General features: G+C 45.3%; 2 protein-coding genes across 6 annotated transcripts in view; one reads left to right on the top strand and one right to left on the bottom strand.

Moving 5' to 3' along the window:
* Positions 1-23033: 23033 nt before the first annotated feature.
* Positions 23034-53019, bottom strand: LOC147905018 (uncharacterized). Of its 4 annotated transcripts, none has more exons than XM_087397248.1 (6): positions 52984-53019; positions 52546-52866; positions 51986-52165; positions 35125-35200; positions 23942-24080; positions 23034-23822 (listed from the first exon to the last, which is right to left on the bottom strand). In XM_087397248.1, exons 2-6 carry the CDS (start codon positions 52591-52593, stop codon positions 23636-23638), a joined length of 630 nt encoding a protein of 209 aa, XP_087253374.1. In that variant the 5' UTR covers positions 52594-52866; positions 52984-53019; the 3' UTR covers positions 23034-23635. The 4 variants fall into 4 exon arrangements, with proteins under 4 accessions (XP_087253374.1, XP_087253379.1, XP_087253375.1 ...); XM_087397253.1 differs by having other exon boundaries at positions 23034-23535; positions 23711-23822; positions 52546-53012; XM_087397249.1 differs by having other exon boundaries at positions 52546-52616; positions 52692-53012.
* A 15158-nt stretch (positions 53020-68177) lies between these two features.
* EMB2735 (embryo defective 2735) overlaps positions 68178-72089 on the top strand; it is a 12268-nt gene continuing 8356 nt past the window's right edge. Inside the window, exons 1-3 of one of the 2 annotated variants that reach the window (XM_087396476.1) lie at positions 68178-68281; positions 68397-68563; positions 68701-68833. In XM_087396476.1, the coding sequence (XP_087252602.1) occupies positions 68405-68563; positions 68701-68833 (292 nt within the window). In that variant the 5' untranslated portion in view covers positions 68178-68281; positions 68397-68404. Of the gene's footprint in view, positions 68305-68396; positions 68564-68700; positions 68834-72089 lie in introns of both variants that reach the window. The other variant, XM_087396467.1, reaches the window with a different exon arrangement.

Below are 72089 nucleotides of genomic sequence, written 5' to 3'. Positions count from 1 at the left end.
TCAGCCAGCCATCGATTTATCCCATACCCCTAGGCCAGCTTCATCTAGTCTCTTCACACAAGAGAGTGTCCGTGCAGCAGTCCACCGATTGAAGAACGGGAGAGCTAAGGATCATGATGGATTGCAAGCGGAGTATGTAATCCATGGGATTGATGCCTTAGATTTTGTTCTTTCCCGTCTCTTCAATGAGTCTGTTTGTACAGGCCTACCACAGTCCTAGTTAGGCAATACCATAGTACCTATCCACAAGTCGGGGGACCCTATGGAGCTGTCGAATTACAGGACCATCATGATTGGCCACGTTATGGCCAAGATCTATGCATCAGTTTTGGAAAGCCGTATAAATTACCATGCCGAGACGACCGGACTCAGAGCCAGAGGGCAGGCTGGATTTCGCAGGGATCATTCGACACTTGACCACATCCTCACACTCAAGGCACTGATAGAGGAGGCGAAGTCACGAAGGCAACGGCTTTATTGTTGTTCGTGGACTTCAGGAAGGCATTTGACACAGTTCCGTGATTCACATTGTTTCAGAGGATTCGTCAGATGGGCTTCAGTGGAGAGATACAGTGGGCTATCATGGCTTTGTATGAGAGGGTCACTGGTCGGGTTCGGACACGTGAGGGGCTCTCAGAGGAGGTATGCAGCACGTTTGGGGTGAAGCAGGGTTGCCCGCTCTCTCCTACTCTCTTTGGATTATATATTGATGAGCTAGAGATGTTTGTACAGATGACAGGCGGTGTGGGCTCTACTCTCTCAGGATCCTCCATTCCTATCCTCCTGTATGCAGACGATGTGGTTCTCATTTCCTCTATTGCTCAGGGCCTCCAGGCACATATTGAGGCACTCCACAGGTTTTGCCAAGACAGGGGGTTGACCGTAAACCTTGGCAAGACCAAGGTTATGGTTTTCAACACCTCTGATCGTATTTACAGCACAGATGAGTTTTGCTTCACTTATGACGGACAGCCCATTGAGCTTGTTAGAGAGTACACTTATTTGGGGGCAGTTTTCAGGGGACCGATCTTCACCATGACATATGCAGCACGAGATAGGATTAGTAAAGGGTATGCTTCGTTGGCTCATCTTCAGCGTCAGTGTTTTCAGTCCCACTTTCAGCATCCCGATACGAAATCCTTGCTTTTTGATACATTGGTGAGACCAGTTGCGATGTATGCAGCTCCTTTCTGGGCAGGAGACCTCGGCGCTGCAGATTGGAGACGAGTAGAGAGGTTACAGATCATCATGTTCTCTCGGCTCATTAGGGCCAAGGCTACAGTTCCGCACGAGATCATGCTAGCAGAGTTTGGAGCTACTCCCCTTGCATTGGATGCAACGTTTCAGTCGGTCATGTATTTGCACAGGGTTAGGGAGTTTGGAGACTCAGCAGCAGGCAGAGCTCGGTTGCCATGGTTAGCACTTGCATCTTCTATGAAGTTGGCACGATCTGGGGCCCGATATTGCTGGTACTTCAGACTCACTAGGTGGCTCACATCTCTTGGACTAGACATGGATAGACTGCCTCCCTTCCGATACAGCATGGATGCCCCTCATCTCGAGTTGACTCGCCACGAGCTTAGCCAGGTCACGAGAGCAGACTTGCTACAGCTTCATACATATCGCACTTGGATTTATCCCACGCAGCTTCCGACGAAGATGGCCACATATCGTGACCACTTTCTTCGGATCTCAGAGGATGGGTTTGTCATTCCACCAGGCTATACAGGTATCCACATGTCCCACTCACTGAGGATTGCCCTTGGCCAGCTTAGAGTCTCTTCGCATCAGCTCGAGATAGAGGCTGGTAGGATGCGACGCATGGAGGATGGACGGCGACCAGGCCGAGAGACCAGGATCTGCCCTTGTTGCACCATGGGAGAGGTGGAGTCAGAGGAGCACTTCATTTGCAGATGCACGCTATATTATGAGCTCAGAGGTAGATTCCACTGTCTCTTCACGGATGGCTTTGGACCTCTCTCACGAGTGATGGACTACGAGGATCAGCATTGCCTAGCTCTTTATGTCAGGGAGGCCACTATGCTTCGACGAGACTACCTCAGAGACCATCAGCACAGATCGGAGCGTGATAGAGCCCAGCATGATAGAGCTCAGGCACACGCTATACCAAAGGACAGAGACCAGGAGGAGCATGAGGAGGTCAGAGCTCACACAAGACACATGCCTCCACCCTGTGGATGTACATATGAGATGGTTTGTAGACGCCGCAGGATCTTGTTACATAGGGGACGTACTTGCCGCTTCATCTCCAGACGATTCCAGGATGATGGCAGCTTTTCGGAGGAGACTTACTCATGGAGATCTCGCCCCACCAGCCGCTCACCTCACCTTTGCTCAGATTTGTACTCTCATAGCAGGAGGCAGAGTCGATGGACAGGATTTCCAGTATTATTTTGGTTCTCAGACTCCGTGACACCTGGACTTGTATCTTTGCATTGGCATATTGTACTCATCCCACCATTTTGCACCCAGGGGCGGTTTTCTTGCATCTAGTTTACTTTGTATTTAGGCTCAGATTTGACATTATGTACTTTCACTTGCATTGTATTGCGTAGCACTTAGATGATATTCGACGATGCCTCTTCTTTGTGGCACGTTGATTTTGTGCTATCTTGTATGCAGAGTTCTTGATGTCCCATGGGCCCATTTTGGCCTTTAGTGGACAATAATACACTTTCTTTCTTTCTCTCTCTCTCTCTCTCTCTCTCTCTCTCTCTCTCTCTCTCTCTACTTGCGAGACATCTTACGAGACTAGCCATCGATATCCATGGATGAGGATCTCACCCCTTCGCAGGTTGAGGAGAGGTGCAATCTGATAAAGCAGCAAGATCAGGCCTGCAAAAATGGAAAGTGGATAGTAGTTCGAGATGGACGACTCCTTACTGGCCCCCGTCGGGCATTTGCTCCTCCTCCCACATAGGGAGGCAGGGTTTATGAGACTCAGCATACCGAGACCCTGTCCTATACCATTTTTTGAACTGTAATGGAAACTTATGGTGAGAACCAGGGAGCTTCTCAAAATCTTATGCAAGTTGTGACATAGTCTTTTATACAAAGACACATCAAAGTCCAAAGCGCCCACTACCAATAGTTAGCAAGTATACATGGGAGTCTGCATACACAGATGAGACAAGGGACATAGGGGGAGTACGAGGATCGAGAGTAGCAGCAGTTCTTTACAAGTCTACTCTTTTGGGGACTCTCTCTGTAGAGCGGAGAGATACACTCTCCAGATTTCTCTGGATCCGGATCCGACACTTAGATTGCCGAGATTTGTTCGTTGCAGTATGCTATTTCCCTCCCGAGACCTCACACTTGCTCGAGATGTCCGAGAGGAGATGGAAACATCACCATACGCAGCTCTATACCAGGACATTGTCAGCCTCTCGAGCCGTAGGGAAGTCCTGCTGGTTGGGGACTTCAACGCGAGGACAAGGGCTTGTCAGGTACCACTTCTCGACTTCAAAGACGATTCCATTTTACTGCCAGACATTGATCTTGAGGATGCAGGTATGATGCGAGTTTCAGCTAGTAGACGAGCTCCGGTCACATCTTACGAGCAGGCCCTGTTAGATCTAGGCAGGATGCATGATCATATTAGTTATAATGGTCTTGATAGATGACCCTCCTCAGATGGTTTTACCTACTTCCCACATGGAGGGGGTTCTAGCGTTGTTGACTACATCATGGGATCCCCTGCCTTCACCTCTCTTATCACTGATTTTACCGTCGCACCCTGTCCTCCCGGGGATGATCACACATACCTCTTCTTTAGTATCTCTACACTCTATCTCACAGTACCTCTCACACCACAGATTACTCACACCACTTATCATGACATACATTTCGACCATAACCTCTCGCCTATATATTCAGCTTGCCTTTACATACTTCTTACATATATTGATTTTATACCCTTACTAGAGGACCGTGCTGCTCTGGTCACCTCACTCCATGAGACTGCCCTTCATGCTTTCCCCCACACTACTCGCGCCACTCGTCCACCAACACCTAGGACCGTCCCTTGTAATAGCTGGTACGATGATGAGTGCAAGGCTTACGCCGTCAACTTAAATTTGAAACCAAAAACTACCTCCCGAACGAGCTAGAGATGCTACGTGAGTATCGTCGATTGGTACGTAGGAAGAAGCTGGATTTCGTCTGCCAAAATGAGGAAGAACTACTGAATATTCTGTTGAGTAACAACTCTAAGGACTTTTGGTGGAGATTTCTAGAGGGCCGGTCCCCTTCACCACTCACTGACACTCTAGTCTGGCATAATTATGCACACACACTCTATGATATCCCAAATCAGCCAGCTCCTGATCTCTCACATACCTCGCCTCACATCCTGCACACTTTTCACTAGGGCCTAATGTACTAAATTCATTACATATGAGATTAATCTCCTAGCCCCGATCTTAGCAAAGCTCTTTAATGAAGCTGTTTGTTTGGGACTTCTACGCACCTGGACTATCAACACTATCTCACCCATCCACAAGGCAGGGGATCCCATGAGCCCGGAGAACTACAAGACCATTATGATCGGACATGTCATGTCCAAGATTTATGCATCAGTACTTGATTCTGAGATCAGTCAGACTTAGAGCAGTCGGAAAGGCTGGATTCCGACGCGATCATGGAACCATGGATCACATTCTCACACTCAGGTGTATCATCGAGGAGGCGAGGGCACGGAAGCAGAGGGTATATTGTTGCTTTGTGGATTTCCGCAAAGCCTTTGATATGGTTCGAAGTGTAGGCCATCTCCTGGTGGTTCTAGTGATGCCCTATAGGCCATGGTATGTGCCTTGTAGGCATAAATATAGGCACTTGTAGTGTTAGTGCCTTTTAGGCCACATAGGACACTTAGTCCTATGTGACACCTAGGATACTTAGTCCTAGGTCTAGGTACAAGTACCTTGTACTCCTTTTTTTCACTATCCTAGTTTTGATGTGACGCAGACTCTATCGACTCTTTGTACCTTGCTCTCTCTCTCTCTTTCTATTCATCGATCCTACAGTGGTATCAGAGCCCGGATCTGCTTCCTGTCCCCGCACAGTCCGTAAAACTACCTGTACATTTCCGTACCAGCTGCCCCGTACATCTGTCGTACTTGCTCAACGTCATACCTGCGATCCGTACACTCGCCATACATTGTTGTACATGCGCTGGCGTACAACGTACATGCGTCGTGCGTTCGTACCTGCATACAGTACTGCGCCGTACTGTGCTCCATTGCACTGCACTTTTCGTACAGACGTACGCTGTGTTCCGTACATGTCCCGTACCTGTATCCGTACAATAGTACTACGCCATATAATTTTCGTACAGCGTACCAGCACTGTACTTGTTCAGTACACCGTACTTACCTCATAACTACATCCGTACATCCGTATGTTGGATTCAGTTATCTACTTCATACTGCATTCAGTACATCGTACTTGTCCGGTACATGCTTCCATACAGGCATCGTACAGCCTCCGTACAAGCATCGTACATGTTTCCGTACTGGCATCTATACAGTTGTATTTGCTCCAGGATTTCGTACAGCAGTTGGCACGTGTGAAATTTCTTGCAGTCTTCTACTGTTTTTTTTGACAGTTTTTACTGTCAAACCCTAATTTCCAACAGAAAAATTTAGGGCTTTTGACATCTGGACCTTCACCTGTCAATACAATACTTTGGACAAGGTTGACAACTGAAATCCTTCCAAAAATTGAAGTTTTCAGTTAATTTCAGGTTCAGGACTGTCACATTGTGCCATGTCATCACTTAGGTCAACAAAATTTGGAGCTTTTGTGTTGGAAGCTCAATTTCAACGGGTGTTTGGGACAGTAACTCCTACTTTTGCAGTTTCAAGCCTTGAGGCTATACATTGGGTCAGATTATCATACATTGGGTCACATTTGCAAAAAATTCAGCAAAATTTGGGGCTTTTCTGCATTTGGCCTATTTGCCCTCATTAAATTTGGGGCTTTTGCCAGAGTGATGACAATGCCATAGTTCTCACTGGCACTTTGCAAAAGGGGCTTTATCACCTTGATCATCATTCAGCTGCACTTTCTATTGAAGCATTTGCTATTTCAGATTCACAGCTTGCTGAAACTCATCTTTGGCATGAGAGAATGGGCCATCTCAATTATAGATCTCTTGCAAAGCTACATTCACAGCAGATGGCAAATGATGTACCTCAAACTCACACAGTTTCCAAACATGTGTGTGAGGGTTGTCTTTTGGGTAAGATGCATCGGTTTTCTTTTCAAAAGAATTGTCCAAAACTCTCACAAAGAAAATTACAGCTAGTGCACAGTGATGTCAGTGGCCCAATGAGGACAAATGCCATTGGAGGGTAAAAATATTTTATGACTCTCATTGATGATTTCACAAGATATCGCTGGGTATATCCTTTAAAAGCCAAAGCTAAAGTTTTCTCATCCTTTCAGAGGTGGCTGAATATGGTTGAGAATGAATCAAGATGCAAGCTTGTCACCCTCAACACAGATAGGGGGGGAGAGTATATGTAAAAGGAGTTTGATGCATTTCTGTCTTCACGAGGCATTGGTCACTCATGCACTACTCCTTACACTCCTCAGCAGAATCCTGTTTCTGAAAGGAAAAACAAGTCCACAATGGAGATGGCCAGATGCATGCTTAAGGCCAAGTCTTTGCCCAATAAATTTTGGCTTGATGCAGTGATGTGTGCCAACTATGTGCTGAATAGATCACCTACACGGGCATTGCAGACTGTTACACCTTATGAAGCATGGAAAGGCAGGAAGCCTTCACTTTCACACATGAGAGTTTTTGGGTCTCTTGCATATGTTCATGTACCATCTCAGCTGAGACATAAGCTTGATGACAAGGAAATCAAATGCATATTTTATTGGTTACAGCCAGGAGAGCAGAGGGTATCGGTTATACCAACCAAATACTGGGAAGATTATTGTCAGTAGAGATGTAATCTTTGCTGAACATTCAGCTTCTCCTCTTGTGGACTGCAAAGCTAAGCCAGATGTTGACATGTTTGATGCCTTTGAATCTTGGTTACCTCTGCCATCCTCAGAAGAGGACTTTGACCAGCAACATGAGCCTCCTGCAGGCCCTCCACCAAGCAATAATCAGCCACTACCCCATGCTGATTTGCAGGTTTCTCTTCCAGCACAAAATGATCCCACTATTCATGATGCAGTCATTGAAGAAAGAGTTGTCAATAGACAGCAAAGGCAAGTTCCTAGATGGCTTCTTGATACATTGAGGGACAGCAAACAAGATCAGCCTTTTGCTGCCCGGACAAGATCAAGGAATAGACAGATGCATGGTCACTTTCTTGAATTTGCACTCCTTGCTAGAGCTTGCAATGAAGAGCCCTTGTGCCATAAAGATGCTTTTGACAGCAAAGAGTGGATGGATGCAATGAGAGCTGAGTTACAATCCATTGCCAAAAATGACACATGGGAATTAGTAGATCTCCCTCCCGGCAAGCATGCCATTGCTACCCGATGGGTCTACAAATTAAAAAGGAAATTTGATGGCAGCATAGATCGATACAAAGCCCGTCTTGTTGCAAAAGGGTATGCTCAACAACAAGGCATTGACTTTGAGGAGACATTTGCTCCCACATCCAGGATTACTACCATTAGATGTGTCATTGCCATCGTAGCCCATCATCATTGGCAAGTGTACCAACTTGACATCAAGACTGCTTTTCTTCATGGGGATCTGCGGGAAGAAGTATATGTCACACAACCTCCTGGTTTTGAGGTTGTTAATTCTGAAAATAAGGTATGCCGGCTTAGAAAAGCTCTTTATGGTTTGAAGCAGGCACCCAGGGCATGGTATGCTAAAATTCATGCACACTTACTATCCCTTGGTTTTCATAATAGTCCCACAGAACCCACTCTTTATGTCCGTGGGAGTGGATCTGATTTTTTAGTGCTGATTTTATATGTGGATGATATGCTCATCACGGGCCCAGATACTCAGCAAATTGCAGCTTTCAAGGCTGATTTGCAGCAGATTTTTGACACGTCAAACATGGGACAGCTCCATTATTATTTGGGCATTCAGCTTGCTCATGTTGAGGGGAGTATCATGATGTCTCAGTCCAAGTATATTGGACAGCTCCTTGATCGTTTTCAGTTTGAGGATTGCAAGCCAATCTCCACTCTAGTGGACCCTGGCTTCAAATTCTCAGCTCATGATGGGAACCCACCATGTGATATCACTCTTTATCAGCAGGCTGTTGGATGCCTTATTTATTTATGTCACACCAGACCTGACTTACAGTATGCAATATCTCAGCTCAGCAGATTCATGCACATGCCTAGTTCACAGCATTGGCAGGCAGTGAAGAGAGTCTTTAGATATCTCAGAGGCACTCAGGATTTAGCCCTCTTCTATGGTGATAAGGGTTCAGTTACCATGCATGCTTACATGAATAGTGACTGGGCAGGATGTTCCGATACTAGAGTGTCACATATTGGCAATTGTTTTTGGCTTGGCAATTCATGTATCTCTTGGCTCAGCAAGAAGCAACCAACAGTTGCCACATCTAATTGTGAGGCTGAGTACAAGGCAGCTTTCACCGCTACAGTAGAGTGTGTTTGGCGCACAATCTCTAAAACCATACCCACCAGGAACCAAGATATCTTACTGTCTGTCCCCACGGGATCTAGGGAAAGCCAAAGTCAGCCCCCCGTCTCGGATCTCATGGGCCTTCTTTGTCGCTGTAAGCCGATGGATTTGGTCCAATTGATCCTAGCCCCAAGAGGCCTCGCAATATACATTCAAGGCACCCCTGACCGCCTGAGGGCTCGCTGTTAAACCCTCCACCTTAAGAACTGTGTCATCTGCAAACTCCAAGTTCAATAGCTCCTGTTGTCAAATTAGGAGCCTCATCTTAATGAGGCCCGCAGTCTGGGAGCACAAAAAACAACCCAACACCTTAGCTACTACGAAAAATTCCTGCACCAATAAATAATTTCTTTAAACCTAACCTGATCCCTGGATGCAAATAGGGAATGTAAGAAAGTCAGGCTTTGACTTCCACTCATCCAGAACCACCAACCTGACCATGCTGGAGGCAACACAAAATTGGATGAGCTACTGATTAAACCAGGTTATAGCCATGTGGAAGTTGTGAACTGAGCCATATGTATGTCTGCCTGCATCTTTCAGACACCATCCCTGTTTTCAATAAACATTGGCCATGTTCTCCAGGAAACTTTGTCTTCATCAAGATGATGTCAAGCTCAGGTGGTGTCTTCAGCCACATAAAAATCAATTATATAAACTGGAAGGAGCTCTGTGAATCCAGTAGGTCTGAAGTTTACACGATTTATTACAAAACTTGCCCCTGTCAATATTAAGCCAGAAACTAGTCAGTATTTAGCCAAAGAAGTCAATTTATGAATCCAGCAAAGCGTGACATAACATAGATTTGTTCAAATGTTCATATAAAGTTGTACAATACATATGCAAGCATGCCTATGTAAAATGGAGACATAAGTGAGTATTTTGGATGGGTGATAAATTATATTGTGCAGGTAATATATTGCCCCATGATTGATAGAGATGCCTCTCTAGAACCTGTTCCAAAGAAACCCGGCTCACTACCAAGGGAATCTCTGGTACAAGGGCTAACAGCCAGGCGGGGGGACTATACAGCCAGCGAATCCCTTGCAGAAACGTGCATGCCTCGCGACAGTCGCCCTAGATCCTGGGGTCCCACGCTCCCAGGTGGAGTGCAGGGTGTAGATGATATGCTGCCAAATGGCGACCAAGGTAGCCAAGGGTGGAACCGGATGCTCGCCCACCACCAAACTACAGCGAGCAACCTAGATGTTCCATGCCGTGATACTGGCTACTACCTCCCACACGCTATCCTCCGAAAGGGGGATGAAGATCCGGGCTATCAGGACGGACCGCCTCATGGAGCTCTATCCTCTAAATGCTATGACCCTGTATCCGGTAAGCTGGAGAGACCTCATCAATCTGGAATGTGTGACCTCCCTCGGTCAACCAAGCCACCATCCCCCAGGTGTAGTCCCTCTGAAGGCTCTGCATGCGGGTCATAATCCTGAGGGCTCCCATCCAAATCCTCGCTGCGCTACAACACCTAGAAGAGGCAGTGAGGGATTGTCTCCAGAAATTCAGCAGAGCAATAGTGACATTGCCCCTCCACCTGCATCTACTCCAACCACGGGCCAATGGGCAAGCCTCCGTGGTTGGCCATCCAAAAGAAGTAGGAGATCTTCCTCGGCCGCAAATTGGAACATAAACGGGTCCAAAACCTAGAGTGGGTCTCCTGGGGCACTCTCTGGGCCACCCAATGCCTCTCCCTCGAAGGGGTCCAAATCGAAGAGTCCATCTAAAGCCTCCTGCCCATCCGTGTGGTGTAGGAAAAGGAGAACACCTCGTCCACCTACTCGACGAGGCCATCCTGAAGAGCCAAAACCACTCTCCCGGATCCCACTGGACCTCTCTCAAGGACCTACCCTCCCAAAGCCAGAGGCGTCATCTAGGGCATCTGTTACGCTCTAGCCGAGGTAGCATGACCTCGGAAGAATCAGTCGACATTTCCCTTAAAGGATCTATCTTTGTAATATATTTGTTTGCGCTTCATGTATATGATCGGGAGGGATTTAATGTCAAGGTCCTAGGTGAGGGCTGATAGCACCAGACTAGGTAGATCTAAGGCCAAGGGCCTAATGCAAAGGTTGTGCCTAGGGGCAAAGAATTTAATGCATCCCAAGAGAGGGGTGAAATATTGCATTAGGAAGGCCCTATATGGATGACATGTGGCATCTAGATCTATCTAGGGAATTGGGGCTTGCTGAGGCTAGAGAGAGAAGAGAAGGAAATTATTCACGTTGATTTTTGGAATGAAGATCTCTGTCTGCTTGTCAGCCTCAGTGAGATATGGCTGGGAGGTGATTCATGGTGCTGCTCCCGTGATCTGCAGTAGAATCTAGAACAGGAGAGCTTTACAAGTTGGTATCAGAGCTCAAGATTACGATTAGGATGGGATTGATGAACAGTGCGGTGATCCTCTGGCGCCGGCTTACGGACTAGCTGAAGCATCGATCGACGCTAGCCTACGAATGGGCCTACGAAAACTAGTATAGGGAGATAAGAAGGCCTTCGACGTAGAGAGTGGAGCGACGGATAGTGTTGATGCTGCGTGGTGACGGACAGACTGTGACGAAGTCTGACGATGCCCGTGATCTGTGACGACGGAAGGTTTGTCGACAACCTTCCCGCTGTGAATCGCTGCTGGAGCTTGGGGGTCCCGTAAGGTAGGGAATTCGATCATTCACGTGATCGATAACAAGCCTGGAGCGTAGCTGGAAGAATAGAGCGACGTGACAACGGATAACTGGCTTACGTACCGATTGGCGCTAGCCTACGCAAGTTGGTCGTAGAACGTAGGAGCGGGACGTGTAGGCGTTGAAGCTGTTGTTGGAGCGGAAGGTCATGTAAGGCCCTTCGACATTGGTACTTTGTGGCTGACGCAGATCAATAGAAAGCCCAAGGGAAGGTGCTGGAACGGACAGCAGCAACTCGTGAGCGGGGAGATCATGTGGCACGATTAGCCTGACAGACAAAGGATGAGGCCTTCAATAATTCGGCGAAGCTGACACAGAATAGCAGAGGTCTAGTCGGGATTGATGCACGTAAGCGGTGACCTGGGGCGCAGAGGCAACGCTGATAGCGTGGAGCGCTAGTCAACGGACAACTGTCCCACATAGTCCGAAATTGGCCAGCAAGTGTGGGAACTGTGACTGCAGACTGTTGGTGGAATCTGCATGGAATTAGAAAGACTGTGACGAAACCGTTCTTGACCAGGGAGCTTTCTTTGATCTCCATTAGTTTTGTGTTGTTTTTTTTTTCTTCTTCTCGATTTAGTAGGGTGATGCGCTACTCTCATAGACAGGATAACGTGAATGATCAGCATGCATGAGGCTTCAATGTTGTGGCAGGGACAGATTATGCCTGTGCATATGCCTATGTGCTTCGGTCAGAGTCAGTTTGCAAGAATTTCCCTAGTATAGGGAAAAGCGCCATCTGAGATATATGCCTGTATTAAATGCCTGATCAGTGTGAATGTGGGATTGCAGAAATTCCCTAGTATAGGGAATTGTGCCAGACTGTTAGTACATTGAATTGTGTCAGCTTGTAAATACAGTTTTCTAGTGGTGTTTTTTTTTTTTTTTTTTAATCAAAACAAAACGAAACACCCATTGAACGGAATGGAAGCAGAAGAAGGGCCTTTCAGGAGGGACCCTGGTGAATCAGGAGTCCGGCCGACCCAGCAGGGGTCGCGCCCAGTAGCTCATACTTTATCTGGCAGGATTGCATTGCTGGAGGATGCCTTGCAACAGTTGTTAGCGCAGCAATTACAGGCCAATGCACGGCAGTCCGAACTAGGAGAGCGATACATAGTATGTCTGCCAGACCTTCTCGAGAGGAGAAGGGAAAGGCTCCAATGGAACCGGAGTCTAGTGTCCATACGGTCGAGCCTAGGAAGGCTAAAGTGCCAAATATTACCAATTACAGACCGGAAAAGTATTCTGGTCGGATGAACGACCGTAGCTCCGATGTCATTGAGACCTGGTTACACAAATGGGACGAGGCGTTCGCCATTTGTGAAATCAGAAGAAGATCCACGAGGCCACCCACATGTTTAGTGAGGCAGCGGATCGGTGGTGGATTAAACAACAAAAAGATGGGATAGCATCCACTACCTAGGAGGGGTTTAAAAGAGAGTTCAGGAAACACTTCTTACCTCCTGACGAAGCATCCCGAGCTTGGGATCAATATAGGAACCTTCGTCAGAGAAATTTATCAGTGGCAGAATACACTGATAAGTTTCGAGAGAGTGTAATGAAGGTTGACGAACCCCTGCCTCAATCAATCCAAGTGAAAGATTTCATATTTGGATTGAATGATTGAATAAAAATGGAAGTTCGGGCTAAGTACGCGAACACGTTAGATGATGCAATAGCTATAGCCCTGAACTATGAGGATGCCAAGGGCAGCAAGCCAAGTGGATTTAAGAAGAAGTGGGCTAGTAGAGGGAGTGGTCTGCAGCCAAGTGGTCAAGCCAAGCAGGGGAGACCGGCTGAAACTCCTAAACCAAGTACCACCATTGGAGTGAAGAGGAAAGTAACCCCAATGGCAGCCCGGGCTTGGTCTAAGTCTCCCTTGAACCCAGAACAAAGGGAAAAAGCGAGGAGAGAAGGCTTATGTTTTGGTTACCTTCAGCCTCATCAGTGGAAGGATTGTCCACGTAACAAAGATCGTCGGATGGCTGAGATCGTGATCTCAGAGTGCGACGTGGAGATGCAGGGAAGTCCCAGAGCGGAAGAGATGCAGATTCAGCTAGCGGGATCTTCTCAGAGGTTAGTACCTTGTTTGTTATGTGTGTTTGTTGCTAAGCTAGTGACAAGTGCACCTGATAACATCCTATCTAAGCCCGCAGCAACGGGATATACAGCCTTTAATGATACGGAGTTAATTAAAATGAAAGGGCAAGTGGCCAATCATGATGTCATTGTGTTGTTTGACTCGGCGTCAACTCACAATGTGATTAACTCCAAGCTCGTGAAGAGGCTGAAATTAAAGACAAGTCCATCTGACTATGCGTATACAGTCAGGATGGCAGATGGAAGTTCAACTGAAGTATGGGACCAAAGGGTTACCCAGTTGGAGCTTCGGATTCAGGACTATGCTGAGAAGCTTGATTTTGAAATGACCAAGCTTGCTCATGCAGATATAGCCCTGGGTATGGCGTGGCATTCTAGGAAGAATCCAGCCATTGATTGGAAAAAGCATGTATATCAATTCAAGATAAATGATGTGCTTTATGTCATGCGAGGTGAAAAAGATATCCCTCAGGGACCGTTGGTTTCCATGATGGAAATCCGAAAAGCTCAAGTAGAGTTTTTATTCCTTTGCACAGCATCGGTAGAGCCGGTTGATGATTCTTCGGCTAGCACTAATGTTACGCAAAGTGGTGAGATGGTCAAGCTAGCTAATCTTATAACAGAGGAGTTCTCTGAATGTTTTAGGGATGAACTACCTTATGGGTTACCTCCAAAGCGGAAAGTTCAGCATAAGATAGAACTGATCCCGGGGGCAGAACCTGTAAATAGACCTCCCTATAGAATGAGCTTTACTGAAGAGGCGGAGGTGCGTAGACAACTCGAAGAATACCTCAAGTTGGGGCAGATTCAACCAAGTTTTTCACCTTTTGCTTCACCAGTGATATTAAAGAAGAAAAAGGATGATACGTTTCGCCTCTGTATAGATTACAAGGCATTGAATAATATCACTGTTAAGCACAGGTATCCGATGGCTCGGATTGATGATTTGCTAGATGCATTACATGGAGCCGTGATCTTCAACAAGATAGATCTTAAGTGTGGCTACCATCAGATCCGGATTAGAGCCGAGGATGTGCATAAAACCGCTTTCAGAAGCAGGTTTGGTCATTATGAGTTTTTGGTAATGCCCTTCGGACTTACCAATGCTCCAGCGACCTTCGTCATGCTTATGAATGATCTACTACGTCCGTATATCGGAAAGTTCGTAGTACATTTTATTGACGATATCCTCATATTCAGTAAAAGTATTACTGAGCATCGTGAACACATAAGAATAGTGTTCAGTACTTTGAGGAAAGCCAGTCTTTATGTAAATAAAAAGAAAACTATACTGTGTATGGTTAGGCTTGAATATTTAGGGTTCATAATTACTCCACAAGGGGTAGAAATGGATCCGAAGAAAGTGGCTGCGATACTAACTTGGCCAATCCCTCAGAGTCTGACCGCGTTGCGATCATTCTTGGGATTTGTCCAGTTTTATAGAAGGCATATCAAAGGATATTCCGGAATAGTATCGCCATTGATTGATCTGACCTCAGATAAAGTACCTTTTATATGGGGACATAATCAACAGGAAAGTTTCAACACCATAAAACAAGCTGTGGTCACAGGACCGGTGTTAAAAATAGTTAATCCCCAGAAACCGTTGTTCCTGGAAACCGATGCAAGTGGCATTGCGGTAGGAGCAGTTCTCCTTCAAGAGGGAAGGCCAGTAGCCTTTGAAAGCAAGAAGCTTTCTCCCTCTCAAAGGAATTGGCCAACTCATGAATTGGAGTAGTATGCTGTTATCCATGCTTTGAAAACATGGAGGCATTATTTGTATGGTTCAGAGTTTTATGTGGATGTGGATCATGATACTCTGAAACATTTTAGTAAACAGCCTCACTTGAGGGGCCGCCAAGCTAGGTGGGCAGAGCTCATGCAGGAGTTTAATCTAACGATTCGGTACCGAAGAGGAAAAGATAATAAGGTGGCTGATGCGTTGTCTCGCATTATGCACAACCTGAGTTTCACGGTATTAGAGAGTGCTCTAATGACCAAGATTAAAGAAACTCTAAAGGTGGACGAGTTTGTCCAGAGCTTATGGCCTAAGGCTCATGTGTTAAAACCCGGGGAAAATGAAAAGGATGACCTAGCATCCAGAAAAGGCCAAACTTATGCAAGATATACCATAAGGGATGGTATGCTAGTTAGAAATGGCAAGGTTGTAGTATCTAGTCAGAATGATCTCAGGCAGAGAGTCATTCGACAGTGCCATGATAGCCTGTGTGCGGGACATCCAAGAGTCGAGAAGACATATGATCTCGTGAAGCGAGATTTCTTTTGGCCAAAGATGAAAAAGCATATTCATGAATATGTGACACGGTGTTTCTCGTGTCAGGTAAGCAAGGCCGAGCGGGTGAAGCCACCCGGACTTTTACAGCCCTTGGAAATACCACTAAGTAAGTGGGAGAGCATTTCCATGGACTTTATTATAGGGCTGCCTACGACACAAGGAGGGTATGATTCTATCCTTGTGGTGGTTGATCGTCTAACCAAAATGGCTCACTTCATTCTGACTAGGGAGTCTGTTAGTGCCCCGCAAGTGACAGATTTGTTTATTAGACATATATTTCGTCTGCATGGATTGCCTAGATCCATAGTGTTAGACAGAGATGTCAGATTTACCGGTCATTTTTGGACAGCGGTATTTGAGACCCTAAGGACTGAGTTGGGAATGAGTAGTGGGGATCATCCTGAGACGGATGGTCAGACGGAGAGAGTCAACCAGACTTTAGAGGATATGCTGAGAGCATATGTGTCATTGAGGCAACATACGTGGGACAAGTGGTTGCCATTGTTGGAGTTTGCCTACAATGATAGAAAACATTCCTCTACTGGGTTCAGTCCGTTTGAGCTGAACTATGGTTATAGACCAGCAAATCCAACTATAGTTGGGGTACCTCAGAAAGTGCCTAGTGCTGCGAACTTTGTAGTTCAGATGCGGGAGATGCTAGCACTTGCGAGAGCTAATATCCGCCAGGCTATGGATAGAGCCAAGGTGTATGCGGATGAAAACCGGTCTATAAGAGTATTTAAGGAAGGAGAAAAAGTTTTTCTCGGAGTCCCTTCGCACTTGAAGTCGTTGACTTCAGGAGAGTGTGCTAAGTTATCACCTCGATACTGTGGGCCGTGGTTAATTCTAAAGAGAATAGGCAGTGTAACCTATATATTAGAATTGCCACAGGGGTGTAAGGTGCACCAGGTTTTTCATGTTTCACGCTTAAAGAAATTTTTACATACAGGTGACTCACTAATCGAAGGTGTGGTTTTGTTTCAGGAGATAGAGAATATTGCAAGGCACAAACCAACAAGAATCCTGGACCGAGGAACAATGCAAATACGAAATCGGAAGATACCCACGGTGTTGGTTGCATGGCATGGTCAGCCTCTATCCGAAGCTACCTGGGAATCCGTATATCAGTTGCGGAGAGTGTTCCCAGATTTTATCATCGAGGACGCTGATGTCTGAAGAGGAAAGGAATGCTACGCTCTAGCCGAGGTAGCATGACCTCGGAAGAATCAGTCGACATTTCCCTTAAAGGATCTATCTTTGTAATATATTTGTTTGCGCTTCATGTAAATGATCGGGAGGGATTTAATGTCAAGGTCCTAGGTGAGGGCTGATAGCACCAGACTAGGTAGATCTAAGGCCAAGGGCCTAATGCAAAGGTTGTGCCTAGGGGCAAAGAATTTAATGCATCCCAAGAGAGGGGTGAAATATTGCATTAGGAAGGCCCTATATGGATGACATGTGGCATCTAGATCTATCTAGGGAATTGGGGCTTGCTGAGGCTATAGAGAGAAGAGAAGGAAATTATTCATGTTGATTTTTGGAATGAAGATCTCTGTATGCTTGTCAGCCTCAGTGAGATATGGCTGGGAGGTGATTCATGGTGCTACTCCCGTAATCTGCAGTAGAATCTAGAACAGGAGAGCTTTACAGCATCCTGCTCTGGGATGCTGGAAGAATCAATGTGCCACTTCTTCCCTAATCGGCCCACCACTCTGATCATCTACCAATGAATCCCATCCATCTCTGGGTCTCTATTATTGAGTACCTGAAGTAGGCCTCCAGGTCCTACACGGAAAAAACTAGGCTATGTGCTGCCTCGCTGCATCATCATCCTCAAGGGGACCCCAGTCCGAGAAAACTAACCCAACCATCTATTGTCCATCCACATGCGATGTCCCTCCCACCAAGACTCAGGGATGGCAAGGTCAATCTCCCTCATTCGCTGCCCTGCCCCTCGCAAATGCGCTAAGGCTCTAATCTGCTCCATCTGCCAAAGGAGCATGCCGGACTACTATCCCACTGTGCCCAACCAATGTGAGTCCGCTACCCGAGCATACACCCATCCTGATCCCTGATCTCCGAGTGCCAAACGAGGGGCTGATGCTCAAACTCCTCTCTACAACGGGGCTGAGCACGAATGAGGCCCCCTGCTAATCTCTGCCAGACCCTTTAAAGGCTCCTCATCAAGGGGAAACCCTTCCATGTAAGGGGGGCCTCTGAGAAGATCCATCTGTGTGAATGCTGCCACTGCCCTTCAATGCGTGGGGTGTTCTTGAGAAGCCCTCACTGTAAGAGCAGCTTCCAAGGCTCTACACCCGCCGTGGTGAGGCCACACACAACCAGCTTGCCCAAGAGGGAGGCTCCCCTCTGCATCTCTAGATCAATGATACCCAAGCCTCCCAATGCCTACGGCATAATCACCGTCTACCAAGCGACCCGGACTCTAGTATTCCTCGTGCCATCCGATCCTGCCCGCTAGGGAGAGTTTGGCCGAGAGCTCCAGTAGAGAAGCTTGTGCTGAACACTCTCGAGGACCGGGGCGATCTACTGCTCTGCTGTAACACTTGGCATCGAAGGTATCTCGCTGTCTAGCCCCATGGTATCTAGCGGAAGCCAAAGTCGCTCCCCCACTCTCGAATCTCTTGTGTCTCCTCAGAGCCTGTGAAGAAACCGATGGATTTTGTCTAGTTGATCCGCGCACCCGAGGCCTCATAGTAGATAGCCAAGGCTCCCCTTACTCTCTCCAAGCTCGTTGTGGTGCCCTCTACATACAAGGCCGTGTCATCTGCAAACTCAGAGTCTAGCAGCTCCCCCTCCTGTCTAATTGGGAGCCTCAACCCTGTGAGGCCCGACACCTGCGATCTCAAGTAGTAGCCCAAAGCCTCCGCCACAAACAAGAAGAGAAAGGGAGCGAGGGGACAGCCCTGGCGGACCAAGCGAGAGAAAGGAAAGACATAGCCCATGTGTCCACCGACAAGCATCTGACTAAAGCTCCTCGCATAAAGCGCAGAAACTCCTCTAATCCATCTGTCTAAGAAACCCAACCTTTGCATAGTACCCTCTAGGAAAGACCACTCCACCATGTCGTAAGCCTTCTCAGAATCCAAGAGAAGGATGGCCAAAGGCAATGACTCCTCCCTGGCCCAATCCACTGTCTCCCAGAACTTGAAGATGTTGTCCAGGATGTTGCGCTCCTAAATAAACCCGGTCTGTGTGTCGTGGATGATGTCGGTGAGACGAGGCCGTAACCGCAAACTCAAGACCTTGGCGAGGATCTTGTATGCGGTATCAAGCAAGGTGATCGGTCTCCACTGTCGAATGTCTGACCTATCTCCCCCTTTTGAGATCAAACAAATCCACCCCCTACTCAGGGACTGAGGAAGGGAGCTCGTGTCAAAGATCTCCTTGCAGGCTAGGCTGAAAGGGGTGGAAATGATCTTCCAAAAGTTCCAGAAGAGCATCCTCACCAGGACACTTCTGGGTCAAGAGGGCCTTGAGGGATTCCCAAAGCTCCTCATCTGTGAAAGGCTCCTCTAGACTCCTGCACAACTCCCGCGAGACTACCGTCGGAACGTGGTCTTGAACTAGCTCACGGGCCACAAGGCAAGCTGGAGTCATCCTCTCCGTCAGAAAGAGATGACTGTAGAAAACCGTGGTCAGCTCTAGAATCTCCCATGGATCAGTGTTGTGCATAATGCCATGTGGATCTCGTAAACGCTACAACTGCATGCCTGCCAATCTAGGTCCAGTGGTCTGAAAGAACTGCTTCGTCATCTTGTCCCCCTGTTGTACCCACGGGGTGAGTGATAGGAGAACTCAGCCTCCATGTCCTAATGCTCAAGGCGCGCGCTCTCAAATCTGTCACTAAGCCACTGGGATCCTGGGTCCTGCTCCCTGAGCCTCTATGGAGGCAAGGTCTCTCCGCAATGCATGCTCGCGCTCCTGAAGATCCCTCCTCTGTCTAAGGGCGTGAGACTGCAACTCCTCACTGCTCCTCTAGATCGCATCAGCCACCCACGAAGCCTAGCCCTCACAAGGTGCTGACTCTGACTGTTGCCAAATCTCCACCATAATCTGATGAATCTCCTCATCCTGCAAGAGGTCCTTTGGAATGCGGACCCCCTTTTGGGAAAGACCTCGACACGGTTGCTCTAGATGGAGTACTGCTGGAGAGTAATATGACATCGTGGTGCCTGCCAGAATCCCAATAGAGCCGCCTCTGTGTAGTGCCCAATCCCCAAGGTAGAAACGGTCTAGCCTCTCAAGCAATCCATCATGTCTCCTCTAGCCAAAAAAGACGAAGGCTTCCCGGTATCTTGCTGAACTCTGGCTCTCGCCACGGGTCTCTGCCACTAATCATGAAGATGAACTGCTCCCACGTGCTCCGCTCTACTGTTGGCATCTCAGAGAATGAGGCACCTCCCTGCTTATCCTCCCCAAACTCCAAGTTGTTGAGGTCTCCTCCAACAATCCAAGAGTCAACATCTGGAAGACACTCTGTTAGCCTCCTCCAAAAGGCCGGACGGTGCTGTCTACACGCTGGGGCATACACGTTCAGGATCCCAATCCTAGACTCTCCCATCCCGACTCCCATCCAAACTGCCCGTCCTGAGCTCACCCTAATCATAGACCTCTGGGCCCACTATCTGTGAGATTGAGATGCAGACCCCTCCGCTCCGTCCTACGACAGGGGACCACACCTCCGGCCCTCTCCCCGGAAGGAGATGGTATCACCGTCTGATGTCTAATGCTGAGAACATATGCTCCTATATCAAAAGGATGTCCATTGCTCGCCCTACAAACCCCAGTACCTTGAGGACAGAGGAGTCTCCTATGCACTCAAGATTGCCATAGGACAGATGTGGGTCTCATCACACCAACTGGGGATTGAGGCAAGTACAGCTGCAGGCATACCTTTGCCACACCAAAGCCTTAAAGGGCACCAAGGCATGGATAGCACAAGATTTTACCCCTCAACAGCTTAAGATGAATGCTAATGACCTTCAAAAAGTATGGGAAGCTCCAAAGAATGGGCAAGTGCAAGTATATCGTGAAGGCATTGCTCTCATTAAAGATTTCAAATTGGCTAAGACACCAACGTAAATGTGGAGACATCAGTCTATAAAATGATGTAATAAATAGGTGATCTTAAGACACAAGGATAGAATCTCAGTTCTTAATTGGCATTCTGGTTTTGATGGACTCTTCTAATTGAAGAGGCATGAGTGAAAAAAATGAGGGATGGAGGGGGACCAGGAGGAGATGGAAACAAGAAAGCAGAGAAGGAAAGAAAGTCTAACATCCACGAGAGGCTAACACATCTATGGGACAGCAAAAAAACAGCTAGTATATTCGTTCAGGGAGGGCACAAGGCAGCCCCCAAGGAGTGCATAAAGCAAAGAAGTGAGGCAATCTGGGTTGGTGGTAAGAAGTGGCGAGGGGAGAGCACACCCAAGGCAATAGACACCAAAAGGTATTAGAGGAATAGCAAATGTATAGTTTCTTTTTTGGTGAAATCCATTTGCATTTATGAAACTGTCCCCCCAAAAAGGGGGGACAACTAGTTACAATAACAAAAGATCTCATTATAGGGGGAAAAAGCAGTATAATCTGAATCCCGTGCATGTAGCTAATCAAAGAATGAATGCCATAGAGAAGCACGGAAGAAATGATTCTTAGACAGGGTACGGTCACCAAAGCCTCTATGATTACGGTCCTTCCATAGAGTCCATAGTGCCCAAAAACGGACCCAATTTAAAGAAAACCTCAAATCCCTGCCTAACAGGATGAACACCAAAGATCCAAAATAGCTTGCCAAAATTAGCGACAAGGATAGACATCGGCAACAAACAACAGGAGCAATGTGGCAGCAGCCAATATCTGTCCAAATGCAAGAACCCCCAGGAGACTGCTCCAAAAGAAAACCTGTTAACGAAACAGAAGTTTGCAATCCCAAATTTGGCTCAACCATTTCCTTCACCATCGAGGAGAACGTGTCATAGACCAAACACGATTTGCATGGGCTGATACCCATGAAGGAGGCTGCAAAAGCGTATAAAGAGGGGAAACTGTAACATCTGCCAAAGGCAATGATCGACAAAAACACACACACAGAGGAAATTAATAGCAAAGGCAAAGGACGCAAGATACACTACATAGACCAATATACCTGCCAAGAGGGAGAGATACCATGAATTTGTAAAAGCTGCAAACCTACTATTCTTTCTCTGGGGATTGTAGAAAGTTTGCAAAGAAATAAAGGAAAATTTGAATTCAGAGAAACTGCAAACCTACTATTATAATCCATCAGAAACAACATGCATTCTCTATATCTAAACTCCCTAAAATATAACTATGCTTGCTTTACTGTGCTTTCCCATCAATGTTCTAGTCTCAATCATTCCAATTTCAAAAAGGTGCAAATGCAGCAAGGGTTCCCAATTGAAAGAAAATGACATAGCACCTTCTTTTGTTGAGCTTTAGTTGCATTGGAAGATGTTTACAAGCCTCCCCATGGATCTATAGTTAGAAATGCTGACTTCTGAGCCACCTGCCCTAAAAAGCATAGACTCAATCTTTCCACAATTACAGGCAATATGTTGCAAATAGGTTTACCTAATGAATGTACAGTAGCTGGCAGTAGAGGGCGTTTGATAAAATGATAATTTTAAGAAAGCTCTTTTGTGACTTGCATGCATCCTTCTAGTTGGTTAAAGAATTGTGTACCACATCATTAAATGACAATATTATGGTTACAACAAGCGGGCAGATCTTGAGTAAATATTCCTGCCCAGGACCCAAGAAATTAAGCCTGTTAAAGTACTTTTTTTTTCACCAAAAAATCAAAGATCTGTCCATTAAGCTTTAGCAGTGGTTAATAAAATGTAAATTTGGTTTTCCAATCACCTTCTGGTTTGGATATATCATGACAACCCATGAAAATGCATAATTAAAACAAAAAGAAAATCTAGCACCAGTTGACATAAAATTTAATGGAAGATCTAAGCATCTTTTGATTTGTATATCATCATTAAAGCCGTATTATATGTGAACTTAGAACAAACAAGCATGTTCCCAAGACTCAGGCAGCTAAGTCAGAAGTGTATCTGAATTGATAATTCATGACATTGCAACCTATCAACATTACTGAAGCACATCACCAAGCTTTATGCTATTTGCCAAGAAGGTTCAACATTAAAATTAGCTGTGAGATGCCCATTATTATGTTTACAAACTTAATGAGAAGTTAGCAAACAAAGAGTTGTATCTGTAGCACTGCAGGCTCTTGATGTGCCTTCTTTGGCCAAGAGCCATGGAATCTAGTTGAAGATACAAGAGCCCACACGATAGTTCATTTCCTCTAACAATAATCAAAAGTAAGAGTATTGATTGAAATACAAATAACGTCCTTTAAATTCAAAAACCGCTCGCCTGCAGTACCTTCACAGTACATGATATCAAATTCAAAAAACTGCACTCTCAAATTCAAGTGAAAGCTATCCATTTCAACGTTCCACGAAAGTATAAATGAACCACCAAGACAGTACGTCTTCTTGAATAGTATCCATCTTGAGTCATTGGATGAAACAGATCTACACTAAAAACTGTATAGACTGGATCATGCTGTAGTGATATGCCCTAAGATAAAGGTGGGATACCTATTCTATAGGTATTCTCATTTTCTCAAGATGATCTCCAGGCACATTAAGATAGCCCAGCTAACCAGGTAACAGTTATGTTCTTCGTAACATGGAAACAGCATGAAGTGGTAAGCTGTTTGATTGTACCTGAGAGACAATGTTTACCATATTTGAGTGGCATTAGGGCCCACATCCAATATTCTTTCCCTTTATTTTTATTATCTGTTCTGCTGTTGGCTATAACTATTTACTTTCCCCAGTAACCTCTGAGAACCAAAATACTTCTGGTTTGATTCACTGAGATAGATAAAGCATAGCTTACCTGAACATGTGCATATCCTGTAGGCGCTAGTGGTGGCACCATAGGCTGATGTTGAATTGAAGATACAGCATATCCACCATAAGGATCATATGAGGCACCTGATGATATGTAGCTGCAATGTATCCATTAAAAAAACTAAACATTCAAGTTTGCAAGGATGAATCCAACAATAAGCCCAAACTATTCATGTAAAATGAGCTGCAGAAAGCACTATGTAGATATGTTTTTCACCTCTGAGGACCCCAGGTAGTGGGAGCTGCGGCAACAAAGGTCCCAGGAGGTGCAAATGGCGAAGAAGCGTAATCCCCTACAGTGCGGAGTCTTTTAGTTTGGTCAAAAGGTGATGTTTCTGCCTCAGCGCCTGTTATACCTGTGAATAACAAGTAAAACATAGAAGTAAATTGCTGACCAAAACCATCATCATTGAATGTGTAAAAACTGTCATCAAATATGTACAATAATTTCGACTAAAATATTCTCCAAAGATTCATTTGCTCTTTAACAGGAAGAAAAGTTCAATCCTGACACAGTATCTAAACCAGCAAATGTAGTTGACAAGTTCAAACTTGAATCTCCCATATTGGCACGTCACTTAATCAAGGACCCCGAAGCTAACGAAAAGATGTGGCTTCATAAAAAATACTTTCATGTGACTATACAAATCAAGAATAGTAACCGAAATTAGGTCAACCACTAAACCTCTAGCATGGAGACTACAGGTAATGGAAAAGTGGGAGTGAGAACTGATGTGACAACCACCTACCTTACTCATGGACTTACACTACATGGAAAACGACTCATAAAGATGATCTCCTGTGTACCCATCTCCTATATCTGATAATGTGATCCGATAATGTATATGACTTTAAAGAAGTATTGTATAATCAACTTGGTATGGCACAACATGCTAGATTGAAACATCTATCTCTTCATGGTCCAAGACACCCACTGCATTTATATAATCTTTGGTCAGAACAATGCAGATAAAGAGAGGCAGATTTCTTAGAAAGATTGCTTTGCTTTTTTTAAAGGAAGGTAGACATGGTTGTCAAAGCTCTAACACAAGGATTGTGGGTTGTCAGAAACCAATCTTGGAGCACTGGTATCCAGATTTTCCCCAGCCAAATAACATCTCTAGTAGCTCCTAAGTGGGTTGAGTTACCAGCTTTACCTCTCTCTATGTGCAATTAGGCAGTCCAATTGTGTAAAGGAATTGGTAAAATCCTTGGGGTAGAGAAGGAAACTTCATAAATCTTAGAGATAATCCCCAATATGCATAGAACTAGATTAAGCACAATAAATTCCTAGTACTATAGGCATCATGTCTAGAAACGGACATGTGTACCTAACAAGAGAAGATGCCAATTTATGTCTGACTAGGTAATGATGAGGCCTTTGTAGTTAACGACTCTCAACCAAAGAATATTACTCACTTCATGGATGTTCCACCGTGAAGATTAGCAGTCTTGTAGCTAAGGATTTAGCAAGAAGGAATCTTCAGAAAACTCTCCTTCAAATTCTTTAAAAGATCTTGTCGCAGCTGCATATGTCTTAGCTCTATCCATGGCTTGGCAGAGGTTTGACTTGGCCAGTTCCAACATCCTCCACATCTGGATTATATAATCCACAGCACTAAGTACCTTTTGAGGGACTCCCAATATAGTTGGATGAAGCTGGTATAAAGCCACAGTTTTTATTTAAACAGAGAGAAGGAACTTCTATTAATGCTTAAGAAACCCAACCATACAAATCAGCGAAACCGTCAGGTGCTGACCATGGGAAAAGTAAAAATAGAACTTGGTTGTCAGAAAGAAAAACTAGCCTGTTTCCGGAGAACCCAGCTCACTGCTAGGGAGTCTCCAGAATGGGGGCTGACAACCCAACGTGGTGAACAATACATCCAGTGAATACATCTCGCAGTGAGGACATAAAAAAGGCCTATCATGGTCTCTCTTGCTTCCTCCTGATTTTCACCCTTGCATGTGGGTGGGAAAGATGGTGTCTGTAGCAAGGAGAATATGATGATATCTGCAGATGGGGGAGACAATATCTGCAGCAAAGCACTATGCAGATAAGGGTTTTATCCTCCACCTATCTTTAGGAAACCATGAGAATCACAATAATACTAATATACATTCCATACTAGAATAAGGCATTAAAATTAAAATAAAGTTAAAATAAATGTGATTCTATACAAGCATATTATGAATTGCCATAGCTGGTGCTAATGAGATTGAAACCAATGCCTGCGTTCTTGCTATCCTAGCTGGCATATGGCTGTTCCAACAGGCCCTAATATCTGCCTCTGAGCTCCCCATTGTGAGGTGCATTAAAGATTTGAATGGGACTTGCTTTCTAGGCCAAGTCCAAACTAATATGCACAGCAGAAAATAAATGACCTCACAACATCACACTTTCATCTAGATCCCACAAATCACACCGTAATCTAGGTTCTACTCACCGTAACCACAAAAGTGTATATAAACTCCACTCACAGATCTGAAATAGACAGCAGGCTGTTGCAACCAAGAATCCTTTCCCCCGCCTTTTGGAGCTTTCGCAGTTTGTCGGTGCGGTATGGCGGCCGTAAGCCCAAAACCAGTGGCCCAGACGGACCCCCCCCCTCCATCAGCCTACCGCATAACACTGACAGAGCATCAGGTCTCCTTGGTGAAGCAGGCCGCCACTGACTTCTCCCAGACGTCCGTTTATGGGAGAGTCATTGGCTACGCCCCTTCACGAGCAGACATCAGGGACTGGTTGCAGTCCACCCTCTACCTTGAGGACAGCCACATTGAGGAGGTCGCACTCATGGGACATGGTATCTTCTGGCTCAAGCTCTCCTCAGCACAGGCTGCAAGCGATATGGTCAGACAGTCCCCTACTTCTGTGGGTGGGAAGATCATCCTTATGGTCCCATGGTATAGGGGTTTCAGTGTAGCGGACTTCGATGCCCGCTTCCGCATTCCTCGCCATCCAGTTACCCTCATTTTCCCAGGCCTCGCAACAGAGCTTCGCCCAATCATCAAGGACCTGGGGGCGCACTTTGGCTGGCTCATGCAGGACACCTTCGTTGATGTGGCGGCAGCCCAAGGGGTGCCACGTGTCAAAGTGGCAGTCCTAGATCCGCAGAGTATCCCCTCGGAGTTCGAGATTGAGACGGACACACGTGTGGTGACACAACGCATTATGGTCACTGGTCGCCCAGATCAGTGTCTGAGATGCCACGGCTTCGCACACCAGGCGCGCTCCTGCCCTCGCTTCACAAGGACAGAACCTCAGATGGCCCCCATCCAGGCAACTCAGGATCCCCCCCGCCAGGCATCGACGCCCCCTCCCGAAGGGGAAGGCTAGACTGAGGTCAAAAGAAAACGGAAAGGAAACAAAACAGGACCAAAAAAGCCTTCCCATCTACAGCAAGAGACCCCTGTGGTCACCAACCGGTAAGGGGAAGGAGAAAGGGAAGGAGAAGATCAGCCAGCCTCCCCCTCATCCTTCACCCCGCCCCCCCCCCTCCCCCCTCCTCCTCGGTCCCCCTACCTCCCCCCCCTCCGGGATCCCCCCCAGCACCTTTGGTTTCAGCCCCCCCCTCTCCCTCGAGCATGATCCCGAGGGAACCCCCCCATCTGCCTGCGCCGCCTGCGTCCCCGAAGCCAGCACAGACCTCCGCGCCTATCCCTCCTGGCCCAGTGGAGGGGAGAGGCCCTTCCCCGCAGATGGCCAGCACCACTCTAGCTCGTTCGACAGCCAGCACCCCTCTTTCTGGTTCTGACTCCTCATCCTCGTCCCCACACCCAAGGGCAGCTCCTAGAGCTCTACCTTTGGAGTTTTACCGAGCAGGACCTTGGGATTATTTGGATGTAGCTCGTATTGGCACCTTCCCTGCATGCCTAGACATTAGCATCTTTTTTTCCTCCGAAAGGGGGCGGAGGGTAAGGTGTCCGTCCTTGCCCCCCATGATGGTAGTGACGGGAATGAGCAATGGACGAATGAAAATGTTTGGGAGACGATTCGAGATCAGTCACAGGAGCAGGTGCAGGACTGGATCAGTAGCAGAGCAGCAGAGCTTCTTCAGCAGCAGTGGAAGGAGGGTGACGTTCGTCTGAGATGGCGCCACAGCGCCAAACGATTCCGCCTTTTGGTCATCATTCGACCGCCTCTGGAGTGGATCTACGCGGAAGGGCTCCGCCCTTGGAGGACCTCAGAGGTAGCGGGCTTCTACAGTATTTCCCTGGCGGAGGCTTCGAGTTGGTTAGAGAGAGCTTACCACCATGGGATGAAGGGCCTCTCCCCTCTGTTGAAGGTTTTAGAGGATGGGTCCGATGATCCGGCCTCTCCTTCGAAACCCTCATAGAAGCGCCTTCGTCTGCACACTGGACATCCTTCAACCACCTCGACATCGACCGCAAGCAGACAGCTGTTTGTGGCCCATCTCCCCTCTTCATGAGTATACGCGTTATCTCTTGGAACGTCAACGGGTTCCACTCATCAGGAACTCACGGCCCCAGGAAGATGGTGCTCAGACAGGAGCTCCAGCCAGCCTTGGTGGGAAGGGTAGATGTGCTCCTATTGCAGGAACACAAGCTTTCGGCTTCTCAGACCAGTAAGTGTGGGAAGGTCCTCATAGGACACTCCCACACCTTCGATTGGCGAGCAGGGGAGGAGCGGGGGTGTCTGTACCTCCATCGACGCTTCTCTAGTTCAACATGTGTGCGTTTTGGCACCTTGATCCGAGGATGAGCGCTTTGGGTGGGCTTGAATATTGAGGGATCCTACATCGGCATCCTCAATATCTATGCCCCAACCGACCTCAGACGGAGAGCCGCTTTCTAGAGCTCTTTGACAGACTTATTACCAGAGATGGATTCTTGGATTGTAGGAGGGGACTTCAATAATCTTGAGACTTTAGAGGATCAGCAGGGACGGGGCCCAAAGTTCCTCGGTATAGCTCAGGCGGAGCAGGCGGATTGGGACTCCTTCTTGTTTGCCGTGGGAGGTCGGGACAATTGGAGGGAGCCTTCCTTTTGTAGATGGACAGGGAGTCTGGACTTCTCTTGGGGTTACACAAGGGAGGGAAGCAGACTTCTGGAGCGGTTGGACCGTTTCTATGTCAACGATTGGGCGCTAGGCAGAGGTGGAGAGTCAGGAGTGGTTCCAGGGACGACCCTCTCTGACCATGCCCCAGTCATCCTAGTCCTGGACTCAGCCTCTCACTCCTTACCTCCACACTCAAGCCGGATCCCAGACTCCATCTACTCCAGAGCAGTGGTCCGCAGCAGGATAGTGGACCTATGGGAGCAGGATTGGGACCCCATGGGGGATATGGCAGCTCAAGTAGCTCAGGTTCTTGCCGAGTCCAGTCTCATCTATCAGCAGGAAGCGATTTAGGTCAGGCAGCAGTGGTGGGCGAAGGAGAGGGGTCTCAGACGAGATCTTGCCTCGATACAGCGGATGCAGCAGTCTTCTCCAGGCTCTGAGGAGCTTAGAGGACAGGAGGTTAGAGCCCGAGCCATGCTAGAGGAGATCACCCAGCGACGCTCAGAGTTCTCGTTTCATGCTTCCAAGTCCTTTTGGGCTAGGAAAGGAGACAGGATGTGCAGAGAGTTCTTCAGGACTCATGGCCAGAAGTCAGCAGGGGAACAGCTCCGATCTCTTTGAGCGCAGGATGGTAGTGTCAGGACAAATCCAGACAAGGTCCGGGACTTGGCGACAGATTTCTACATATCCCTGTTCCATCAAGAGCCTCCAGACCCTCGTGCCCGCCGATGCAGGGAGGAGGTGTGGAGGTATACACCATCGCTCGTGCAGCCTAGCATGAGGGAAACCCTTCTCGCCCCTTTCACTGTGGCAGAGATGCAGGATGTTGTGAGCGATATTGATGGGCAGAAATGCCCAGGTGAGGATGGGCTCTCTAGAGCTTTCTTCACCACCTTCTGGGAGCTGGTCCACCAGCCCTTGCTCGCAGCCTTCCAGCATATCTTCTCCAGCGGACAGATGCCAAAGAGCCTTGCGATAGGCTTGATTTGTCTCATCCCCAAAGGGGGGGACCATCAGGAGATCAGATAGTGGCGCCCTATCACCCTCCTCCCGACTGCCTATAAAATCCTCGCCAAGATGATCAGTAGCCGCATCCGCCCCCTGCTACATGACTTAATCCATGACACCCATACTGGTTTTGTCCAAGATCGCGGCATTTTGGACAACATTTTCACATTCTCAGAGGCGACGGAGTGGGCCCAGCACAGTGGCCAGCACCTTGCCATACTCCTTGACTTTGAGAAGGCGTACAACAGGGTAGACTGGTCCTTCTTGGAGGGTACACTCTCTCGGTTCGGTTTCCCGGACGAGTGGATCAGAGGTATTGCTAGTCTCTACAGATTGGCCTCCAGCCAGGTTATCATCAGCGGCAGGATGGGGGAGCGCTCGGTGCGTTAGGGCTGCCCGCTTGCACCCTACCTCTTCCTATTTTTTGCGGAGGCCATGACTCACTTCCTACAAGCCCGTACCACTGGTCTTCGAGGGATGCGCCTCCCTATTCGGGACGATGCAGAACTTCTGGACTCCGAGTATGCAGATGACATGGCCCTGTATGTGCAGGATATTATCGAGTCACTAGAGCGAGTGAGACTGTCTTTAGAGGTTTTTTGCCTAGCCGCTGGGGCGAAAATCAACTGGCATAAGTCAGTTGGTTTTCTTACGGATCCGGGAGCCAAGTGTGCCTTTGATGTATTTCAGCACCCGCATCCCTGCCCTCCAATGGTTCTCCCGAGGCTTATTGGAAAGGGGCTCTCCAGCGCAGGCTACCCACACAGGCACATAGTTGGTATGCCCAAGGGACATCTCTGGTTTTTCTTCGCACATTCTGGAAGACTCTTTGGGCAAGCTGGCGGCCGAGGAAGATCTCTTACTTTCTTTGGATGGTGGCCCACAAGGGGCTACCAGTTGGCTGAGGCAGATGAGGCAGGAGGGGCACTGCCAGATGTGTTTTCAGGAGGAGTCGTCCCTGAACCACTGCCTTTGGAGCTGCTCGCATGCTCAGACAGTGTGGAAGGGAGTCATGGGGATCTTAGCGAGGGCTGCACCTGACGGTCACTTAAGGAGCCGTTTGCTGGTGCAGCACCGAGATGGGACATCACTTGGCTTATGAGTTCTCTAGGCAGGATCTAGTTTTCTTCATCACGCAGGCCACCTGGGCATACATGGACAGCTTCCCTTGGCATCTGACAGAGACTGATGCAGGAGCGATGACTCGGCACCCAGTTTGGGAGATCATAGGGAGTATTGTAGGCTAGCATATCTGGACTTCCAGATGCGCGCAGACCTTAGGAGATCAGGCTTCTTCTACTACCCAGACCCTAGCAGACATTTGGAGCACGATCATTCACACGCTCAAGGGTCAGTGGGATCAGATTCAGGGGGAGTCCCGGGCAGGGAAGGAGAAGAGACGGCGCTTCCTTCGTGACTGGGACCATCAAGAGCTGTTCTTCCAGCACTCTGCTCAGAGTCTTCAGTGGCATTACTCCCCCCCACCGTGGCTGTTTGTCCACACCCCGATGATTATGCCCTGAGAGGCTTGTAATTATTATTTTGTTACCACGGGCTGTATCCGGTTTGTGATTACAGCTCGCTAGCCTTTAGGCCCTCTTGTACTCTCGTTTTCAAGCAATATAACTAGCACTACTTTTTGCGTTTAAAAAAAAAGTCCTAAGTACAACATAGTCATGTCCATGGTCGACTATATATCGATCTCAGCATCATCATCATCAACGGCAACAAGATATCAGGATGGATGAGGCAGTGGAGGCATGAAGTCGGCAATAGAGTGCTGTCGGCCACTCAGAGGAGCGGTCTTGGCACGTCTCCTAGTCGTAGCTCTACGTCTAACCAGGGCTACTGTGACCCCCGCCGGTTAGGCTCCGACTCGAAACAAGGAGGGGATGTCCCCAAGTGTGATATGTGTGTCAACCCTCTGTCTGAGCTATCGGGTCACAGGCTCCAGGTCACGGTCATGTTGAGGCCTCACCTCGTGGGGGTCCATGTGATCTAGCTGAAAGAACTCCGTGATAGAGCTCTGAGAGGGATCAACCGAGAAAGAAGTCTGCTCCTGTCTCCGTGCTGGGTGTATCCTCTCGCGGTGTCTAAGTGCCTCATGAATGAAACCTGCCAAACACCGCTGGTCCGGGTAGGAGAGGAAATGGGCCAAAATCCCATAGCTATTCCTGAAGAGGCAATGGAAACGCCCTCGGATCTCATAGTAAACAGGACACCTGAAGATGAAATGCTCCTCTGTCTCAACCTCCTGTATGTCACACACTGTGCATATGCGCCTCTCCCTGGGTAGTCGCTTTGCTCTGCCGCTCTCAATGCGAAGTTTGTGTGAAGAGACCTGGAACTGCCCAAGAGAGACCCTTAGCGAGTGGGGTAGGTGGATCTGCGTGCATCCTGGTGGGTCAATGAAACTCTCCGCTGTGATATGTAAGAAGTGATCTCTGTAGAAGCTAAGCTTCACTCGGAGTTCACTCGGTCCCAACCAGGTCCGAAATGTGTGTAGCTGTAGTAGATCCTCACGAATAACCTGGTGGACCTCGTGTGATAGGAGGGGAGAGAACAGAGCATCCATGCTGTACTGGAAGGGAGGTAGTCTATCCATGTGAAGCCCCAGTCGCTTAAACCATCTCTCTGTACGTGCATACCAGCACCTCTGGTCCCCTCCTACTGCAAGTGCCATAGAAGAGAATAGAGCTATCCATGGTAGCCTGCTACGCCCCGAGGTGTAATCCCCATATTCCCTAACTCGGTACAGGTACGTGATGACCTGAAATGCGGCATCTAGCTGTAAAGGGGGTGACCCAAACTCAGCCTGAATGATCTGATGAGGAACGGATGGCTTACCACAAATCATCCATGATAACATGAGAACCTGTAGCTGCTTCACACTGTAGCCGCTCCACACAGGCCCACTCTATATCCGACAAGTTTGGCTCCCAACAAGGGCTGCCATACATCCCCACTGGGCGAACCAAGGAGTCAAAAAGCAAACCCTTGGTGCGTGGATCCTGAAAGTGCGAGCGGAAGCACTGCCTCTCTAGTCTAGCCAATGAAGCATACCCTCTACTCAAGCATACCTGCGTCGCGGGTCTCATAGTTAAGCTGGGTCCGGAAACCTCGAACAAGTGCTGAAATCAAGGTATCTTTCTCAGGGACTAGAACTCCTCGATTCTTCCCTTCATGAATTCTTCATCTAGATCTTCATCAGGTGCAATAGGGAGTCTCTTATTGGACCGTCTTGTAGCTGAGCTGCCTTGTTCTGAAACCATAATGTGAAAGATGGGAAATCAGGCCCACTCAATCAATCTTGACAGGGCCTAAAGCAATCAACATCAAAACCTATACTCCTTCCAAAGAGGTAAACGTTTACGGGTGAAGATAGGAGCCAGCCCAATGTGCAATGAACTATGGGTGTATGTGGCTTTTGGTTGTATGGTTCAACCACTAATCCGGGGTATGGGCCAAAATACTAAAAATAATATAGAGGATTGCACTCCCAACTCGATAATGATGAGGCCGCTTCAGATTCGCTACTTCAAATCGTTTCGAGGATTCTTTGGATCGTTGCTACCAGGAGAAGTAGCAGAACTGCGCTCTAATACCACTGAAACCTTAACGACACTAAGAACTCAACCTTTAACCGGGATTTAGACTTTGAAACTCACTGAAAATAGAGTTGGAAACATAAATCAATCCATAACAACTGTAAGAGTAGAAGAAGAACTCAACAGTTCATGCAGGGAGCCAAACTAGCGCTGCAAACTGAAAAACAATGGCCTGGAACTGGTACACAGCAGCTCTCACATACTCACAGCCCTTCTGATAGTGATTCGCAGCTGGCTTGGACCTTAGTACAGCAAGGATTCAGCCTCTGGCACAGCTTGCCCACGCAGGACAGAGGGAAAGAGGAGCAAATAATTCCATACAGGTGTTGGGAAGCATGTGGAGGCTGAAATAAACAATTCGCAAGGAAGAAGGAGAGCTGGGAGTGGGGGGAAAGAGACAATACACAACACTAGGGGCCAGAAATAAGGACTGCCCCTCCCCCCCAAAGGTCTTTATTGCAATAGAAAATAATTTTGTACAACTGGCTCTGTGAGAGCATAATGCTGACCACAATTCTTAATGAATCTGGGAGGCCTGGGGTCTTTCTTTTATAGACTAGACCTAGCAAAAAGCTAGGGCCTGCTTTCTAGCTACTTTTACATAAAAGCCAAACTTTTTAGACTTTCTTTATAAATCTAGTGCTTTTGGTGCCTTTTTTATCTCGTGGGCCCTCATTTTAAAGAGACGCCCCCTTGTCCATGCTGTTAGGCCTCGTGGGACCTGCTTTTTGTGCTTTTCTCACCACTCTTCCTTTTTGCACACTCTTACTCTCTTAGGTCCTACACATTCCACAAATAAGTTCGACCACTTTAACCCATTAGAGGTTAGCGAAATGCATGCATTCCTAGTTCTTGGATTAATCCAGTCCCTTGTGGCCTCCCAACACTTCTCTTTTACCAATGCAAAGCAAAAGTAAAACAATAAAACTTATTCTTAGTTAACCAAAGTTAACATTCTTTGACCAAAGTCAGTTCTAATAAAGATTATACTTTATTTCTTGAGAGAAGGACCAAATGGTGACATGTGCCCCATCTCTGAGGTGCCCAGTTCATCTCTTGACCAAAATCAGCTAGTAAATCACAGACAATTTCAAAATACTTTTCCAGAATTATTTCATGTTAAAATCTAAAAATATTATTTTAACAAGGGCAACTGTTTTATTTTCGGAACTCTTTGTAGTATTTTTTGGATTTCAAAGGGTAGAAAAAAACAATTCCTAGAGAATTACGGTGTGCAGATGCAAAGTATACAAAATTAGCAGCTCCTTGTCATGGTTTTGCAGAAACATCTGATGCAGTTACATCAGCCCACCATCTCCACCAAACTAAGGTTCTTGTCCTTGCTCTCTACGTGTCTATGTCTCTGCCTATATATGCAGGTACTGACATTCTTATGTTTTCTGCAAAGATCTCAGGCTTTAAGATGCAGTCCACATAGGTTGAGTGTGTGCATCTTGAAAGTTTTTATGCTACTGGTCTTGTTCTGTTTGATTGTTGTTGTTGTTGTTGTTAAATTATTATCATAATTGTTATTTTTACTTCTATGTTTGTTATAATCATAACTTTTATTATTATCAAAGCAAAATCCTTTCCTATTTGTGTCCAAAAAATGTATCCATCCTTACAAGCAGCCTTAACTATGATATCAGAATTGTGTAGCTAGCCATTCAAAACATACTTCAAACATATCCTCTACCACACAATCTGCTCATTTTCCATATAACAATTTGATGTTGTTTTAAAGCAGTACTGAGCTCCTACCACGTTTCACATATAGGTTCTTTTTAGCCATCTCTGCACGCAGTACAGAGTTTGCCTCTGCATCAAAAACCAAATTCTGCAATATGGCATAAGATAAGCTTACATATGTTCATTTTCAAAAGCCTCTCTCTCTCTTTCTCTCTCCACAATATAAGCTTACTTGCATCGGTTTTCAAATGTAAATCAATCTCAATCTCTCTCTCTCTCTCTCTCTCTCTCTCTCTCTCTCTTATTTTGCTACTCCACAATCTATTGTACAACCCACTCTTACCACAGACACCTATCCACTAACAGAAACTCTAAGCTGGGTCAAGCCTTATGGGTTAGGTTGCCACTGTAGAGGCCAAAGGGGAAGGCATCATCAACAGCATGGCCAACGTTTGCTCTGCAACATCAGTAAGCAAGCAATTTGACAGTCCAATTTCCAATTTGAGATCGCATTCTTTGGTGGCCGCAAATCCTACACCTACTACCTCACCTGTTCGCTTTGGAAAGACATCGTGAAGAAATACAAGTTCCTCAAATGTATAAGAAGATATCTCAAGTTCTCAACTTGCAACAAGAAGTCGTTCACTTGAAATTAAGTCTACTGAAAATAGAGTCACATGTCAAGCAGTTGAAATGAGTAGGCAAAGAGAATTGATCGACAAGGTCATGAAGCAAAAGGGAGTGCAAAAGTAAAAGGGGAAAAGAAGGGATCGGTAAAAGGAGGGGGAAGGTAGGGAGAATTGGAGAAAGAAAGAAAGACAAGTTTACTAAAAGTCTTCAAAAGACCAAAGGGTCTATGAGACTGCAAGAACCTCATACAATGAGCTGAATTAGTGGAGCCGCTAAGCGAGCATCCACACCCAAGACGAATACAACATAAGCATAGAAACATTAATACATAGAAATGTTTGAGCCCACAGAGAAGATGGAAATCGTGATGTGGCATCACTGCCATGATCCTCTAGCGGCTGGCAAAGGGGTCAAGCTCAAGGGGAAGTCCGGTGCTGTACGAGGCTACTATGGCATAAAACTTGTGATAGAGCACTAGCTTTGGTCGGTATGTGAGGTGCGTTGTGGTCTCCTAGCTATGGCCCTGTGTTGGACAAGTGCCACTATCACCCCCGTCGGCCATGCCTCAGGTCTGGTCAACAAGGAGGATAAGGTTTGCAAGCCCGATTTGTGCACCAACCCATTGGCAAGTTGGCCGTGTCTCTTGCTCTAGACCTCGGCTCCGTCATCTCCCTAAGGTCTGGAGGTCCGTGCTGTCTGGCTGTGGGAGGTGGGTCAATGAAGCCCTCCTCTAAAATCTACAAGCAATGGGTAGGTCTTGAATGTGTGGAGCAGTAGGAGATCCTCCCTGATAACTTGGTTGATCTCATGATATGTGAGAAAAATAGAGGGGGCCGCAATGCTATACTTAAGAAAGAAAGAAAGAAAGCAAGATATATTACCATCTGTAAGAGGCCTCACGGGCCTATGAGACAAAAGTACAATTCTAGAGTAACTCATACAAGCCACTGTGGGCTGAAGCAAAGGGCTCGCTAAGGGCACTCTAAGCGCTATGCTACCAAACTCAAACTCAAAAACTAGTACTCATAAACTAGTGCTCAAAAACTAGTAGTAAAAAGATATAACAAGGTGCCATGGTGGCTCTCCTGGGGGCTGCAAAGATGTCCCAAAGATGTGTCTATCGGGTTGTCTCTCATTGTGGCACGGGGCGTGGTTTCTATATCCAATGGGCCATGTCAAGACTATCACCTTGGCTTGGAAGGTACCCTCTGAGTAGAGCTGGGATGGGCTGGACCTCCGTGCGTGCTTTGGTCAACCTCTGCGTCATGTGTGGCCTCTGTGTCCCTGGCTCCGCTGCTCCGTGCCGTCTCTTCACGCTGATCCATGTTGTCCTCATATCGGCTATCTCCTCCTCCTCTACTCCACTATGTCATGGGACTATTTCAAAAGCATAGAAATCTATGACATGTGCTGCACATGGTCACCTTCTACTACTTAACTTGCTGCAATAAGGTCTCTCTATGGCCCCCCATCTCCATCAAGGAGAGGCCAACGCAAACCTGGTCGTGAAAGTGATCAGCCAGGAGAGAGGCCCAAAAAAGTGTCCCTCCTAAAAGAGACAATGGTACGTCCTCGAATCTCATAGTATGCAAGGCAAGTGCATAGGAAGTGCTCCTCTGTCTCTACCTCTACTAGTGTGCATAGCCTTCATATCCTCTGGTCCCTAGGCATGCCTCTGTGTGTGTGTGTGTGTGTGTGTGTGTGTGGAGCTCGCATGAAACCCCTTTTGGATAAGGGCTGCTCCTCCAAAGCTTTTTTTAAAAGCCTGCATGCGGATAGGCGAAAGGAGGATATTTGCAGAATCAGGCAAGATGATGGCACCTGAACCACATCCAAATCAGAATTGGAATCGAAATGCTCTAGACATTTCCAGCATCTCTTCTCTCCTCAGCCTGATCATTCAATGCAAGTGAATGCAGCTAGGTCTCAATTTCTGATGCATGTTCAGCCCATATTGTCCCCGGAACGGGCTCGTGCACTGGAGCAGCCCTTTATGCTTAATGAACTGGATGATGCTCTGAGTCACTTACGTAAAGGCAGCTCTCCTGGTTGGGATGGATTGACTGTAGAATTCTTCCGTGCATTTTGGGGTGATCTCAAAAACACTCTGCTTCTTATGATCAATCATGCTTGGGCAGAACAATCTCTCCCTCCTTCTTGGAAACATGGCCTTGTCAAATTGATCCCCAAAAAAAGGTTGTGTGAGACAATGGCTGATTGGCGACCCATATCTCTTATGCCGGTCATTTACAAACTCATTGCCAAAATGATTGTTCTCAGGGTTCGATTTATCTTGCAAGCAGGACTTCATCCTAGGCAGTATGGGTTTGTTCCCAGAAGATAGATTACTGATAATATCTCCAATGCTTTGCTTGCAATTGAGTATGCCAAATATTCTAAACAAGATGTTCTCATTCTGCAAGTCGACATTGCCAAAGCATTTGATACTGTCCATTGGGATTTTATTTCTCAGACTATGCATAAATTGGGATTTGGCCCTCGGCTAGTCCACATTATTTACTGGCTCTATTCTCATGCCACCGCACAGTGTTTGCTTGGTGGTGGGTTGTCAAGAGCATGGACTATGACCCGCTCAATGAGACAAGGTTGCCCTCTTAGTTCGCTACTATATGCCATTGCTACTCATCCGTTATTGTTGCATATGGACCATCTTACAACTACAGGGCAGCTTCATGGCTTGCAAATTCCAGGGGCACAGGCAAATGCTGATGATTCATATTTCATGCCCAGGAATTCTCAAACTGACCTCTCTCACTTGATGCATACTCTGAATGATTTTGGCATAGCTGCTGGACTGCATATTAACTTTCAGAAATCCAATCTTTTAGCATTGAAAGAAGCTGATTGGCATGCACTTCTCTGGCCTGGCCACATCCTCCCTTCCCACACTCTTGTGAGGCATCTAGGATATCCCATTGGCTGGAATATTACCCCTCAACAACAGCTTAAATGGGTGCTTCAAAAGATCAACAAGAAGCTGGAATACTGGCATTTGTCCACTTGGCCTCTACATGTTCGACTTCGGATAGTATAGTCTATCATTATAGCATACGTGCAATTTTATTTGCCTCTTCTTCCCTGGTCTTTTAAGCATTTGGCTTCCTATATGTCCCAGGCTATGGAGATATTTTGGAAAAGCAAATCTCACAAAAAGGCATTGCGACTTCTTCCCATGCAGGCTGTTTGCACTCTTAAGACTCATGGGGGATTGAATATTCTCAATCTTCAGTTTCATATGCTGGCAAGAAAGAGCACTATGATTGCTGATTTTTTTCAGCAAAAACAGCCATGGGCTATTATGTTAGCAGCTATGTGTGGAAACATGACGTCCCATGCATATGGGCATTGGATTACAGATCACTGGGAAGCCGTCATGACCACATTTCAGGGGAAAATTCATGGTTGTCCTGTCTCTACTACTTTTATTCATGATTGGAAGAGAATTCTCTCTTATGCTAAATGGACAGGTGCTTCTTCCAATTATGGTAAGTCTTTTCGCTTGGAAAGTATCCATTGGAGCAAGGTGTTTGAATCGCCTCTCGCTTTACAAGCGCCTATCAAAGCATATAATCTTATGAAACTGGGCATAAGATTTATCGGAGATGTTGTGGATCAACATGGTTATGTGCTTTCATCCCCACAAGCTTGCAGGACATTCTCTAGAGGACATGCACATCCACTAAGCCAACCACCTCTTTAGCTTGATTGACGACTTGGGCTGCATAGCATGGCATCTTTGGTACTCAACGTGTGCAACTTTGAGAACACCGTGTCAAGTGCTAGCAACAGGCTGATCAATACTGTTATGCTCTAGCCGAGATAGCATGACCTCGGAAAGATCGGTGGGCATTTTCCCTTAGATGACCGACCTCTGTAATATTTTATGTGCGTAAATAAAATGGTCAAGGGAAGTAACTGCCAAGGTCCTAGGTGAGGGTGTATTGCATCGACTAGGTGGTTCTGAGTGCTAAGGCCTAGGTGCACCTAAATGTGTAATAATGCCAAGGGGCAAATGTTTTAATTGTGCCCCAAGAGAGGGGTAAATGGTGTACCAAGTTAAAGGTCTAAAATGATGACATGTGGCAGAGGGAACCATCTAGGGAACTAAGGGCTTGTGGATATGCATGAAAAGAAATTGAATTACGTATCTTTTGTACATGTGATCCATGAGATAGGCTGGGTGGATATTCGGGATGCCAGCGCCTATGATTTTGGATTAGCTAGTGAATCAACGACAAGCTGAGAGTTTAGAAAGTGTTCGTAAAATTTGGTATTAGAGCTTCAGGCTGGACGAGGGGATTGCGTATGGAGGGAGGCCAACTTTTGGATGTGCTCGCTCCAAGCTTCATGGCGATGGATTCGTGCGACTAGGAGCAAGTGCACCCTTTCGAACTTTGGTGAATTTTCTCAATTCTGCAAATGCAGACGCACGAACGCGCATTCTCAAGAATTTGATCCCTCCAAGTGATCTTGCCCGTAGCTACGGGGTTTGGGGCATTGGAACGCCCTGTAGCGGAGAAAGGTCGTGATCATTCGCATCAGAGAGCAGGGCGTGTGACGACGAAATGAAAGAGAGAAGCGAATGTCTCAGCCGCTCCATCAACGGAAGCAGCTCTCTGCATTCACCTTTCACCTAACTGTTTACACAGCTTAATCCTGCGCTGAGACCTTGAGATGATTATAAGGCAAAAGCCGTTGTGACGATTGGGGGCACCGTGGGCAGATATGGCGTAGCTAAGCTTTGGACTGCCGCTGACGAAAAGCACATCGATGTCACGGAGTGAATGAGGACGACGAATGAGGATTTCAATTATGCCAGAGCCACAAAATTGCGATGAATAGCGTATGTTGCTTAAGAACACCGTAAAAGCAAGGGGCAACGAACGTATTCCTTGCTTGGCTATAGCTTATTACTTCTCTCGGAAGCTGGGCCAAAAGATGCTTGTAAAAGCTCCGATAGCTCAACGATGTGGGAATTTCGTCATCAAACAGGCCAAGACTAATACATCGCGCAGATTACGCCGTTTGGCAGTGGTTCGACAATTTTATTGAAAATCTGAATACCAAGGATAGGAGTATCCATTCAAGACTTCGCGGAGCTTCCAGGGGGCATCTTTTTTTTTCCTTCTATACAAATTTTCAGTTTTTAGTTGCAGTCTATTATTCCTGTACAACAAAAGGGGAGTTCGAAGTGTGACATATTTTTGGGGTTTTGACGTACGGAAAGAAGTTATTTTTAAAATTTAAAAAAAAAAACTATTTTCCCTTTTGAAAGAATGGAGGCAAAGGGACAGGATTTCAGGGTAAAACCTGGTGAATCTAGAGCGCAGTCTACGCAAGAAATGTCCCATCACACAAACCTACTCTGGTGGGTAGAATTTATGTATTAGAAGATGCTTTACAGCAGATCATGAACCAGCAGCTTTAAGTGAACACTGGTCAAAATGAAATTAGAGAGATGGTACAAGCCTTGTCAGCTAGACCATCTACAAAGCTCCAGCAGAGCCAGAGCCTAGTATACACTCATCAGAACGTGCGAAGGTCAAGGTACCTAATATTGCCAACTATAGACCGGAGAAGTACGCTGGTCGGATGACCGAGCACAGTTCTAATGTGATCGAGGTTTTGTTACACAAGTGGGAAGAAGCCTTCGCCATTTGTGAAATCAGATCTGATCTAAAGAAAATCCGCGAGACCACTTACCTGTTTATTGAGGCAGCGGATAGATGGTGGATTAAGCAACAGAAAGATCAATTTGCCCCTACCACCTGGGAAGGGTTTAAGGCTGAATTTAAGAAACACTTTCTCCCACCTGACGAAGAGTCCCGAGCTTGGGATGCTTATCGAAACCTTCGCCAGAGGAATTTGTCGGTGGCAGAGTACACTAACAAGTTCAGGCAATGTGTTATGAAAATAACAGACCCTCTCCCTATGTTGGTTCAGTTGAAAGACTATATCTATGGACTGAACGACAAGATTAAGATGGAAGTTCGGGCTAAATATGTGACTACATTAGATGAATCTATTGCAGTAGCCCTGAACTATGAGGATGCCAGAGGCAGGCCTAGTGGGTTTGTGCAGGCAGGGACTCAGCATGAGTACCCGAGAAAAGGGGGATTTGAGAGGAAATGGACTTCAAAGACAAGTGTCTCGCAGCCAAGTGGCCAAACCAAGCAGGTGAACCCGGTTGAGGGAACAGCAAAGACAAGTACCACCGTTGGGGTGAAAAGGAAAGTAACTCCAATGGCAGCCCGAGCTTGGTCAAAGTCCTCGTTGACCCCTGAGCAAAAAGAGAAAGCTAGAAAAGAAGGATTGTGCTTCGGCTGCCTTCAGTGACATCAGTGGAAATATTGTCCACTAAATAAAGACCGTCGCACGGCCAACATGATAATATCTGAATGCGACGCGGAAATGCAGGAGAGTCCCAATGCGGAACATATGCAGATGCAATTGGTGGGACCTTCTCAGAGGTTAGTACCTGTGTTGTTAAGTGTGTTTGTTACTAAGTTAGTAAGTGGTGCACCTGATAACATCCTTTCAAAGCCCGCAGCAACGGGGTATGCGGTTTTCAATGAGCCCGAGTTGATTAAAATGAAAGGGCAAGTAGCCAATCATGATGTGATTGTGTTGTTTGACTTAGCGTCAACGCACAATGTAATTAACTCGAAGCTTATTAGGAGGCTCAAGTTGAAAACTAGTCCGTCTGATATACGGTCAGGATGGCGGACGGAAGTTCAACTGAAGTATGGGACCAGAGGGTTACCCAGTTGGAACTTTGAATTCAGGACTATGTTGAGAAGCTGGACTTTGAATTGACCAAGCTAGCTCACGCAGATATAGCCCTAGGTATGGCTTGGCATTTTTGGAAAAATCCAGCCATTGATTGGAAAAAGCATATTTACCAGTTCAAGATGAACGGGGTAGAATATGTTTTGTGAGGTGAAAAGGATTTACCTCGAGGACCATTGATTTCAGCCATGGAAATTCGGAAGACTCCGAAAGAGTTTCTGTGTCTGTGTATAGCATCAGTAGAGTCGATTGATGATGCATCGGCTAGCACTGAGGCTACCCAAGATGGGAAAATGGCCGAGTTGGCTAAAGAGATATCGCAGAAGTTCTCTGATTGTTTTAGGGGATGAGTTACCTTATGGGTTACCTCCAGAGCGGAATGTTCAGCCTAAAATTGAGCTTATCCCGTGGGCAGAACCTGTAAACAGACCTCCCTATAGATTGAGTTTTACAGAAGAAGCTGAGGTGCGAAGACAACTGGAAGAATACCTCAAGCTGGGGCAGATTCAACCGAGTTTTTCACCTTTTGCTTCCCCAGTGATATTAAAGAGGAAGAAAGATGATACTTTTCGCCTCTGTATAGATTACATAGCATTAAATAATATCACTGTTAAGCACAGGTATCCGATGGCTCGGATCGATGATTTGCTAGATGGGCCGTAATTTTTAGTAAGATAGATCTTAAGTGTGGCTACCATCAGATCCGTATTAGAGCCGAGGATGTGCATAAAACCGCTTTTAGAAGTAGTTTTGGTCATTATGAGTTTTTGGTAATGCCATTTGGACTTACCAATGCTCCAGCTACATTCGTCATGCTTATGAACGATTTTATTACATCCGTATATCGGAAAGTTTGTAGTACATTTTATTGACGATATTCCGGTATTCAGTAAAAGTGTTACAGAGCATCATGAACACTCAAGAATAGTGTTCAGTACTTTGAGAAAAGCCAGTCTTTATGTGAATAAAACTATACTGTGTATGGTAAGACTTCAATATTTAGGATTCATAATTACTCCAGAGGGGGTAGAAATGGATCCAAAGAAAGTGGTGTTGGTAAACTGAAGGGAAAGAAGAGAGTGAACACAAACTCAGAATACTTGCATATAGAATGAAGAAGAGTGAGGTCCTTATGTAGGCACCTCTTACATGCTCACTGACATCACTGATGACTTCAGAGCTCCACAATCATCTCCTCAATCTGCTCCTAGATTCTCTCAATCATCCTATGTGGCTTCTACCACCACCTAACTGTGCTTATGGGCACCTAACACATAGAAACCAAGGTGTGCCTGAGGCATACACCTTGAGATATCCCAACAAACCCCCCCTCAAGGGAATGCCTCAGGCTATGTCAAGGATACAGCTAGCACAAGGTGTCTCATGCCATCTCATGGTGGTCATGGATCTATCAATGGCTAGGATCTCAAGCTAGCAAGGTAAACAAAAGGGATACAAAAGACCTTCCAATGGTTGTCTCCCCTGCATGTACATGCACACAATGTCTGCAGGAGGTACCATGGAGCAAAACACATACACATGGCCTACATCATAAGGTGACCAGAGGTGTTTACAAAAACACACAAAACACAATAGTTTATTTCATTCGTTTTGGAGGACTATCTAGGCTGAGTACCTTGACTCAACATAAAAAAAGAGATCTGGAGCATACATAGAGATGATTTAAAAAGCATAATCTTCAAAGGATGCCTCATCTTGTGGAGGCACATCAACTGAAAGTAGATTGGCATTTTCTGTCTTTGAAGTTGCTTCCTTTTTGGCTCTGCAAAACTTCTCATGATGATTGTTTTTGCCACAGTGTTTGCATGGATTGATTTTGAAGCAGTCTTTTGAGAGGTGATTAGTCTTCCCACAATGATTGCAAGGTGAAAACTTGCCCTTCTGGATTTTTATGGCATAAGCTCTGTCATTGCCTTTCCTGAGCTCCATGTGCCTTTCTTCTTCTTGGAGAGCAGAGATAATACCTTCAAGATTAGGATTAGGAAGATTTTTCAAAGTGGTAACAATATGATCATAATCTTCAGGCATACTCTTAAGCAAAACTGCCATAGCATCATCTGTAGTGATAGGAGAGTTGATAGAAGCAAGTTGAGTCATAAGACTCCGCATGTAATTGACATGGGCAGCCAAAGGAGTGCCACTAACCATCTTCAATTCAAAGAAAGAAATTTTAAGTGATAATTTTGAGATGTGAGAGCTAGCACCAAAAATCATGTCAAGCTTCTGCCAAGCTTCTGAAGGAGACTCTAAGTCAGAGATGTGATGAATATAATCATCTCCTCCTAAAGCAAGAGCAATGATACCATATGCTTTCTCCTCTCTAGCGGGATCCCTTGCCGAGCGTGTCGGAGCTGAGGATTCTCCAGCATTGGAGGCTGTAGAAGAAGAAGTTGAAGCCGGTTTGACAAGTCCCCAGAGGTTTTCCCTCATCAATGCAAATTTCACCTTCATCTGCCATGTGTGGAAGCCCTTACCATTGAACTTATCTATATTCAATATGGTAGCCATGAGAGGGTCTAACCCAGGTATTGGGCAGTGTCCTCTCTCTTACAAGGCTAGAATAACAACTGAAAGGCTTCAAAATATAAGCATTTAATGTAGCAAAGACTTGTGACCAAATTTCAATCAATGATGCTTTTTCTTACATGCTTCACAGAGGTGGCTAAATGAAAGCTTTGCAATCAAAACCAGGTATAGCAACTCAAAGCAAAGCTGAAGCCACAGTTGTACTGATGCTATTCAAAACTTCAAAAATTCAGAAATGCTAAAGTAGCATCTTATGTAGCATCACTTTCAAAACCTTGTCAAAACTGTCAAAAACAAAGGACTGAACTTGGAGGGCTTATATCTCACTCTCCAAAGCAAAGAAAAAGGGGGTTTCTGAGGCAAAAGAAAGCTCATATACCACAGAAGGTCCACTGAGGAGAAGGGGCGCAAATCCGTGTCAGAGTGCCATAGCTTGCCTCTTCAATTTCGACTGGTTTTTCTCTGTTTTCACCTTGAATATGCAGCCATTGCTGCTCAGATTTCAGCACAGGATAGCTCAAGGTATGGAGAAGCTTCCTTTGAAAGGGATTAAAGAAACATGAAGCAGTCTCAGAGAAAACGCAGGAAAGAGAGTCGCAGATTTTCATGCAATGTCGTCGAGCAGCGGCGATGATACTTCAATTTGTTGTAGGCAGAGGTTCGCCCCTTCGAGATGTATCTTCAGCAGGAAGGGCTTGGACAATGGCAAAGAAACGGAGGAGAACGGGCTTTAGCAAGATTTGGGAAGAAGGGGAAGAGATGGTGAAGAAGAAGATGGAGAAGAAGAAGATGATGTGGCAGAAATGGGATCAAGGGGGATCAAAGGGCTCTAATACCATGTTGGTAAACTGAAAGGAAAGAAGAGAGTGAACACAAACTCAGAATACTTGCATATAGAATAAAGAAGAGTGAGGTCCTTATGTAGGCACCTCTTACATGCTCACTGACATCACTGATGACTTCAGAGCTCCACAATCATCTCCTCAATCTGCTCCTAGATTCTCTCAATCATCCTATGTGGCTTCTACCACCACCTAACTGTGCTTATGGGCACCTAATTGTGCCTCTAGCACTCACACATAGAAACCAAGGTGTGCCTAAGGCATACACCTTGAGATATCCCAACAAGTGGCTGCGATACTGACTTGGCCAATCCCTCAGAGTCTGACCGCTTTTTGCGATCATTCTTGGGATTTGTCCAATTTTATCGAAGGCATATCAAAGGATATTCCGAAATAGTATCGCCATTGACTGATCTGACCTCAGATAAAGTACCTTTTATATGGAGACAGAATCAACAGGAAAGTTTTAACACCTTAAAACAAGCTGTGGTCACGGGACCGGTGTTAAAAATAGTTTATCCCCAGAAACCGTTTTTCCTTGAAACCGATGCAAGTGGCATTGCGGTAGGAGCAGTTCTCCTCCAAGAGGGAAGGCCAGTAGCCTTTGAAAGCAAGAAGCTTTCTCCCTCTCAAAGGAATTGGCCAACTCATGAATCAGAGTTGTATGCTGTTGTCCATGCTTTGAAAACATGGCGACATTATTTGTATGGATCAGAGTTTTATGTGGATGCTGATCATGATACTCTGAAACATTTTTGTAAACAACCTAACTTGAGAGGCCGCCAAGCTAGGTGGGCAGAACTCATGCAGGAGTTTAATTTGACGATTCGGTACCAAAGAGGAAAAGATAATAAAGTTGCTGATGCATTGTCACGCATTATGCATAACATGAGTTTCACCGTATTAGAGAGTGCTCTAATGGCCGAGATTAGAGAAACTCAAAAGGTGGACGAGTTTGTCCAGAGTCTATGGCCTAAGGCTCATATGTTAAAACCCGGGGAAAACGAAAAGGATGACCTGGCATCCAGAAAAGGCCAAACTTATGCAAGATATACCATAAGGGATGGTATGCTTAAAAGAAATGGCAAGGTAGTAGTACCTAATCAGAATGATCTCAGGCAGAGAGTCATTCGACAGTGCCATGATAGCCCATGTGCGGGACATCCAGGAGTCAAGAAGACATATGATCTCGTGAAGCGAGATTTCTTTTGGCCAAAGATGAAAAAGCATATTCATGAATATGTGACACGTTGTTTTTCGTGTCACGTAAGTAAGGCAGAGCGGGTGAAGCCGCCCGGCCTTTTACAGCCCTTGGGGATACCACCAAGTAAGTGGGAGAGCATTTCCATGGACTTTATTGTAGGGCTGCCTACGACACAAGGTAGATATGATTCTATCCTTGTGGTGGTTGATCGTCTTACCAAGATGGCTCACTTCATTCCAACAAGAGAATCTGTTAGTACCCTGCAAGTGGCGGATTTGTTTCTTAGACATATATTTCGTCTGCATGGATTACCCAGATCCATAGTGTCAGACAGAGATGTCAAATTTACCGGTCATTTTTGGACACTGTGGTATTTGAGACACTAAGGACTGAGTTGGGAATGAGTAGTGGGGATCATCCAGAAACGGATGGTCAAACAGAAAGAATCAACCAGATTTTAGAGGATATGCTTAGAGCATATGTGTCATTGAGGCAACATACATGGGACAAGTGGTTGCCATTGTTGGAGTTTGCCTACAATGATAGAAAACATTCCTCTACAGGGTTCAGTCCGTTTGAACTGAATTATGGTTATAGGCCAGCGAATCCAACTATAGTTGGAGTACCTCAGAAAGTGCCTAGTGCCGCGAACTTTGTGGTTCAGATGCGGGAGATGCTAGCACTTGCAAGAGCTAACATCCGCCAAGCTATGGATAGAGCTAAGGCGTATGCGGATGAAAACCAATCCGCTAGAGAATTTAAGGAAGGAGAAAAAGTTTTTCTCAGAGTTCCTTCGCACTCTAAGTCTTTGACTGCAGGAGAGTGTGCTAAGTTATCACCTCGATATTGTGGGCCATGGTTGATTCTAAAAAGAATAGACAAGGTAGCCTATAAATTAGAATTACCACAGGGGTGTAAGGTGCACCCAGTGTTTCATGTTTCTCGTTTAAAGAAATTTTTACATATTGGTAACTCACTAATCGAAGGTGTGGTTTTGTTTCAGGAGATAGAGGATAATGCAAGACGCAAACCAACAAGAATCCTGGACCGAGGAACAATGCAAGTGCGCAATCGGAAGATACCCACGGTGTTGGTTGCATGGCATGGTTTACCTCTATCGGAAGCTACCTGGGAATCCGTATACCAGTTACGGAGAGTGTTTCCAAATTTCATCATCGAGGACGCTAATGCTTGAAGAGGGAAGGAATGTTATGCTCTAGCCGAGATAGCATGACCTCGGAAAGATCAGTGGGCATTTTACCTTAGATGACCGACTTCTGTAATATTTTATGTGCGTACATAAAATGGTCAAGGGAAGTAACCGCCAAGGTCCTAGGTGAGGGTGTATTGGCATCGAACTAGGTGGTTCTGAGTGCAAAGGCCTAGGTGCACCTAAATGTGTAATAATGCCAAGGGGCAAATGTTTTGATTGTGCCCCAAGAAAGGGGTAAATGGTGTACCAAGTTAAAGGTCTAAAATGATGACCTGTGGCAGAGGAAACCATCTAGGGAACTGAGGGCTTGTGGATATGCATGAAAAGAAATTGAATTACGTATCTTTTGTACATGTGATCCATGAGATAGGCTGGGTGGATATTCGGGATGCCAGCGCCTGTGATTTTGGATTAGCTAGTAAATCAACGACAAGCTGAGAGTTTAGAAAGTGTTCGTAAAAAATACCTCACAGGTGTCTTCTGATCCTCTGTCCCACAGGTGCCATGTGCAAAAAAGCACCATGCAAAGTAATGCCACCGGGTCAAACGGATTGCCCTACATTCAATGCATTGTCTCTCTCCTCATGAGTCTCACATAGGATCTCCAGGGTGTCCACGAGCTCCTCATCGTTGTCTGGTAATTTCACAATGATGTTGAGCATGGCTATCTCAGTGTTCCTCATTTTGCATACATCCTTGTGTTTCAGAGTTCATTTCTCACCACATTTAGAGCATAAATTGAACCTTCTCCTACTAGCCATGATAGCACTTGAGAATCAACTTAAATGCTATGTAATCTCTGGTTTTTCTTATAAGCCTTACTCTTGGCTGTAAATGTTGCATCTGGCAGTCAATAGACAGCTTCATAAAGGCATTTCGTTGCCTGATACTGTTAGATACCTAAGAAGGTACAGTTGTAACTTTCTTGTGATGCCAATCAAGCATTTTGGGCTTCTTCTCAAACTCCAATGCATTCCCACTTGCAGTTGCTTGCAGACTTTGGCTCAAAAACCTCAGCAAGCTCTGTACCATGCTCAATGGTTTGAGGCTTGTAGACCCTCTTATTATATGCCAAGGAAGCATACAATCCCTAAATGAAACACCACAGCTCACCTCTATCAACTATATCCTTCACAAAGAGGGAAAGTCTTTTGCTGTCTATGCATAAGCATCTGCCACGTATTGCTCCTCCTCAGCAAGGATACAAAAGTAATGGCCATCAGGCTCTTCAACTGCTCCCACGTGACACATCTGTTTTGGTAAATCCCACATGCCTTGCAACCAAGTGTGGGCATAATCACGCAAATGCAAACCCGTAAAATGATCTTGTCCTGTGGGCACAATCCTGCAAATGTATACCCACAAAATGATCTTGTCATCATCATCCTTAAGCTAGAAGTGGAAATAATCTTCCACCTTTATAATCCACTCCTCAAGCTAATTAGGGGTCCGAGTGTGTCCCCTTTAGACTTATGTATTGAAAACGTGTTCTTGACATCTTTATCAGCATAACTCCCCTTCATGGGTATCAGCCCTACTCAAGGCTCACATAGTGATGAACTGGCAACTGATCAATTCAGGACTAAGGGGCTTGTTGAGAAGACACTATGTGCGTTTCTGCTGTGGCACAAATGTGGCATTAACAAGAGAAGCATTAACATGAGACGGACATCACGTATATACCACTTACACAATTGCAGCCTTTTTGGCCCTGCAAAGGGTCTTAGGGAAGGAGTGGATTTTTGGGAGGTGGGTTGGTAAAGTGGGGGGTTTGTGAGTAGTCAGACAAGTTGACCGGGTTAGTGGGGGACTAGGGTCAGGTCTTAAGTTAATGGTATAGTTAGGAATGTCTGACCCAACTTTCTTGTAGCAAGTTTCCTGTCCAAATTTAGCAAGTTTCTTGCCCATTTTTCACTCTATTTGTGTTAAAGGGATGATGATCACTCTGGTTACTAGGCATACTCGCTATGGCGTCCATCCCAACTCATCCTCTCCTGCCTCTCCTCCTGCTCTTGCTCCACCCTCCTCCGACTCCACCTCCAGCGCAGAAACCAGCCCTCCCTCGCGTAATTGTAAGTTCTCTTGCACTGATTCGCCTCCACCGATCATCCCAATGCTTTGCTTTCTCTCTTTCCAAGCTTAATCCATCACATTCACCATTGTGACTTTCTGCAATCCATTGCAGTCGTTGCACAATTTTCTCAACATTCATTTTGAGCAATTCATCGCAGTTGTTTTTCCTTGTTTACCAGATCAATTTCTAGCCAGGTGTGGTGGCGAGGATCAACTCTCGACGCTGTCATCTTTTTTGTGGCAACAAGCCCTCCGACAAAAGAACTCAAGCTCGTTTCCCTCACTGTACAAATTAATGCTCGCAACCCCTTCGCACGAACAATTGTGTCCACCAATGTAGAGGGAAAAAGAAAAGAAACCAAGTATCCGATCATATGCTCAAATGGTCCGGCAAAAAGATCTACAAGCCCTGTAAAACTTGTCTAATTGTCTGTTATCTGCTCAATAGGACTCCAAAGATCATACTCACATCCTTCTCTTCTCTTCATGGGAACATCTGCATCCTCTGCTTGTTTTGCTTTCTACCTTGTTTTCTCTTCTGCCCTTCTACTTTCCACAACTCCCCTAGACGCAAACTCTTCTGATCTCGATGCAGAGTGCGGTTATCTTCACATCCTTGTTCCTACCATCACTAGCTTTCTATAGTTTGTAAATTGTTCCGACCCCTCTAATGTCACAGGATACTCACATCGATGTCTTCACAGAGGCTGTTCAGAATTTCTCCTTCACAAAATTCAACTTCAACCCGAACAAGACCGGCCCTGGATATGATGCTATGATAACTGAACTAGCGAACGGGGTACGTGCTCGACCTAGACATTTCAAACTTCGCACACAGTGGATTGACTCTCAAGCGAAATAGCGGCCCTGTTTCTTCTCCTATCTGCGGGAAAAGATTATGGAAGTACTGTTGTCTGCCGCAAATCGAATACTATGCAGTTGTTCGAGACGTGACAATTGGAGCACAGCAGCTATCGATGGTGGACTTCAGTCAACCATACCTTCAATCTAGAATTGTAATGGTGGTAAAGGCTAGTGGGCAAGAACCTGCATATTTGCCGTGAACGTTCTTCTTTGCACCTTTCACAGCACAGATGTGGTGCATCGTGATCGGATTGTTTGTGCTCACAAGGAGTGCTGATGTGGCTGTTGGAACGCAACACTCATCCCCACCATCAAATGCATACAATCAGTTGGTGAGCCTCAACTGCGCTCTCAACATTTTTATTTGAATGCACCATTAGTAAGGGCTCCCAAACTGCCTGCTAATAGGTAAGTTTTATTGTGTGTGTATTTGGTCAACATGGTTTAAGTGTGGGTTAGAAGTAGTTTAAGGGCTTCTAACACCTCTTTTCTCTCCTCTCTTTCACTCATCACCTTTCCCCATATTCCTTCACCTTCACTTGCTTTTTCTCTTTTCCTTTCCTTCCGTTTCCCTTTTACAAGTTATTAGAAATATTTATCGAGCTAATTTATACTTACACTTATAATGACACTCCAAGAGGCAGGGCCTTAGTGGGATACCCACCTTGTTAAATATGAAAATATAGACAAATTCTCGTTATGAAGATGGACTAGACCACTTCATTGACAGCAGAAAGATTCAATAGATACCTGCAATGCATCACAGGCAGCTATAGCCATAGCAGCTGAACTAAATCTGGCAAAACCCATTGGCTGGTCGCCTTTGAAATTCATTTGCGATGCTTCATAGCCTGGCCACCATCTTAAAAGGTTTTGAAGTTCCCTCTCTTTGACATCCGGTGGGAATCCTAGCACAAAAATTGTCCTCACCTGAACAAAACAAAATGTCCGAAGGTCCTATAATTAAGTTCACAAAATGTCCGAAGGTCCTATAATCAAGTTCCAGTTCGCAGTGTCTTACGATTTATGTCATTAGTTTGCACGGTACCCCTTATGAAGTAGAGCTAGTCATAGGCTGACGTCAAAGAGCATGGAAACAAAAGACTAAAACTCCGTTAAAGATACGTAAGCCTTTGACGAGTCCGGGCTAGCTAACTTGCATGTGTAGAGATGCATAACAGTTAGATACGCCCACAAGCAGTGGTTAGAACAACATTTTCTACCTTGGTGGCCAATGCACGTATTTCTTCCATGAAAACAGAAAATTCAAATGCTCGTTAACAAAATGAAGCAGAACATCAAACACGAACCTCGTCGTTGTCAGGCACGGCGTAATGTAGATGACCTGCGCCTGCCATGTTGTCCTGGACCGAACGTGAATCTGCAGGAGATGGAAATGCGCATCCAGAAGTAGGGATACAATTTTGGAAGACCCAAAAAGCCAAGGCTCCCGTACCTCGTCAGGACTCCCTCTCTAAAAGGCCTGTCGTCAATCCTCCTTCCAAGCGACCCGACAAAGCCGTAAGAAACCCCCTTGCCTCCCGCTCTACCACCCGTCCGAAGCAGAGGATTGAAATTCCGACGAGAATGTGAGCAGTTACGTACGTTACTGAAGCTGTCGCACTATGTTTCTGGAGACAATTTTATTTGGTTAGTTCTTGTGAGTGACGCGCAGACACACACATGCATACTTTATTCAAGCGCTCTGTTCTACTTTTCGCTTAGAATCCTTGAGAACCCGCCATTACTTTGCTCAAGCTTCGCACTCGTGCAGAAGTTGATGGACACTTCTTGACGAAAATACACATGTCACATACTACAAACATATTAGTTTTCCATTTTTAGTCAAAAGGTGATACCAACTAGAAGCACATAGAGACAAGGTTAAGAACCTACCACACCATGACAACAAAAGAACCATGAAAGGAAAGCATGGTCTGACTTAAACGCAAGGACAAAGAAATAAATTAAGACATCATAATTGTGCTCTACAACCGCAATATCCACAAGGGAAATCTCAAATATCTAGGTCAAGGGCCTTATAGGTTCAAGAATCTAATTCTATTTAGATCAGTATAGATACTGCTACAAAAGCACATAGAAACAAGGTTAAGAACCTTCAATAGATCATAGTGCATTATTATGCTACTACCAGCTATTTTTTGCTTTCCCATGACAAGGCAACTAAGCCAAGGCTAAAGGAGAAACCACTAGTACACCTTCTACCATCCGCACTACTAGCCCAATCTACATTAGTGAAACTGAGGACGTCTAATTCTATGGATCTATCGTATATGAGCTTATAGTTCCATGTACCATAGAGATTCTTAAGAGCTCTTTTATTTTGAATATACTACTTGGAATGCCAAATAAGTATGAGATGTTTGGTCTAGTAATGGTCAAATATATCAAGCTTACAATAAGGTATTTGTATTGCTAGAATCTATACTTGATGAATCTATAAAAGCTTGATGTTTGATCTATGGGAGTAGGCAAGGGTTTGAAGCAGTCATTCATGTGGAATTGCTTTACTACCTTTTGAGGATAATGGCTTTGTGACAAGATAAGACGTTCTAAATCTCTCCAAATTTGTATGCCTAGAAAATGTGTAGAGGCCTCCATCCTTCGTATCAAATTCTAGTGTGGGCCATATCTTGATTTGTGACATCAGTCTACCATTGGACCACGTGATGCTCAAATCATCCACAACTACTATAAAACAACAAGAACTATGCCTTTCATCCTTTGTATCAAATTCCAGTGTGGGCCATATCTTGATTTGTGACATCAATCTACCAATGGACCACGTGATGCTCAAATCATCCATCTATAAAACAAAAAGGACTATGCCTTTTGAAGGCTTCACGATATACTAGGAAGGATATGACTTAGGTGGTTGAAAACCCATATTAACAAAATGATTGTAGGTCCTTGTATTCCATGCTCTAGGTGCTTGCTTCAACTCATACAAGGATATGAGCAATCTACATACTTTTTCTTCTGTTTGGAGTTGGGAATAGTCCTCCATCTTCCCCTTGAGGTGAGCATTCTCCCCCCTTAGCCTTTCAGCCTCTTCAACTATTTAGTGAAGCCTGGCATTCTCCACTCACAGAGTTTCAATCTCCTCCTGTGCTGCTTGGAGAACTTTTGGGTCCACCCTTGTCTTCTCTGCATTCTCTAGTGTGATTTGGAGTTACAGATTCATTGTTGCAAGGTTAATCTTCTCATTTTTGGATCTCACATTTAAGGAATGCAATCCATGCCATGGTCTCGTCTACAACTCAATACGACTTTGTCTCAGTAGGGAATGACTTTTCAACAACTTGTTGAACACAATTTTCTTGTTGTCAAGATGCTTCTGTAGTGTGTCTCACTCTCGATAGTGAGATCAACCTGCACCTAGCTCAAACTAGTTATGTGTGCCTCAAAAGACCAAGCTAGCTCCTCTTGATACTGCATTTGAAGATATAAATTGTGATCCAACACCTGGGGAGGAAGCCAGTGGTTGGCCCGGTAGTCTAGATCTTGGGTGACATGAACCATGTTCTCCTTGAGAATCTACCACTACAACTCGATGGCATTCTAATCTTAATGATCATTTTGCATCAGCATAAGATTGGGTGAAAATGGCTCAAGAGGAGACAACATTTGAAAAGGTGCAGAAGTACAAGGAATGTGATGGTGCTAGATGGAGCTATGACCCATCGTAACTCCACTAGTTTCTTGCTCTTGCTCAAGCTACCTTTATTGCTCAGCCAATGTCTCTTGCGGTTTCCTGGTGTTAGCCTTCTCACTTGTGGGCACCTCTTGCCCATTTTTCTTGGTGCTTGCCTCACCTATGGCCTTGTCAGAATTTTCCCTTGACTTTAACTTCTCTTGGGAGGTCCCCTCACTCTACCGTTGTCTTTTGATCGCTATGGTCTGTGCTTCTCAAAACCCTATTCTTGAAAGTATTGCTCGCTGTCCTTAGCCCCAGATGTTCCAATTCTAGCACCAGAATCCCTTTGATGATGTCGTTGCCAAAATATGTGGAGGCAAAACACAAGAAAGCGCTTTGTGCCTTTTTTGATGATCATTGCATGCTCTCCATCCCTCCATGATCACAAACATGGTATAGATTGCAATAGATGGTAGTGGCAATGGAAGGGGTAGGAAGGTACTTAGAGATATAGAGAAGACAATAAGGGAGTGTAAGAATAATTGACAAAGATGAAGGAGAGCCAGAGTTAAGTGTAGACAACCATGAGTAAAAAGTGGATGTCTCGTCACTTGAATGATTACATGATTCAATGGAACACCCCCTTGAGTTAAGTGTAGACAACCATGAGCAAAAAATGGATGTCTCGTCACTTGAATGATTACATGATTCAATGGAACACCCCATTCTTACATATGATCAATGTGAATTAATGCCCCCATGGCGAGTTGAAGGTGAGCAGATTGCTAAACAAAAAGATCTATTTCCAAGTAGCTTGACTGAAGACATTAAAGGAGAAAGGGAGCTAGATAAAATACCAGTGAATATTACACGGCTTGGAGCTGAGAAGTTAGTGCCAAAAACCCAAGAACTCAATCTTGGAACTAAAGACAAACCTGCAATGGTGGTGGTAAGTGCCAATCTCTCTTTCAGCAACTTAAGGTTGTCAAAGAACTATTCACCAGGTATAAGGATGGTTTTTCCTGGAACTATATTGACCTTTGAGGAGTTCCTCCTGAGTTGTGTCGGCATAGAATACCTCTGGTGCCATATGCTAAACTAATTCAGCAAACAAAGGTATAGAATGAATCCAAATTATTCTAAACAAGTGAAAGCTAAGTTAGATCAACTTCTTTGTGCCAGATCACTTATGCTATTGACTGCAGTGATTGGTTGTTTCCCATTGTGGCAGTGCCAAAGATAAATGGTAAACTCTGAGTATGCATGGATTACTGGAAGTTGAATGCACAAACTAATTGTTTGTGACCCATTTCCAATACCTTTCACTGATGGGGTTTTGGATGAAGTTGCATGCAGGCCATGAGATGTACTCATTCATTAATGGTTAGAGTGGCTACAACTAGAACATCAATCTAAAACTACCTTAATAACAAAATGGGGTGCTTATGTAGCTTGAGTGATGCCTTTTGTTTCGAGAAATGCTCCATCAACTTTCCAGAAGTTTATTATAAACTTTTGAGACTGCCTAATTGAATTATTTTTTATTAAAGCACATGGGAAATGATCCATGTATTCTTCATCTATCGTAGCACCAGTAATATGGCAAACCCACAAGAAACTATGAAGATGACTATAGGGATCTTCTCATCATCAGTGACTTTGAAATTTTGAAAATTTTCCTAGATGGTGGAACTATACGTAGACCTCTCTAGTCATTCCATATGCACTTCCACTCTATTTGCTCCATACCTAAGTGAACAAGTCATCCACTCAAAAGAATAGCATCACCATTTTTCCATCTGCCATACCTTCATGTGTATGAGGTCACTGTTGACCAACATGCAATTGATCCATCTAAATATTGTTAGGCCTTAGAGGTGCAAGTTGATGTATGTCAATAGGCTTGGTAGGATTTTTGTCCATGGTATAGGAGCTCAGGCATGTTGCCTTAGCTGTTCCACATTCACCTCTTCAAGTATGCGGTGGCATTTTTCTCCATTAGAAGCATGCCGTTCTTCTTGTCTTTTGATTCTTTGGCCATTTGTAATGGATGGTCTTCTCTTTTTTTCAGGAAAGAAAGCAACCTTCTATTAATGCTTGAAAAACTTCATACAAAACAGCAGCCCCGAAGGTGCTGAGTATGGAAAAATTCAAAAAAAGGTTGAAAGAAAAACCGGCCTTTGGGGAGAGAAACCCAACTCACTGCCTAGGGGATCTCTGGTACTGGGCCTAATTGCCAAGTGGGGGGACTATAAAACCAGCGAATTGCTCATGGAGTGAAAATGTAAAAAAATCCTGCAGGCCAAGCCTTGCAGAATTTAGCACGCCTCGTGACAGTCACCCTAGAGCCTAGGGTCCCATGCTCCCAGGTGGAGTGGAGGGTGTAGATGATATCCTACCATATGGTGACCAAGGTAGCCGAAGGTGGAACTGAATGCTCACCCATCACTAGACTGCAGTGACGAGCAACCCAAATGTTCCATGCAGTGATACTGGCTACTACCTCCCAAATGCTATCCTTTGGAGGAGGAGCAGGAACCAGGCTATCAGGGGGGACCGCCTCATGGAGCTCTATCCTCTAAATGCTCTGACCCTATATCTGGTAAACTAGGGATATCTCATCAATCTAGAATGCATGTTCTACCTTAGTCAACCAAGCCACCATCCCCCAAGTGTAGTCCCTCTGAAGACTCTACATATGGGTCATAATCTTGAGAGTTCCCATCCAAATCCACACTGTGCTACAACAGCTCTAGAGGCAATGTGGGATCTTCTCCAGAAAACTAGTAGAGCAATAGTGACACTACCCCTCCCCTACATCTGCTCCAACCATGGACTGATGGGCAAGCCTCCATGGGCGGCCAGCCAGAAGAAGTAGGATATCTTCCTTAGCTGCAAATTGGACCATAACCACGTCCAAAATTGGGAACGGACATCCGGGGCACTCTCTGGGCTACCCAATGCCTCTCCCTCAAGGGGGTCCACGTCAAAAAATCCATTTGAAGCCTCTTGCCAATCCATGTGCTATAGGAAATGAAGGGCACCTCGTCCACCTACATGTGTGAAAGCTGCCACTACCCCCCAGTGTGTGGGGTGTTCTTGAGAAGCCCTCATTGTTATAAGAGGAGCTTCCAAGGCTCTACACCTGGTGTTAGGCTGCGAACAACCAACTTGCCCAAGAGGGCTCTGCTTTGCATCTCCAAATTAATGATACCCAAGCCTTTCTATGCCTGTGGAATGATCATCATCTACTAAGAGACCCGGGCCCCAGTGCTCCTTGTGCTGTCCAAACCTGCCCAAAGGAAGTTCCGAACCAACCATCGGAGCTACCCAATGCACTCTCTGTGAAAACACCAACAGGAGGCAATATACTAGGCCATGGCAAGAAGGACCTGGTTTGCCACTAAGGCACAACCTGATAGGGGGATTTTGGCCAAAGCTCTAGTAGAGAAGCTTGCACCGAACACTCTCAAGGACTGGGGCAATCTACCACTCTGCTGTAATGTCAATATCAACATGGCATCCAAGGTATCTCATTGTCTGGCCCCGCAGTATCCATCTGAAGCCAAAGTCGCTCCCCCACTTATGAATCTCTTGTGTCTCCCATGAAGAAACCTATGAATTTAGTCCAGTCGATTCGCGCACCTGAGGCCTCAAAGTAGATAGCCAGGGCTCCCCTCCAAACTCCCTGTGGTGCCCTCTACAAACAAGGCCATGTCATCTGCAAACTCGGAGTCCAGTAGCTCCTCCTCTTACCTGATTGGGAGCCTCAACCCTCTACCCTGTCGTCGTAGGCCTTCTCAAAATCCAAATGGAGGACAGCCAATAGCTATGGCTCCTCCCTGAACTAATCCACTGCCTCCCAGAATGTGAAGATGTTGTCCAAGATGCTACGCTCTTGGACGAACCCGATCTGTGTGTTGTGAATAATGTCAGTAAGATGAGGCTATAACGGCAAACTCAAGACCTTGGTGAGGATCTTGTATGCAATATCAAGCAAAGTGATTGGTCTCCACTACTGGATATCTGACCTATCTCCCCCTTTCAGGATCAAACAAATCCACCCCCTGCTCAAGGATTGAGGGAGGGAGCCCGTGCCAAAAATCTCATGGCAAGCTAGTCAGAAAGGGGTGGAGATGATCTCCTAGAAGAAGGCCAGGGTGCCATCCTCGCCAGGACACTTCTGGGTTGGAGAGCCTTGAGGGCTTCCCAGAGCTCCTCGTCCATGAAGGGCTCTTCTAGACTGCTACATAGATCATGTGAGACTGCCATCGGAACGTGATCCCAAAATACCTCCTGGGCCATAAGACCAGGTGGAGTCATCCTCTCTGTCTGAAAGAGCTGGATGTAAAAACCTGTGGTCAGGTCTAAAATCTCTTGCGGGTCAATGTCCATGATGCCCTAAGGATCTCAAAGATGCTACATTTGCATGCCTGCTGATCGGAGCCTAGTGGTCTTAAAAAACTATTTCGTCATCCTGTCCCCCTACTATACATATTGGCCGTAGGAAGAGTGATAAGAGAACTCAGCCCACTGAATCTATGTGTCTTGAAGCTTAAGGCGAGCACTCTCAAACCTATCAATAAGCCACTGAGATTCTGGTTCCTGCTCCCTAAGCTGCTCTATGCAAGTGAGGTCTCTCCTGAGTGCCCGCTCATGCTCCTAAAGAGTCCTCCTCCGCCTAAGGGCATAAGCATGCAACTCCTCACTACTCCTCTTGATCACAGTGGCCACCCACAAAGGCCATCCCCTTGCATGGTGCAATCTCTGATTGTTGCTGCCAAATCCTTGCCATGACCTGTTGAATCTCCTCATCCTATAGGAGCTCCTCTAGAATGCGAACCCCCTTTTGGAGAATACCTCGGCGGGGCTGCTCTAAGTGAAGTACTACCGGAGAGTGGTCTAACATCATGGTACTTGCCAGAATCCTTGTAGAGCCACCTCTATGCAGAGCCCAATTCCCAACGTAGAAGCAGTCTAGCCTCTCAAGTAGTCCATCATGTCTCCTCTATCCAAAAGAGAAGAGGAGGCTACCAGGTATCATGCTGAAATCTGGATCTCGCCACGGGTCTCTGCCCCAATTGATCATGAAAATGAACTACTCCCTGGTGCTCCGCTTTGTTGCTAGCATCTCAGAGAAGGAGGCATTGCCTTGATTGTCCCTCCCAAACTCCAGGTTGTTGAAATCCCCTCCAACAATCTATGAATCTACATTCGAAAGACACTTTGAAAGCCTCCTCCAAAAGGCCGACGGTGCTGTTTGTATGCTAGGGCATACACATTCAAGATCCCAATCCTGGACTCTCCCATCCTAGCTCCCATCCAAACTTCCCATCCTTGGATAAGCTCACCCTGATCATAGACCTTTGGAGTCACTATATATTTATTTCATAATGTGAGGGAGTATTTGAAATTAAGTGGTCTTTATTAATGAAATGATCGTCTCAATATGATTTTGCAGGCTTCATGATACTCTAGCATGTGCGATTAAACTTTGTTTTCCTATGTAGCCAAAGCATCCCCCAACTTGTGTAAGCATGAGCACATGGAGGAAGGTTTTGGCACTAGTGGACAAGGAGAGCATGAAGGGCATGAACATCCCAAAAGAGCAGAGAAGCACCCATTGATGACAAAGGTAAAGAGGAGTCGTCCAAAGTCACATGGGCTTGTAGAACACATGAAACTACGTTGAGCACCTACACTTTTCCTCTACATAAGTTCTACATCTGTGTAATGAAAGTTATAAAGAGGAACACTAAGTTGGTATAGCCAACGAGAATGAAATGCAAGGATGTAGCCAAATAGGTCACCATGAGAAGGGATATGCGAAACCTTTGTTTACCTTGAGATGAACATCATGGTGGGTGGAAGCCCCATTTTTGCACCATCGTGAGATGAAATAATCTTTGTAGAGATGAATGTATGGCTACCACATCACAATGACCTTCCTCTGTTTCATATAGTTTTTGAGGGGATGTAGAATCCTCACATAAACCTAAATTCATGGGGGTTGTGAGAGGAGCAAAAGTTAGACTCCTAGAGTATTCATATGTGAGAAAACATAATCTAAGGCCTTAGAAGATGCATGATTAGTAGCAAAGGACACAAAGAATCGACTGGAGAGCAAATGCATGCACAAGTGAGGAATTGAACAATGTTAGGGAAGATAGAGATTTCACAAATGCATTGCTAAGTGGAGTTTTCTATGAACAAGGGTGATGATAGTGAATTGTTAGGTAGGGTGGCTAACTTGGAAGCAGCTCTTAAAACACAAGTTCAATTGAGCTTTTGATGGGATGGGGAGGTGGATGATACGAAATGATAGAAATTTGGTACTGTGACATTGGATGCAAAGAACATTACTATTAGGTGGCCAAGAATGATTTCATTTCATGTAACCCCACGCATGAAACACACCAAATTAATGAAGATCAAGCATTAAACAAAACAAGAATGAGATGCAGTTGCCTAAGACAATGCTAATTGAGGAGAGATTCCTCACCTACAATTTAGAGATGGAAGAAATTGTGTGCGAGGGAGCAGAATCCCAAGTGAGTCACATGGCCATGGGAATGATCAATGGCCACCATGTGGCACATGTAAGCTACGACATAGTTGGTCTAGGTCATTGTTTGTGCAAATGCCTCAAGGAGAGATTTCTCCTTTGTTAACCAAAAATGCAAAATGAATAAGCATTAGTTGAGGTGAGAGGGGAGTGCAAAGGAGAATGTAAGGAATAGAACGATTGATCTTAGGAAGAAGGACACTATTTGCCGAGGGAAAATTTGTGAGTGGGGATGCAGCAAGACATTTTTACCCGACATGGAAGGTGGCTATTCATGCTTGGGAAGGTTGCCACAACCACCTAACACATCACATTATAGACAGGAAGGCAATGGATGTGAGACATTTACCATGGCCCTCAAATTACGATCAGGAAAGGCCCTTGATCTAACGACTTAGATCCATTTTCAGCCAACTTGAGCCTTTGGTTGGTCTAGTAGGCTAGAGAATGTTTATCGGTGAGCTTCAATTAGGGTGTTGACAGACTAGAGCCGCCCATGCCGCCAATGGTGCATTGGATGCATTTGGGCTATGGTTGATGAGGATGTGCATGTAGGTGAGAAATTAGCAATTTTGTACACCTTTTTGCTGATTTGTGGTAGTCATTGTTGGATGGACCTCTTAGTATTTCCCATTCTCTTCATTTGAGATCTCTATAGGAAATGAGGGTACACGGCCAGGCGTGAAGAGTTCTTGAGCCAAAGGAAATGTCTACATCCTATCATGAGAATTAGTGTGGTCTCAAATCCAAAGTTCAATACCCAAAGAAGACTAGCAAAAGCATCGATTGTCCAACATGAGAGAGCGCGAGGAGAGAGACTATCCTAGGGGTGAAGGGCAAAGTCAGAAGGACAAAACACTAGTATTGGGCTGAGGCATCCTAGAAGGCTGGCATATGAAGCCCCGTCATGGCAAGTAGAGTCAAAGCATTCTTCTATACCAAAATGATTGGCCATTTCCTCTTTAGATCATCAAAATGAGCATGAAGACCATGCCAACCAACAAAGAGAAAGTCTTCTTTGATACTCAACCGATATTCCAGAAGAATCTCATCAAGAAAGGTATGAAGAAGATGAGGGTACACGGCCAGGCATGAAGAGTTCTTGAGCTAAAGGAATTGTCTACATCCTATCGTGAGAATTAGTGTGGTATCAAAACCAAAGTTCAATGCCCAAAGGAGACTAGCAAAAGCATTGATTGTTCAACATGAGAGAGCTCGAGGAGAGAGACTCAACCTTGCTATCCTAGGGGTGAAAGCTGATTACTATGCATAGTCAGAAGGACAAAACACTCGTATTGGGTTGAGGCATTCTAGAAGACTAGCATATGAAGCCCCATCATGGCAAGTAGAGTCAAAGCATTCTTCTACAGGAAGGTTTGGCCATTTCCTCTTTAGATCATCAAAACGAGCATGTGGACCATGCCAACCAGCAAAGAGAAAGTCTTCTTTGATACTCAATTGGTATTCCAGAGAAGAATCTCATCAAGAAAGGTATGAACAAGAAGACCATCCATTGTAGATGGCCAAAGAATCAACAGACAAGAAGAACGGTGTGCTTCTAATGGAGAAAGATGCCACTGAGTGCCTAAAGAGGTGAGTGTGGAATAGCTAAGGCAATTTACTCGAGTTTCTATCACCATGGAAAAAAATCCTACCATGGCTATTGACATACATCGACCTGCACCTCTAAGGCCTAAAAATATTTTGATGGACCAATTGCATGTTGACCTCATACACATGAAGGTAGATATGGGAGATGGAAATCTGGTTATTTTGTTCTTTCGAGTGGACTACTGTTCACTCAAGGTATGAAGCAAATAGAGTGGAAGCACCTATGGAACAAACAGAGAAGTCTAAGTATAGTTCCACCATCAAGGAAAATTTTCAAATTTTCAAAGGCACTGATGACGAAGATCCCTATAGTCATCTTCAAAGTTTCTTGCAGGTTTGCCATATTAATGGTGCTATGTCAGATGAAGAATACATGGATCATTTCCCATGTACTTTAATAAAAATTGCATAGAAGTGGTTCAATCCATTTTTAATTGGATATTTTCAAGATTGGTATGCAATATCAGAAGCATTCCTATGGAGGTTCAGATACCAAATCAATGAAGAAGATGTTTGCACAAAGCTAAGCGAGCTAAAACATAACAAAGGAGAGTCCATCCAAGACTTTGCACTTTGGATACGAGATCTTATTAATCAGTTGACTACTGTGCTAGATGACAAGTCTATGTGAGCTTGGTTGATTATAGGACGCACTCAAGTGGACTTGCATAAGCTAGAACTAGTCAACTTGACTAAGCCCTATGAAGAGTTGCGAGACTGAGCTATCACACTTGAAAAGAGTGAAGGCTTGAAAGGCAAGGCCAAGAAAGAAGATGCTCAAGGCCCAGCTGAAAAAGGCCCTAGAGGAATTGGGCATTTGAGGGAAACCAGGAATTCAAGGGAAACTAGGCAGTAATGAAAAGTGGTGTAATAAGTGTTCTAGGAATTGACACTTAAAGGAAGAATGCAAAATGAAGTACAACAACACTTTCACCAAGCGTGGGGGCATGACAACTCAAAATGTTGATTCAATGGAAAAAGTCACAAGTATCAGCAAACCAAGTGACCACTGATACACGGACTCTGAGTGGAAAACCACCACGTCTCGAGAAGAAAGATAAGAGTAAGAATGGCAAGGATTTTGCTATGGAGAAAACCATTTCCAATCTAACTATCCAATTTGGGTTGAATATTTGAAGTTCCTGAAATCTAATATGGAATGGAAAGAAGTGGATCTAGAATGCCGAGCAGTTGTAGCCGAGCTATTAGATGTAGTTGATGCCCAAGTGGTTACCAAGTCTAAAGATCCAATTGTAACTTATGTAGGTACAGTTCCCTCTGACAAAGATATCAACTAGAAGGCACAAAAAGACTTTGTTACTATACTTGCCAGGGATTTGAAGGGCAAGGCAATAGTAGTGGAGATGCCAAGTGAGCAGTTTCAAACATCTATTACAGAGCAAGGTGAATTTTCAAAGCCTAAGGAAGGTACACAAGAACCAAGCACTTCATCAGATTCTAGCATAGAGCTAGCTTGAGTATGGAGGATTTTCAAGAATTCAAGAATATGAAAATCAGTTTGACATTTGCTAAATTGATGCGGACAACTCCATATTGTCATGACTTCTTCACTCAATAGATTAAAGAATCATTCGAGAAGTCAAAAGAGGTTGACTCTTTAGTCACTATACCTGTCATTGATACCCAATTGGTCGATGAAGAAGTACCAGTGATCACCATCAAAGTCAAAAAGCAGACCATACCAAGTGTGATAGTAGACGATGGTTCAGGAGAAAACATTATTTTTGAAGAAACTGCTAAAGTTCAAGACCTTCAAGCCATCTCCTTTTTTAGTACAAATGGTAGATCAACGACCAGTTGACCCAAAAGGTATGCTACAAGATGCTATCATTTCTATAGGCGACATTTATTATGTTTTATTGTCATGCCATGGAGCAACATGCCTACCCTATTTTGTTGGGATGACCTTGGCTTAAAAGTGCAAAGGTACTCCATGATTGGGGTTTAGATGAAATGATCATCAAGACTGATAACCAAATGTTTGTATTCCAACAAATCCTTGAAAGATCTCGAGCAATTATCGGACTAAGGATTTGGAAGTTACACACCCATTTCCTCAAGATGTGGAGTCATGATTGATGGAACTACAAATACTTCTTATTAGTGAGATTGATATTTTTCAAGTGGCTATACTGATATCAAGTTGAAGTTGGAGGCTGAGCAGATTGCTAAACAAAAAGCTATGTTTCCGAGTAGTTTCACTAAAGACATTGAAGGAGAAAGGGAGCTAGCTGAGACACCAGTGACTATTACATGGCTCGGAGCCTAAGCAGTTAGTTCCAGAAACCCAAGAACTAAATCTTGGAACTAAAGGCAAACCTGCAATGGTGGTGGTAAGTGCCAATCTCTCTTTTGAGCAACTTAAGGTTGTCAAAGAACTATTCACCAAGTATAAGGATGGTTCTGCCTGGAAATATATTAACCTTCGAGGAGCTCCTCCTAAGTTGTGTCACCATAGAATACCTCTGGTGCCAGATGCTAAACCAATTTGGCAACAAACGTATAGGATGAATGCAAATTATGCTAAACAAGTGAAAGCTGAGTTAGATCAACTTCTTTGTGCTGGATTAATTTATGCTATTGACTTCACTTATTGGTTATTTCCCATTGTGGCAGTGCTAAAGATAAATGGTAGACCCTGAGTATGCATGGATTACTGGAAGTTGAATGCACAAACTAATTGTTGTGACCCATTTCCAATACCTTTCACTGATGAGGTTTTGGATCAAGTTGTGGGCCATGAGATGTACTCATTTGTCGATGGTTAGAGTGGCTACAACTAGAAGATCAATCTAAAACTACCTTAATTACAAAATGGGGTGCTTATGCAACTCGAGTGATGCCTTTTAGTTTGAGAAATGCTCCATCAACTTTCCATAAGTTTATGGTAGAAACTTTCGAGACCGCTTAATTGAATTCATGGTCATTTATTTGGACAATTTCTATGCCTATTCTTCAGATAAAGATCATGTTTGCTATTTGGAAAAGGCACATAAAGTTTTTGCAGGGATGTACGATCCTCACATAAGCCTAATCTCATGAGGGTTGTGAGAGGAGCAAAAGTTAGACTCCTAGAGTATTCATATGTGAGAAAACATTATCTAAGGCCTTACAAGATGCATGATTAGTAGCAAAGGACACAAAGAATTGACTAGAGAGAAAACGTATGCACAAGTGAGGAGTTGAACCATGTTAGGGAAGATAGAGATGTCACAAATGCATTGCTATGTGGAGTTTTCTATGAAGCAGGGTGATGACAGCGAATTGTTAGGTAGGGTGGCTAACTTGGAAGCAGCTCTTAGAACACAAGTTCAATTGAGCTTTTGATGGGATGGGGAGGTGGATGATAAGAAATGATAGAAATTTGGTACTGTGACATTGGATGCAAAGAGCATTACTATTAGGTGGCCAAGAATGATTGCATTTCATGTAACCCCATGCATGAAACACACCAAATTAATGAAGATCAAGCATTAAACAAAACAAGAATGAGATGCAGTTGCCTAAGACAATGCTAATTGAGGAGAATTCCTCACCTACAATTTGGAGATGGAAGAAATTGTGTGCGAGGGAGCAGAATCCCAAGTGAGTCACATGGCCATGGGAATAATCAACGGCCACCATGTGGCACATGTAAGCTATGACATAGTTGGTCTAGGTCATTGTTTGTGCAAATGCGTCAAGGAGAGCTTTCTCCTTTGTTAACCAAAAATGCAAAATGAATAAGCATTAGTCGAGGTGAGAGGGGAGTGCAAAGGAGCATGTAAGGAATAGAACGATCGATCTTGGAAAGGAGGACACTATTTGCTGAGGGAAAAATTGTGAATGGGGATGCAACGAGCCATTTTTACACGAGGTGAAAGGTGGACTTCATGTTTGGGAAGGTTGCCACAACCACGTAACACCTCACATTATAGGAGATAGGAAGGCAATGGATGTGTGGCATTTGCCATGGCCCTCAAATTATGATCTCAGGAAAGGCCCTTGATCTAACGGCTCAAATCCATTTTCAACCAACTTGAGCCTCTGGTCGGTCTAGTAGGCTAGAGCATGTTTATCAGTGGTGAGCTTCGATTAGGTTGTTTACAACAGACTAGAACCACCCATGCCCGCCAATGGTGTATTGGATGCATTTGGGCTATGGTTGTGGTAAGCAATCTTACTCGTCCATGATTTGTAGCATGGGGGGGAAGGTGAGGGTGGGCTAGGAGGGGGGGCCATGGTGCGCTAGTTTGTAAACACCCTTAGTGTTGTTTCCTATTGACACTGAAGGGTTTTTAGGCTAGCCATGCTCCCCACATGGCAAAAGTCCTCCTCGAAAGGTACGTTTGATGTTGATTCTTCCTCAGGTGTTGGAAGCTCATTGGAGAAACGTTACTCTAGAGTCCTGCGCATATTTCTAAAGCCAAGAGTCTCCATTAGCGCTTGGAGTTGATTTTGACTTAGGCAGTTGACCAATTTTAGCCACTACTAGGCTAGTTGAAAATGGACTAGCCAATCATCTCTTAGAGGCAGTTCCCACGTTGGCATATTTGCCAAGATATGCTAACACCTGCCAATGCTTGCCATGTTCCTACGAGGAGCACCGTTATTAACACTGCCAATTCTTGGCATATTTCCGCCCAGTTGGAGAGTCAAAATTCTGCTCTCCACCCTAGCATTACGGGGCCAAGGTTCAATCGAGAGCTCTCATTCGCGGAAGCCTCTCAAATCGTCATCACCCGTTCTGAAATTCGTGCCTTTTTTGAGATGGCATCCACGTGATGACATTTCCCCTGCTCTACTGTAGTTTGCCAGCTCTCCTGGCATGTTCCCTTGCGTGGCCCAATGCAGGGACTGGTGCTTAGCTCCTAAAGTGTGTGCGGGACTCTGGAGTTATTACTCACGAGGACTCACACCAAGGATGGCAAAGGAACTCATTCATTTGGCCCCGATTACCAAACAACGCTAGTTACCATTTGGAAGGAACTGTCAAACTCGCGCACTGTTTGGTGGTTATATTTGTTGCAATGCTGTAATTTTCATTTATTTTTTTGAAAAAAAGGATGGCAAGGGAACAAGTAAGCCAGGCCTTAAAGGAAGTGTAGAGGCCTTAAAGGAAGTGTAGTGAGTGAATTCGAGCCTATGTAATCCTTCTCGGACCCTTTGAAGCTACTCACCTTTCTCAACATCACATTGCAGGTTCATGCACGTTACAACTTACTTCCTTGAATGGTAGTACTTCGTTGCTTTGAATTCTCGCCTATCCTCAGTATTTCTCTTTGTCTTTTGTAAAACTAGCTTCAAATTCGAACTCATTGTTGTAGGATTCAGTATGAGGATTACTCCGACCAAGGTGAAACATTATTGGAAAAGGGTCCGTGACTATATTCGCTACGACTTGAAGGAAATCGCTTTTCCGTCGTCTCTTCCTGATCCTCCTGGCTCAGTCCCTCCCCCACGGCGAAAATTGACCTTCGAAGAACACGTCAATGTAATGTTATTAAATGCACGCAAATGGTGGGTTTTATAGTAGGAATGGGATGAGAATATATTTATGCTTACTGCAGCACAGCTGCATTTCTTCATGCCAATTTGACGAGGTCCCGTTGTCTCCGCTATTATCAACAGGTGTGGAAAACTGCCATCAGGTTGTATGTGACGAGCTTTAAGACCGGTGATATAAATCTAGATGGCGACGATGAGCCAAAAAAGCCAGAGAAAGAAAAGGCAAAGTCAGAGCCATCCATGGTGGAGGATTTAGGTGTGCAAATCCTTCGGCCATTTCCTTCCTAACCTCCAAAGTTTTAAGAATGTGGAAGGGAGGAGCGTTAAAAAGAGAGAAAAAAACGGTATGCGATGTAAGATTTTTTTATGTGAATTATCGTGTCATGACGAAGGTTATAAATTGTGCGAGCCAAAAGCCTAGGAGGATGATTGGCCTTGCACCCGCTGCTGTGAATTATGGCAGAAATCCATTGCCTTTCCGAGCATGCTAACACTGGCGGAGTGTAGAGACCAAAGGCTTTGATAGGGAGGCTCGTAGGCATGCCCGACGAAAGATGCACCCAGTGGGGCGTCCAGTAATCAATAGCTCCAATTGGAAGGGTGCAAATATCTGTGAAGTAGAAGTTTGCTCAATGTCTGGAATGAAAATACGTGAGGTGCAGAGGATTTGCCCTCAAAGCGAAGATAATTCCCGTACTGCTGATCCTGAAATGATAAGGAAGGAGCATCGAGCATCTGCTATGAAACCACCGTATGGTATGAAGAATGCATCCGTCCGAGTGGTCCTCTTGCTGGGACATAGGCTGTTTGCTTTATCTTGAAGTGTAGTGGCAACAGCTTTGGCCACTTGCTGCTTTATGTGCTGCGATATCTGTTGACCAAATTACTGACGCATCTGCATAAGAGTGCTCTGAAGCATTGAGGGTAGTGCCTTGTGCATTTATTGGCGCGGTGATAAGGGACATGAAGCCATTCCTGTGCCACTCGTTGGTGCTCCCACTATGGCAGGTTGCTCATGCTGAGCAACCTCCTCGTGCATCTCATTGCCAGGCAAAGGCTCATCAAATCGAGTGGCATATTTAGGTGCCCTGTTAGTGTCAATGGGCGTCAAAGTGTGGCTAGGAACCTATAAGATGAATCCCAACCATAAGACGAGCAACAGAAAGGGTGCAGATATGAAAATAAAATGGATTAAACAGAAAACAAACCTGCTGAATGCTCTCTCGGAAAGGATGCGGATCTAGATAGGCAAAATTCAAATGTGGATTCTGGATACGGATAGGCGGGACCCGGACATGCAATGGAAAATGTGGATTTTGAAGATGCAAATCCATAAGGCGGGATTCAGAACTTAAACTTCACACAAGAACCTCCCTCAGATACAAAAGCAAACACTCGCTGATATCACACGGAGAATGCAGCAAAAAGAGAAGAGATAGGACTTAGTTTATTGATCCTCCTAGCTTGGAAAATTCGCTCAAGAAGAGCAGGAACAAGCAGCCAAGATGCTGGGCACAAATCGCAATCAGGAGACTGCTCAGGCTGATATCTACACCAAGAAATACTATGCTGATCAAACGGCCTTCAGAGAAATGCCTGGCTATTTATAGGCTGAGAGAGGGCCCTAGTCAATCGGCTGGGTCTGTAGAATAGCCGATCAGATCTGCTCCAAAATCCAACTTATTTGGCTCGAACTCGTTGTAAACAGAGGCAGCTTTATCCCGCCAGAGCAAACTCCTAGTGTGTTCTGCTGGTGTTTTCTCCTGCTACATGCCACGCATATGGCACTGCTGCTCCGCTTGTGTACTGATGCTCTGATCCATTTAAAAACTGCCATGTGTCATCACAGCTGTTCCAGGTGCTACGAGTCCTCCAGACAATGACAGCCGATCCTATCTAGGTACTCCTACCTTCTACAATGCCCTGACCACTTATGGGTGCTCACAATTGGGTCAGTGACACTCCAACACTCGCTCTCAATGACATAACTGTGTGCCAATACCCACTTGTCTAATGAGATGCTCCCACTGATTGGTGGGGAGATCTGTGGTAAAATATGAGAGATGTCCTCCTCTATGGGGAAATGGTCTAAGCATTTTTTTGCTTGGATGCTCGTTTGGGAGAGACTAAAATGAAATCATATAGTCTTCACAAGCAGTTGTAGCTTGAATGAAGAGAATGTGGACTACTTTCTGATTAGCCTTCTCCTTTAAGTGCTAGCCTTTGTCACGGCTGAGTCTGCCCTTCACCTCCGAAGTGCCGACAAAAACTCAGTACGAAGACCTTTGTATAAATGGATGCTCACGTATGTGTGGGTGTGTGGATTTGTATCTGTGAGAACATATGGTTATAGTACGGTCTACACCTAGTATTGGGCACTAATGATGTCAGGGGGATGTCATAGTAGCTAGTCCCTGCTATGCGTGATGGAGTTTAAGGTTTCAACCTTATGAGTGACTATCATGAGATTAGAATTGCACTATGTGTTGTATTTTTAGAGGATGAGTTTGGGCATGCTCTTTGATTCATCTAGATATATGGTTTTACCTCTTTACTGAAAAGATAGAGGTTAGGGATCTGATCGACTACGAGACAAACCAATGCCATGGAAGTAGTCATCAATCCTCTGGTATCATGCCTGCCTTCCGGGCCTGTTTCAGCTTGTACAAAGAAGTCTACACACCTTTTTACCATTTCCTAGGTGTCGAAACTCTTCCTGGTTTCTCAACATATACTTCTTCTTGAAGTTCCCATTTAAGAAGGTTGACTTCACATTCATGTGAAATATGGGCCACTGATGGTGGGCTGCCAAAGCTGTCACCGTGTGGATAGAAGTTGTCCTAAGACGTAGGAGCAAATGTCTCTCCATAGTCCACTCCTTTTGCTTGTGCATAGCCCCTTTGATCACTAATCTTGCCTTGTATTTGTCCAAGTGTAATGGACTTGTACTTGGTGCGGTACACCCACTTGGTTACGATGATCTTCCTCTTCCTAGGTCTCTCAACTAGATCCCTAGTGTGGTTCTTCAGAATTCTTCAGAATGGCGTCCATCTCTGCTTTTGTAGCAGCCTCCCACTTTGATACTCCCTTTGCTTCTTCAAAGGTTCTCGGCTCCACAACCTCTTGAATCTGAACTATCAATGTGTAGTTCACGGTAGGAGCTTTTCTCTGAGATCTCCTCACCTCTGAATCGCTCTCTGGCACTTCTGTCACTCTTGAATCTTCTAGTGTCTTCAGGTGCCACTTCGGTAACTTTCTTTCACTGGGGTACTTTGCTGGTGGAGCTTCCTCAGTCTCTGACTCTGGCTCCTCAGTGTCTGGATTCTTGGTCTCTTCCTCTTGCGTGCTTGCAAGCCTCGGCCTTTGGGAAACCACTGGAGCTTCTGATGCTGATGGTTATGGTCGGGACTTTGTCTCTTGGAATACCACGTCCCTGCTCACCACTAGCTTCTTTGTGTGTGGGTCGTAAAGTCCATATGCTTTTGACTCTTTATTGTACCCTATGGAGATGC

This window comes from Dipteris shenzhenensis, chromosome 2 (assembly GCF_047967505.1).
Source record: "Dipteris shenzhenensis isolate YYH24624 ecotype China chromosome 2, Dip_SZ_1.0, whole genome shotgun sequence".
In the NCBI taxonomy this organism is placed as follows: Eukaryota; Viridiplantae; Streptophyta; class Polypodiopsida; order Gleicheniales; family Dipteridaceae; genus Dipteris; species Dipteris shenzhenensis.
The sequence above is the reverse complement of the archived record's forward strand: the minus strand, read 5'-3'. Positions and strand labels throughout refer to the sequence as shown.

What these genes read in the sequence shown, in the direction of transcription:
- LOC147905018 (XM_087397248.1), bottom strand. Translation starts at nt 52,593, where the DNA reads ATGGCAGGCGCAGGTCATCTACATTACGCCGTGCCTGACAACGACGAG. An exon ending in CCGTGCCTGACAACGACGAG is followed by an intron (nt 52,166 to 52,545) that starts GTTCGTGTTTGA and finishes TGTTTTGTTCAG; the next exon opens with GTGAGGACAATTTTTGTGCT. An exon ending in CTGCCTGTGATGCATTGCAG is followed by an intron (nt 35,201 to 51,985) that starts GTATCTATTGAA and finishes GCCATATTGCAG; the next exon opens with AATTTGGTTTTTGATGCAGA.